The following is a 72089-nucleotide window of genomic DNA, read 5'->3' as shown; positions in this document are numbered from 1 at the left end:
ATAGAAAAGTCTGAAGTTGATCTCTCTCCTTGACGTAATTCAGCTAGCTTCCTAGCCGCCTCTCTCCTGGCGACGACTCGATCAAAGACCCACTTCATCTCGGCGGAGAGTGTCTGGAATGAGGCGCAGCATGGATCTTGATTCTCCCACACCACCGTTCCCCATAATGCCACCCTCCCATTGAGCAGTGTTAACACAAACGCCACCTTGGCTTGTTCGTTGGAGAAGGTCCTGGGTCGAAGAGAGAAGTGCATATCGCATCATGTTAAGAAAGCTCTACAGAAATTTGGCTCACCCGAGTAGGTTTCAATGATGGGAAATGGGAACATTTCAATGATGTTGCCATCTATACAGCGTTACAAAGCTCACGGATTTCTTAAAAAATATCTTAAATGGCTCATATAATGCTACATGCACTTTTACAAGTTGTTTGAACTGAAATGTATGTTAGCAGTGTGTGTACAAAACAACCCTATAATGATAAAAATCCACCAAGCGTGTTTTTCTTGTTAAATGTTTTCCCCTTTCTCAAATCGAGCCATCTGTGTGACATTACACGTTTGGAGGCCCTTCCTACGATTGTTTGATTAACAGCAGCGTTTCAGCACAGAATGGACTTGTGTCTTTCCTCAGACCCACCCAGAGTGAGCCGTCATCAGTAGTGATGGGAAGTTCGGATCATTTTACCGACTCAGACTTTTGAGTCTCATTCAACAAAATGTATTAATCTTTTTTATAAGTAATTTTTTTTTTTATGAGTAATTTCATTCATTTTAGCTCATCTTTTGCATTTTTGAGTCGAATTTGAAGGCGCTTTTGACTTGAAGCAGCGGTGCACAGAATGATCACTGTATGACATCAAAGTACCGCAAGAGCGATAAGAGAGCACACGGCTCCAATGCATTCGAATTGCTCTCGCGGTACTTTGATATCATACAGGTGATCATTCTGTGCAGCGGTGCTTCAAGTCGAACGCGCCTTCAAACTCGACTCAATGACAGTCGGATGAACCTTGAGTCATTCCTTAATCACGTGACAGTCACATGACTATGGGGAAGTGAGACCACTAGTGGACACCCAGGGAAACACAGACCAAACACTGTGATATTACCCCCCCTCTAAGGAGCAGCTACCAGATGCTCCACCGAACACAAGAGCAAACCAAGGAACACAGAGACCAGGAGGGAGGTGGACTGGTGGAGGATGATGGAGAGGGATGGAGGGCCAGGTCCATAGAAGGGAACAGGCACAGGAAGTGGAAAAAAACAACAAGGAGACCAGGAGGGAGGTGGACTGGCAGACGACCAGGGGAGGGATGGAGGGCCAGGTCCATAGAGGGAAACATAGACCGGAAGTGAAAAAAAACTACAACAAACCAAAGAAGCCTGGAGGAAATGGAGAGTTAAGAGGCCCAGGGCAGAGCAGACAGGGCAGGAATCCAGGGTGGAGCAGGTGGAACTGGAGCCCACCGGGATGGCGCAGATGGAACTGCAGCCCACCACAGCCAAGCAGGCCGGACTGACGCCCACCAGGGCAGTGGAGAGAACCAACACAGCCTTGCGGTTGAGACAGAGGCCCACCAGGGTGGCGCAGAGGACCACCACAGCTGAGCAGACGAGACAGATGCCCACCAGGGCGGCGCAGAGGACCACCACCTCCATATGGTCGAGACAGAAGCCCACTAGGGCGGCGCAGAAGACCACAATAGCCGTGCGGTCGAGAAAAGCTCACCAGGATGGAGCAGAGGACCACCACAGTGGGATCGATGGCACAGGAGAGTCTGGTCAGGTAAGGTTAAAATAGAGAACATGAACAGGTTAAGGATGGCCTCCGTGGCCCTGATGAGATGGTAGATGGTCTCCATGGCCATGACAGGGCAGGTGGTGAGTTCCTGGATGACCTCCATGGCCATGACAGGATAGGACGAGCACTCTGGAAGTTCGGCTGAGATGTGACGAGGCTCTGGAAGTTCAGCAGAAAGGGTAAAGAGGCTCTGATAGAGTGGTGGTGATTTGACTGGATTCAGGAAGATCAACTGGAGCTAGACTTCGTTCAGGAAGATCAAAAGTGGCTTGACTTTGTTCAGGAAGATCAACAATGACTTGATTTTGCTCATGAAGATGATTGGTGACTTGACCTTGCTCATGAAGATCATTGGTGACTTAACTTGACTTGTGAGGTCTAACTGTGGTTTTGCTTGACTCATGACCGTTAATGGTGACTTGACCTGACTCAGGACGGTCAACGGTGATCTGATCTGAAAAAGGACAGTCAATTGTGATCTGACTAGACTCAGGATGGTCATCGGTGTAACGCATATGCAGGTCATCGATTCATGGGTTAAATTCAGGCATACAAATGAAACCCTTTTTGCACTAAATGCCTGGCCTGGTGCCAGCCTGGCTGGACTTAAATTATTTTACGATACCCATGCGAGCCTCAAAGGAGACCTGAAACCCCCCCAAATTCCTTAACACACACACACACAAAAAGAAACCTTTCTTAAAGTTCCTTACTTTTGTAAGTCCTTATTAATATGTATGTTGAATGTTTGTGTATTGCATAAAAATGGTTAATCCTGGGTAAATGGTTAAAGTGCTGACTTATAAGTGGAAATGTTTGATTTCATTCTAACTCTTTCTCAAATAGTCATGTTTATGTAACCCCCACTCCTTGGCAGCTCATGAAACTTAATGACCCCACGGGGCAACGGGACACAAAGAGCCTTTCACTGGTACCTTTTTCTCAATGTATTCTAAACTATTACCTCAGACGTAGTCTAAAAGTATATAGTATTGTTTTGTTGGTGCTTTGAGATGTTTCCCATATAAATTGGGACTATCTGCAATTTATTAGCGTGTGTTTATCTTTAAATCTGCACTGGCCTTCAACTGTCCCAAAACCTCCTTACGCCTCACACGCTGGACTCTTCGGCTGTGACAAATTCAACTTTCAGTTTCATCCAAGGAAAGGCTCCCTTAACATGGGGCCAGATGCCTTGTCCAGGGTAGGTGAGCTACCTTCTAGTCATGCTGTCCCATGTCTTTCCATAAGTTCTCACCACTCATCTACCTTTCCAAATTCATTGGAAGAAATTGCCAAAGATCAAGGATTGGATACTACCATCACTCACTTAAACTCTGACATCCCCTCCCGATCAGCCAAAGAACATCCCATCGTCTTTGAAGACATCTAAGGGGTTTGGTAACGCAAAATTCCATTGAAGAATAAAGGAGGAAAATATCAGCTTGTGGTACCACAGACAATAAGAACTGACCCCATGCACTATTACCATGATAATCCCCTAGGAGGTCATCTTGGACAGCTAAAAACACTGTTGAAAATCCTGGAGGTGGTGTGGTGGCCGTTCGTCAGTAAGGAAGTTTGGCATTACATCAAAACCCAGCAATACAAAACCATCTGGACTTTTACAAAGTTCACATATCACAGAACCGGGACACATTCTAGGGATAGAATTAATGGGGCCATTACCCACTAGTAATAAACAGAACACTTACCTCCTGGTCATCGTGGACTGCTATACAAAGTAAATAGCAAAGGATGCCAAGACCAAGAAAATAGTGAAAATCCTTAGGGAGGAGATTTTTACTCATTGGGGAGCACCTAAGTTCCTGGTGTCTGACCATGGTCCCCAGTTCACTTCTAGCATTCTGGACAATCTGTGCAAGACCTGGGGTTGTGTTCAGAGACTAACAACAAACTGTCACCCATAAACAAACTTAACAGACTGTAAAAACAATGATTGCAGTCTATGTGGGACAACAACTTCAAACCTGGGACCAGTGGCTACCAGAATTCAGCTATGCTATCAACACCGCCCAGCAGGAAAGCACAGGGAAGACACCTGCAGAGCTCATGCTAGGTAGGCAAGTGTTGGGACCTCTGGAACGCCTAATCCACCGACCACCTTCAACAGGACATCATGGTGGAGGAGGTGAAGGATGAGTCAAGGCAAACAAGTTAGGTACTATAATTACCGTTGAAACAATTCGCACCCAAACCGGGTGACCTAGTTTGGTTAAAAACCCATCCTCTTTCCAGTGCCTCTAAAAAAATATCTGCCAAGCTAGCGCCCATGTTGGAGGGTCAAGCTGAAATAAAATGTAAAACAGGTCCAGTAATTTACGGGGCGTACAGGGGCAACCCACCTAAAACAGATGTGATGAATGTGGTTAATTTGAAGAGTTATTATGGACACTCACCTTATACGCCGGAGGCCGTGGGGAGGGATATATGTAGCACGGCCACATAAGATGTATATTTATAAAGCTGTTGATTTAATGTTTATGTGATCGTAAATGTGTCACAGCTGTTATGTTCCTTTGTTTGTATTGCCCCGTGGAGAACTGTTTCTTCTCGCAAGAGTTCGCTCGTGACACATCAGGGAATCCCTGTGACATCATCTGGATCAGCTAAGTTGACACCTCCAATAAGAGAAGCGGGGGGCGCTCAAGATGGCGATGTAAATGGTTGTGTTTTTATGAGCTAAGACAGAAATATAGGGTCCACGTAATTCAAGAAGATTTAAATTGTATGGTTGCTTAAAATCGCTAGGTATTCATTTGTGAAGGAACTTTAGGAGGTCTTTAACAATCTGTTTTGTTCACCTGATTGAATTGATGGACTGCGTGAAGTATGGAGGACTCAGTTGAGATGGAGACGGAATCTACATCGGCAAAAGACAAAAGGTGTATTAATGATCTGCATTCTTATGCTTGCAAAATGGTTGATGGAGGTATTTGTAATACCAATCCCAATACTCCAATTAAACGTCCACCGAAGAAAGCTAAGAATGATGGAGGGAGTGAGCTGTCTTTGACTGAGATGCAAGAGAACATCATTCGTATTCTGATGGCAAAAATCGATCAAAGAGCTGACCAAATCGACATGGCAGTGTCACGGTAGGAAATCCAGTGTTTCCTCCGTGTCATGTTTTGTGATTGTTTTTGTACTTACGTTGTCTCCATGTGCTCGTTTAGTTGATTGTCATCACCTGGGTGTTGATTGTCTCGCTCCAGCTGATCTTCATCACACCTCAGCTACTTATACTCACCTCGCTCTCTCTCTGTTGTCAGATCCTCTCTCATGTCTCCGTGTCCTAGTTGGATTACCGTCTTCCGTGTTCGTGTGCTGGATTGAATTCGTGTTGTCGTCCTCGTGTCAGTGTTCCGGTCTGTTCCTGGTTTCAACCATTGACCTCCTTCACCTGCACCATCGACTTCACCATCCAGCTCTTCTCACGCCACCGTAGACCTTCCTTGCCATTGCCAACATTCTGGACTCTCTTTCTAATAAACATCATCTGATTGCCTGCAATTGCTTCCTCCTCTTTTACCTGTCGTTACAGTAGGATCTGACCATCATGGAAGCAGCAGGCGATCGCTCCCCATCTCATCTGGAGGAATTTCTGCAGAGAGCCGTGGGTCGTATGGATCGCCAAGACAAGGCGATAGATGAGATGGGTCGAGCCTTCCAAGCAATGGTGACGAAGGTGTCCGAGCTCGCTCTCCAGACTCAACACCAACAACAACAGCCACCCGCTGCGCCTCCCACGCCACCCACACCGCCGATCGTCTCCGGGGGTATTTCCCAGCCCGAGCCACGCCTCCCCATCCCGGAGAAATATGCGGGTGAGCCAGAGTTTTGTCGATCATTCCTGTCTCATTGTTCTCTGCACTTCGCCATGCAGCCCCGCACGTTCTACACCGAGGAAATGAAGGTGGCATTCGTCTTGGCACTACTGACGGGAAGGGCTGCCCTCTGGGGGACGGCGGTGTGGGAGAATCAAGACAGCTGCTGTGCCTCGTTCCACGCCCTTTCGGAGGAGATGAGACGGGTCTTCGACCGCTCCGTCGCCGGGAGGGAAGCAGCTAGACTTCTCACGGACCTACGTCAAGAGGACAGGTCCGTATCCGATTACTCGATTGAGTTCCGCACCCTGGCGGCGGAGTGTAAGTGGAACGAAGAGGCACAGTGGGATCACTTCCTGCATGGGTTGGCTGACCGCATCCAACAGGAGATCCGCGCCGTCGAGCTCCCCACTTCTCTCAATAGCCTGATTGATCTCACCATCAGAGTTGACAACCGTCTCGATCAAGCCGCCAGACGGAGGGGGAGAGCAGTTCTCGCGAACAGACCGGAGGCTCAGTGTCAGCGCTCAGAGGTTGCGGTCAGCCCACCGGGAGATCTTGAACCCATGCAGGTGGGGCGAGCTCGGCTCTCCCGGGAGGAGAGGATCAGGCGGAGATCCCTGGGACTATGTTTATACTGCGGCAGCCAAGAACATCACATCCAGCGTTGTCCGGTAAAAGACCAAGCCCGATAGTAAAACAGAGGCTACTATCGGGTGGGATCTCTGCCAGGAAGACCTCATCTACATCGACACTCCTTCCGGTGAGTCTATGGTGGTCCACCCACGCACTCGATCATCACGCTTTGTTGGATTCTGGGGCAGAGGGTAGCTTCATGGACTTCAAATTCGCTCGTAAGCTTAACATTCCTCTCACCTCCCTCAAACACCCCATTGCACCCTTTGCTCTCAACGGACACAGATTACCAGTCATCACACAGACCACCTTACCTGTTTCTCTCATCACATCTGGCAACCATACTGAGGAGATATCATTTTACATCACGGACTCACCTCAATCCCCCATCGTTCTCGGTCACACCTGGCTTCAGAAACACAACCCCAGGATCAATTGGCGCCTTGGATCTGTGGTTAGCTGGAGCGAGGAATGTCATTTGTCTTGTCTTTTGTCTGCTGGCGTTAATGTTTCTGAGTCTGTGTTTCAGGGGGAAGCAGTGGATTTGGCTAGCGTGCCCGCGGAGTACCACGACCTGAAGGAGGTGTTCAGTAAGTCTCGTGCTGATTCTCTTCCTCCTCATCGTCCCTATGACTGTGCGATAGAGTTATTGCCAGGTACTTCTCCGCCTAAGGGCAAGTTATATTCTTTGTCTATTCCAGAGATGGCGGCCATGGAGAAATATATATCCAGTTCTCTAGCAACGGGGTTTATCCGCCCTTCTTCTTCTCCAGCGGGGGCGGGGTTCTTTTTTGTGGGAAAGAAGGACGGATCCTTGCGACCTTGCATTGACTACCGAGGGCTGAACAACATAACGGTAAAGAATACCTATCCTTTGCCGCTTATGTCTTCAGCTTTTGAGAGGTTGCAGGGAGCGTCCGTTTTCACTAAATTGGACTTACGTAATGCTTATCATTTGGTCCGCATCAGGGAGGGGGATGAGTGGAAGACTGCCTTTAACACCCCTAGAGGCCATTTTGAGTACTGCGTTATGCCGTTCGGGCTAACCAACTCGCCGGCAGTCTTTCAAGCACTCGTTAATGACGTGTTGCGAGACATGGTCGATCTGTTCATATATGTTTACCTGGATGACATATTGATTTTTTCTTCGTCTCTCCAGGAACACGTGCAACACGTACGACGAGTGCTTCTGCGGTTGCTAGAGAATGGATTGTTTGTCAAGGCGGAGAAATGCGTTTTTCATGCACAGTCTGTTTCTTTTCTAGGACACATCATTTCGACTGAGGGTGTTCGCATGGATCCTGAGAAGGTTAAGGCTGTGGTAAATTGGCCATCCCCAGAGTCTCGCAAGGCCCTGCAGAGATTTCTGGGGTTCGCCAATTTTTACCGGCGTTTCATTCGCAATTTCAGCCAACTAGCCGCTCCTCTGACCGCCTTGACCTCCCCTAGTTTGACGTTCAGGTGGTCAAACGCAGCTGAAGCTGCGTTTGCCAAACTGAAAAGCTGCTTTGTTTCGGCTCCCATTCTCGTCACCCCTGATCGCTCACGTCAATTCATAGTGGAGGTCGACGCGTCAGAGGTGGGGGTAGGAGCAGTGTTATCCCAACGCGCATCCTCAGACGGAAAGGTGCATCCGTGCGCGTATTATTCTCACCGTTTATCTCCTGCAGAAGTTAATTATGACATTGGCAATCGAGAGTTGTTGGCAGTCAAACTTGCACTGGAAGAATGGCGTCACTGGCTTGAGGGGTCGGGTGTACCTTTCATTGTATGGACGGACCATAAGAATCTCGAATACATTAGAACCGCCAAAAGACTTAACTCCAGGCAGGCTCGGTGGGCATTGTTTTTCGGTCGTTTCGACTTTACACTTTCTTACCGGCCGGGTTCCAAAAACATCAAACCCGATGCTTTATCCCGTCTTTTTGAGCGTTCCGATCGTACTGCTACTCCCGAGCACATTTTACCGGGGACCATCATTATCTCCGCGCTCAGATGGGAGGTCGAATCGAAGGTGTTGACTGCCTTAGAAGGGGTAACGCCCCCGGCTCGTTGCCCACCGAACCGATTGTTTGTGCCGGAGGGGTTACGGTCAGACGTTCTCCAGTGGGGTCATTGTTCCAGTGTTGCTTGTCACCCAGGGGTTAGTAGAACTAGATTTCTAGTCAAGCAACGATTTTGGTGGCCTGGTATGGCTCGTGACGTCCACGATTTCGTCTTGGCTTGTTCAGTTTGCGCTATTGGTAAGACTTCCAATCGACCTCCAGATGGGTTACTCTTACCGCTGTCTGTCCCTTCAAGACCCTGGTCCCACATTTCGCTAGATTTTATCACCGCCCTCCCGCCCTCTAAAGGCAATACGGTGATTTTAACCGTAGTGGACCGGTTCTCGAAGGCGACTCATTTTATTCCCTTGCCCAAATTACCTTCAGCCAAGGAAACAGCGGTAGCTGTCATTGACCACGTCTTCCGCATACATGGCCTTCCGACAGACGTGGTTTCTGACAGGGGTCCCCAATTTGTGTCCAAATTTTGGCGAGAATTTTGTAAATTGTTAGGAGCGACTGTTAGTCTTTCTTCCGGGTTCCATCCCCAGAGCAATGGTCAAACCGAACGAGCCAATCAGGATGTCGAGAGGGTTTTGCGATGTTTGGCTTCCAATAATCGCAGAGCTCTGCTCCAGGCTAGGTCGCGCACCAAGGCTAAGGCCGATCGCCACCGGTCGAAGCCTCCCCGTTACGTCGTCGGTCAAAGAGTGTGGCTTTCTACCCAGAATATTCCTATGCGTTCCGTTTCTAACAAACTTGCTCCCAAATTTATTGGCCCGTTTTCTATTACCAAGATTATTAATCCGGTAACCGTGCGTCTTAGCCTTCCTCCGGCGTACAGGAGGATTCATCCCGTGTTCCACGTGTCCAAAATTAAATCGGTATTTTCTTCCCGTCTTAATCCGCCTGCCCCGGTTCCCCCCCCGCCTCGTCTCGTTAATGGGGAAACCACCTATTCGGTTAATCGTATTCTGGACTCTAGACGGAGGGGACGCGGTTTTCAGTACTTGGTGGATTGGGAAGGTTACGGTCCGGAGGAGAGAAGCTGGGTTCCTGCTCGGGACATATTGGATCACCACCCTATAGATGATTACAATCTACAGGTAAAGCAGGCTGGGAACGTCAGGTGACGTCCTAGGGGAGAGGGTACTGTCACGGTAGGAAATCCAGTGTTTCCTCCGTCTCATGTTTTGTGATTGTTTTTGTACTTACGTTGTCTCCATGTGCTCGTTTAGTTGATTGTCATCACCTGGGTGTTGATTGTCTCGCTCCAGCTGATCTTCATCACACCTCAGCTACTTATACTCACCTCGCTCTCTCTCTGTTGTCAGATCCTCTCTCATGTCTCCGTGTCCTAGTTGGATTACCGTCTTCCGTGTTCGTGTGCTGGATTGAATTCGTGTTGTCGTCCTCGTGTCAGTGTTCCGGTCTGTTCCTGGTTTCAACCATTGACCTCCTTCACCTGCACCATCGACTTCACCATCCAGCTCTTCTCACGCCACCGTAGACCTTCCTTGCCATTGCCAACATTCTGGACTCTCTTTCTAATAAACATCATCTGATTGCCTGCAATTGCTTCCTCCTCTTTTACCTGTCGTTACAGGCAGTCAAACAGAACACTCTACAAATTGAGGGACTTAAAAAGTCACTGGATAACTGTTATCAAGACATTGGCGATTTAAAAAAGGAGAATGCATGTAGAAAAACACAGTGCGCCGAATCACAAAAGAAACTTCAAGAAATGGAGCAAAGGTTGAATGACGCGGATCGGTACAGCAGGCGATGGAATTTCCATCTTTACGGAGTACCGGAGAGATCTGAAGAAGATGTCAAAGCGGTTGTGAAAGAAATATATAAAGAGATCCTCCCAGATTCTGAGTGTGCTTCAGTGACAGACATCGATGTTGTCCACAGGATTGGCAAACTTTCAGAGCTGAAGAAGAATGTAACGCTGCGACCAGTGATCATCAGATTTCTTTCTCGGATGATAAGAGACTTGGTGTGGAGAAATGCGAAAGCAAATGAATATCTGGAAAAGAAACGTCTACGTTTCAAAGAGGATCTGACCACTGCTGATAAAGAAGCACGCACCAAGTTATGGTCTCTTTTTGAAAAGGCACGCAAAGAGGGAAAGCACGCAAAGAGGGAAAGCGAGCGTATTTTGTGGGTAACAAGGCATACATAGATAAGAAATTTGTTCGAGTTACCTAATGTTATATTAATTGAAAGATAGTCTGCTTGAGTAAAAAGCTTTCTTTTGAGTAAACAGGAAAAAAAAGCAAAACTGTGTTTACAGGTTGTTATATTTTGTTTATACACAGCAGAACGTTAAATGTAAGATATGCAACTAATTCAACATGACCCTTGTCTAATAATTTAGTTTAAAAAAAGAGGACGAGTGATAAATGTCTATTTCAGTTTTCTCAATTAATGCCAGAGGTTTACGTAATGTTTTGAAAAGGAAATCTTTATTTTTATTTTGTAAAGGAAACGGTGTTGATTTTTATTTTGTGCAAGAAACGCATGCCTGTGAAGAGGATGAAAAATTTTGTAGAAGCCAATGAGGAAATGACATATGGTTTTCACATTGCACCACTTAATCTGCAGGGGTTGCTATATTAAAAGGAAACTTCAAAGGTCAGGTCCTAAGCCATGAAATTGATAATTTAGGTAGAATGGTAATATTACATGTTAACGTTGATCAAACTCATTACACTCTTGAGAATTCATATGCCACCAATAATAGACAATTTAACAATGTTTTTTTTTTCAAATATTGAAACTAAATTTAAGCAAATTAAGAATAAATGTCCCCTGGTGAATATTATATGGGGAGGTGATTTTAATAGTGTATTTGATGAAGATTTAGATCGATGACCATCAAGAAGCAATGAAACTCTTTGTGAAATTAAGAATGTGTGTGCCCATTTGAGTTTAGTTGACATCTGCCGTCTCAAAAATCCAGACACGAGGATGTATACATGGAATAACAAAGATTATTCTAAACAATCACGTATTGATTTTTTCGTAATATCACATGAACTGGAACAGTGTGTCCAGTCTGTGTGTATAGAGCCGTCAGTTTTAACAGACCATAGGGGTATATCAATCTTTATTAATGTACATGGCCCAGTTGACTCAAAATTCAAAAGAGGTTATTGGAGATTGAATAAAAAGTTATTAGATGATCACAATTTTAGAATAATGGCTTGAAAAATAATTGACAAACACTGGACTCAGGCTAAAATAATGAATGTTTATGGACAACAGTGGGAAATATTAAAATATGAAATTAGGAACTTAGCTATTTCAGTGGGGAAATCCATAGCTTCAAATAAAAGACAAAATGAACATAAGGTTATTAAAGAAATAATGCGATTGTCCAGTAAAGGTGATTTAAATATGCAGGAATTAAAGGGGGGGGGGGGGGGGGGGGGTGAAATGCTCTTTCATGCATACTGAGTTTTTTTACACTGTTAAAGAGTTGGATTCCCATGCTAAACATGGACAAGGTTTCAAAAATTAAGTTGTACGTTTGAAGGAGTATTTTTGTTCCCAAAATACTCCTTCCGGTTTGTCACAAATTTCGGAAAGTTTTTTTCGAATATGGCTCTGTGTGACGTTGGATGGAGCGGAATTTCCTTATATGGGTCCTAAGGGCACGTCTGCCGGAAGAGCGCGCGCTCCCGTATAGCAGAGCACTGAGAGGCTGAGCACAGACATTCATTCACTGATCAGAGCTAGAGTGCCGCGAAAAGTCACAAAAGAAGTGTGTTTTTGGTTGCCAGGGCAAGACAACCCTGCACAGATTACCAAAAAAAACAGCATTAAGGGACCAGTGGATGGAGTTTATTTTTACAGAGCATCAACGGAGTTGTGCAAGTGTTTTTGTTTGTTTCCTGCATTTCGAAGATGCTTGTTTTACAAACAAGGCCCAGTTTGACGAAGGATTTGCGTATCGTTTATTTCTTAAGGATGATGCAATCCCAACGAAAAAGGGTCACGATCGTGTGTTGGAACTGCAGGCGGTGAGTAAAACTGCTTAAAATATCTCTGCCTCCTTGTTAGTGCGTCCGCCTCCCATGCCGGAGACCCGGTTCGAGCCCTGCCCGAAGCGAGTCGTTGCTGCTACTGCTCTCGTTCAGTTTCAGCCTCGGGATCTGATTCTGGATCATAAATAAATGGCTGAATCTGACTGTTAGCCATGGTTTGTTTTGGATGATGTTTTTTTTTCCTCATGGTAATTTCACAGCTTCCAGACGCTCTCAACGCAAAAGCCTACTGGCGCTCGTGATTCTTTAGCTCCGCCCACAAGTCACGCCTCCAGCCGGTCGTGTTTTTCCGGGAAAAATCGGTCGACTATCTTTCTCTTATGAATATAATAAAACTAAAGACTTTTTGGAGTTATGAAGGATGCAGTTCTACTCTATAGGTACTCAAGATTAACAGGATATTGAGTGAAAACGAGCATTTCACCCCCCCCCCCCCCCCCCCCCCCCCTTTAAGAGATTTATCATCATTACAAGAACAATTGGATAAAATGTATGAAGAAAAAGCTGAGGGTGCATTTATCAGATCAAGATATAAATGGTTGGAACGGGGGAAAAAACACTAAATATTTTTTTTATTTGGAAAAACGGAATGGTGAATTGACTTCTTTAAGTAGATTGTCAATTAATAAAACAGTTATAGAAGATCAAAAAAAGATTTCACAGTTTGTTGCTCAGTTTTATAAAGATTTATATACTTCTAAATTAGTATTTTCTGATTTGAATAACTTTCTAAATAGTGTCAAAGATAAAGCCAAAGTTATTGATGATGATTTCAAGTTGTGTTGTGATGATGATCTAAAATTGGAGGAAGTTATAGAATGTATTGGTAACCTTAAAGATAATCGTTCTCCAGGTAATGATGGGCTTGTTAGTGAGTTTTATAAATACAATTTAGCTCCCTTTTTACTAGCAGTGTTCATAGAATCCATTGAAAAAGGGGAATTACCCGCCTTGTTAAGACAAGGTGTTATTACATTAATCCCAAAGCCAAACAAAAATATTCTTTATTTAAAAAATTGGAGACCCATTAGTCCATTAAATAATGATGCCAAATTATTTGCTCTAATATTTGCTAAAAGACTGAAAAAAGGATTAAAAAGTATTATAGATGAGGAACAGACAGGATTTATTCAAGGAAGACACATTAGTAATAATATTAGATTGATTCTAGATATGGTAGACTACAATGAATATATTTTAGATGATAGTTTTATTTTGTTCATTGATTTTCACAAGGCATTTGATACCATAGAGCACAATTTTTTATTCAGAGCAATTGAATTTTTTGGCTTTGGTAGTTACTTTCAAAATGCTATCAAAACCTTATACAAAGGATGTACTAGTTCTGTAAAATTAGCAAGGGGCACTTCTGGCAGATTTAATATTGGTAGGGGAATTAGGCAAGGGTGACCGATCTCCCCTTTTTTGTTTTTGTTAGCAACGCAAATAATTGCCCTTCACATAAAAAAAAATGTAATTTTCAAGGAATTGCTGCATTAGGGAGAACATTTAAGTTGTGTCAGTTTGCCGATGACACTACCTTATTTGTGAAAGATTTGAATGAAACTATTTGTTCAAGCAATTGGGTGATCTCGAATTTTTGTTGAAGTGCAATTATTCAATTTTAAAAATACCGGTGAAGCTTGCAAAATTTCATAAACAAGCTCTTATGGCATGGACTCTAGCCTATAAACATAATTTCTCACCAAGGAGGTACTATATTTGGAACAACAAAGACATCTTATACAAAAATAAAATTTTATATTTTGATTACTGGTTTGAAAACAATATTATAGCAGTTAGCCAGCTCCTAAACAATGATGGAGTTTTATTAACATATAAAGAATTTTTGAATAAATTTAAAATACCAGTTAAACCTAAGGAATTTGCAGTTGTAATGGATGCAATCCCTCAAAAAGTTTTGTTTCTTCTTAGAAATGCATTACATGAGAAAGATTTGAATTTTGAAGAGATCAAGAGTAAAATCTTTATTGGTAATACAAATATTATACAAAATAGAGTCTCAAATAATTATATTAGGAATATACTTAATAACATTGTTTATCCTCAAGCTCGCTTTTTCTGGTCTTCTGTATTTGGAGATGTTAATTGGCGTAAAGCATGGCGAACAGTAGAAAAATTTTATATTAATAATGAAGTAAAAGAGCTTTCTTTTAAAATAATGCATAGAATATATCCAGTTAAACGTGTTGGAACGCTTTAAATTAGAAATTGATTACTCTTGTGATTTTTGTAAAGGTGAAAAGGAAACTATTTTTCACTTATTTTGTCATTGTATACAAAAATATTTTGGATTGATATGGAGTTTTTATTAAGGAAATATTGGACATTTCTTTGCAGTTGAGTGGATATGATGTAATAATATACTTCAGTGATCATGGAGTTGGCAAAGATGAAGCATATCTCATACAATTGATAATTTTAATGGGGAAGTTTCATTTCCATAAAATGAAGTGGTCAGGCTCCAAACCAAACTTTTCTCATTTTCTAAATGATTTCAAGCTGTATTGTAGGATTTTATGTAATTGTACAAGTAAAAAAGCTATTCGAACTTATAGTATTGTAAACAGGTATGCTATTGTATAAAGTGACACCCCCAAAATATTGATTGATTTATTTATTTATTTTTATTTTATGGTTGTTATTGTCCTCTGGCATGGTTTTCATATTGTTGTTCATATTTTCCTTCTCATTTTAATGTTCCTCGTTGTATTGTTTTGATGTATGACATAATAAATTTTTTTTTAAAAAATCCAAAAAGAGAAGCCAGTTAGCCGAACGCCGCTAACTGGCTTCTCTTTTTGGATTTTTTTTTTTTTTTTTTTTAAACACTCCGTTGCTCAATGTAGGATATAGCGATCGATCACATACTCTTTATTACCTGCTGTCTCATGCTGGGACTTTGACTGCTTCTTTGTGGAAATAACTGTTGTCATTGGATTATTTTGCAAAGGACATCGTCAAAGACCAGTGCTCTTCTCATCGTGCTCCCAGACTTGGATTGTGGCACCAGTGAGGCCGAACTGAACACGCACGCACACACACAAACACATACACCTTTGAACTTCCATGGACATTACTCACACACCCGCATACATTTATTGTAAATATTGTCTATATATATATATATATATATATATATATATATATATATATATATATATATATATATATATATATAATGTTTTTTTTTCTTGTATAATACACTCTGGGTTGGCATTAATTTGTTAGTGAGGGGGTTGTTCATCATTCCTGCATTCTTACAAACACCACTATTATGAGGTAAGCAATTTTTTTATTTGTGTAACCAGTTTACTTTAGGCTGAGTATAACGGAGTTAAAAGGAATGTTAAATTAATGCATAAATGGGGACAGCGCCATCTATGTGCTGTGTGATGTGATTTAGCGTGTGGAGTAGGGACCGCCCACAGCAGAGTTAATGAAGCATTGCTGTGGCTGAGTTGTACGTTTTTCACGGTCTGAGAATTACCATTTATAAGTGTCCTAAACAAATAAGTAGTTGCTTTATTGTGACTGTATCTTTCAATGAATATGTTGGAACTCTGTTAAGCCTTGTTTGGCTTCGAGTGTGTTGCTCAATATTAAGTTATAACGTGTTTAGAGACCCGATGGTTTCCCAATTCCCTTTCCGATGGATAGCCCTGACACTGGCAAGACCTGGTAGTAGACCTGGTCTTACAAGAGGGGTGTGTTTTAATCGAGAGTACGATACAGCAGACATGCAGTCAGATGTCAATCACAGAGTAGCCTCCACATCTACACCCAGCAATGATAGTGTGCCTGATATGTTAGGGCAGATGAGTTCAATTGTCCATCAAATTGGCCAACAATTAGCAGAGAACATTATGTCTCATCTCAGTTCCCATGTTAGGCTACAAATTAGCCTATGCTTTTCCCTGTAAGAACCAATCTGCGAAGCAGGTTGCTCATCATTTATGGAAAAGGTCTCTTCTGTATTTACGGATTCCCTAGGCGTGTACATTCGGATCAAGGTCCGAGTTTTGAGAGCAGATTGATGAAGGAGTTGCTAGAAATGGCCGGTGTTAAGAAATCTCACACCACTCCTTATCACCCAATGTGAAACGGAATCACTGAACGCTTCAACAGAACCTTAGGGAACATGATAAGAGCTTTACCTCCCCAGTCCAAAGTCAAGTGGCCGCAGTCTTTACAAATGCTGACATTCTGTTATAACTGCACCGTTCACGAGACCACAGGCTTTGCGCCTTTCTATCTGATGTTCGGCAGAGTCCCACGTCTTCCTGTCGATGTGATGTTTCAACATGTTCTCAGGGATGATACTGTTGTGAAATATTCAGATTTTGTATCCAGACTTCTGGCAAACCGAGGTGAGCATTGAGTTGATATTTTTCAATCCTTGAATTGTGTATGTGAAGAGAGGTGTTTAGGGCATGTCTTTGGTCTATGTTTAGTCTGGATTTTGGTACCAGTCCATTCTTGCATACCTCTTATGGAGGAATTTTGTAATTGATATTTACGCTGAAATGTCAAGGAAATTCACAGTCATTTTCTTGTTTTGTTTTCTTTACCTTTTTCTTGTTCTTGTGTTTAGTTTTCCTACTGTACTGACGCTTCCCCAGTTTAGCATAATTTAAGGGGGGTGTATGTAACCGAGTTAAAAGGAATGTTAAATTAATGCATAAATGGGGACAGCGCCATCTATGTGCTGTGTGATGTGATTTAGCGTGTGGAGTAGGAACCGCCCACAGCAGAGTTAATGAAGCATTGCTGTGGGTGAGTTGCACATTTTTCACGGTCTGAGAATTACCATTTATAAGTGTCCTAAACAAATAAGTATTTGCTTTATTGTGACTGTATCTTTCAATGAATATGTTGGAACTCTGTTAAGCCTTGTTTGGCTTAGAGTGTGTTGCTCAATATTGAGTTATAACGTGTTAGAGACCCGATGGTAATCAATTTGTGTGTTGCCTTGTGTTTCATGTAGAAATGGTTTATTCTCATTCTGAATCGATGGAAACCCTATTTACACACACCGTCTCCATTTGTGCAGAAAACAGACCGACCAAGCAAGACCGTCACATGAGCATTACACTGTGTCATGTGAAAGTCTGTATGGTGAATAAACAGATGTGTAGTGACTGGGAGAAATTTTTAGAAATTTTGAACAAACTATGTTACAGACTTTTCATTAAGCACCTAAAGAATCATATCAACTTGTGGAAAATGTGCATTATATTATGGAATTATATTTGCTTAAAAATAATTAACTTTATAAAACTGAACGTAACTTTTTCAGAAACTATACAAAATATTCCATTACAAAAAAAAAAAAAAAAACACAATGACAACAACAAAAATTCACTCAGTCGCACAAATTTAACAGGCTCTTCAAATTTGCTTCATTCTTTGTTAATGTTTTTCAAAGATTTGTTTTCGCCAATCGTGGATTCTGAATGCATTGCCACAGATTACATTTATGCTTCGCAGTTTTTAGTTTGATGTTTTAACACAAACCTCTCGTGGAGGTGGGCTTAACAATGATCTACTCTGATTGGATAGTGATTATATTGGTGTGTTTGTCAAGTGTAAGATTTTGCCAGGCTTCTCAGTACATATGAAAAACATTATTTTTGGGTATTATGACTCCGACCCCACAAACAAAAATATCAGTTTGGTTATTAATAAAAAAAAAAATACTAAGCAAATTTCAAATTCACAACTGAAAATTCTCCAACTTTAAACCTGTATTCTTTGTTTTCCTAAAAAGAAATGGAAAGCTATCTGAATGTAATCTCAGTATCTACTAACAAGAAAGCTATAAGGACTGTTAGATTTGCTATGCCTTTGATGTCCTTGCGGTGATTTGTATGCAATACGTCGTGCTTTGTATAACTAAATATGTAAATAATATTCAACCTTCGATCATCTCAGTCTATAAAGATGAGCTCTCAGGAGAGACACAGAGCGACAGCATCTTCCTCCACTGCTTGTCCTTCAAGGCAACATGAAGTAAACTTGTGTTAGTGAAGTAACCAATAACATCGATACAAGTTTTATTCATGTTACAGTGTGCTACAGTTCGTTGTGAGATATTGTTGTCACAAGCTTACTTCAAGCTGCCTTGAAGGACAAGATCTCATCTTTACAGACTGAGACGATCGAAGGTCAAATATTATTTACATATTTAGTAATACAAAGCATGACATATTGCATACAAATCACCGCGAGAGCTTTCCAAAATTTCCAAAACAAACAACAAACAATAGGTAGGTTCCAGTTTCTCTATACAATGAATTTGGAATAATTGGAGATCAATACAAACTAAACTTCCAGCTGCTTCACTTTTATCCTGAAAACAAACAGATTGAGAAATTTGTCAGTTTGTAAAAGTTGCCAAAAATACCAGGAAAATATTCTTTAAAACATGACACAAATCACTAATTGAACTTAATAGGCATTATGTGAAATATGGCACTGTAACGGAAACAGGTCAATTTAGCTCAAAGGGAATCATTTAAGATTTTAAAGGGAATTTGAACAATCACTGTTTCACGGCTGATCACTGAGACGCCCTGCGATTCACTGAACGAGCCGTTTAACATCAAATCTTGTGAGGTAGTAAATGAGCGGTCATGTGAAGTGTTTCGATTAGCTAGAGAACGATGTGAAATGGATGCTGAGTAGATGCAACGGAGGCTTGCCTCTGGCGAAAATATGTTTTGGTTGCACCAGCAACTAAAGCAAAGTTCTGAGTTGTGGAAAAGTTTTTACCATGTTTATAATGAGAATAATGAGTGAATAATCACCATCAGTGAGCACCGGAACACATTGAAGACATCTACAGTGGATTCAATCATTTTCCTCCACAAAAACATGTAGACCTAGCATAATCTCTGTGATTAATGGTTTTTCAAATGATAACTATATATTCATTAAGGCTTAAATGCATAATGTGGACTGAGTATTTACGCTAATGTTGGCATTATTCTTTTGTTAAATGTCAGCTGATATGTGGAGAAGCAAATCCGGCGGAGCTTTTATCTTAATTTCGTTATTGCCAAATACCCATCTTAATTTAAAATTTATCTTAATTTAATCTGTTAAAAAAGACTCGTTTTTATTGGTGCGTTGGTTTATTTATAGGCTAAATGAGTCTATGTCTATTTAGAGTGCTGAGATGTTACGATGTTACAGAGGACTTATTTTATTTCTTTATTCCAACTTCCAAGTGGTATAGTCTACGTTAGTTATGAATAAATTATGTTAAAACATGTATAAATGACTCATTGTTGACAAAAGGCAAAAGAGCTGTGTTTATATGCGCACATCTGAATGTCGGGCTGCGCTGCACACTGGTTCGGGCTTTTAAAAAGCTGTCAATCAAAATGTACTTCTCGGGCTTGGGCCGAAACCTGTCGAGCTCGGGTCCTGTCGGGCCTAACTTTTAAGGCCCGATTACAGCTCTAATGCCAATTAATAAGAAATATTGCTGACTTGTGCGTTTACAAGCGCTCTCGTTCGTCCGATAGGCTATGTGGCGTTGAAAAAGGAAACGTCTTTTTTTTAGACATGGAAAATCGATTTTACAATCGATTCAATGAACACTTATGTCTTAAAAATCGAAAATGCTTTTTACACAAAAGTGACAGCCCTCTATCTGCATAGCATTTATCTAGATACCTTGCAAATGTCTTTCGGTCCTGCAAGGGTACAGAGCTGTCCGTAATCGTAAGCAAGTCTCTAAATGACTGCGATACCACAGTCGACAAGGGCAGCATTTCCTCCACCTCACACGCTGCTACAGCTCTCTTCACCTGTCCAGATGTTACCTTCCCTCCCGATCTTGAACAAAAATCTCCGTCCATTTTAACAGCACGAGTTCTCCAGTAATTCATTAAAGCGCATGCTCAATAACTGACGCAGCTGCCCCAAAACGTGAGTAGAAATGCATTTTAATTTATTTACTTTAATATTTTTTCTTACCAATACATTTGTAACTCAAGTAACTTAATTTTATTGACATCAGTAACTGTAATCAAATTACATTTATTTTAAATGTAATGAGTTACATTACTGCGTTATCACGAAAAGTAATTAGAATACAGTAACGCGTTATACCCAACTCTGAAGATAATATATGATTTATGATACCCCCGAGCCAAGACAATATCTGATTGGTCAAGACAACATTTGAGGTGTGGCCAACAGGCCAGTTTAAATACTTAGGACACCATAAAATCTTGCTTTTACATTTTAGCTATGCTTCTTAGCTTTTGCTATTAGTCATGTTTGCTTTTAGTTTTAGCCTTGCTTCTGCTATTAGTCATGATCGCTTTTAGCTTGTAGCTCTGCTTCTTAGCTTTAGCTTTAGCCATGCTATTAGTCATCACTGTTCTTTGAGCGCGGTTCCAGCATGCTTCGGCCTGCACGTCTGCTGCTACTTAGCCATGATGAGAAGAAACACCACCTAGTCTTGTCAAACTTTACTTCTTTTCTTTTCCGTTTGAGAGTTTCGTGTTCTGAAACCGTCTGACCGTCTAACCTCGACTGCCAACCAGCCCACACAACTATGCATCTTCAGCCAACGCCCCACCACGGGCTTCCCAAGACGTCACTTTCAACGACAACTGAGCTTCCAGCCAATCAGCGACATCGGGAGACCCCCTTTCAACGACAACTTTACACAGGCAATGTACCTCCAGACTCAGACATTTGTACTGGTGTATCTAATATAATTTTAACCCCATTGAGGAACTCAATGCGAGGGTTAATTAAGTGGTTGATGGTTGTTCATCTCTATGGAATTTCACATATTGCTGTAAACTTGGGATTCCACATTTCCATTCTCTTAAACTCATCTTTCCCTAAATTTCGATCTTCCTGTAACTTGTGTGAATGTGTGAGTGCGTGCGTTTGTGTGTTAAATTAGTTTATATGTCTTAGATTTATCTAATAAAGCCTTATACATATTGAAAAGAGAAGTATCTTGTGTTTTGTGCTTACAAGCTAATGTCTTAAACTGCTGATCTTGTTACTGTGCTAATTGATAGTGTTTTCACTATACTTTGGATATTAATATCCAGCGCAGATTTGATGTTAAACGGCTCGTTCAGTGAATCGCAGGGCGTCTCAGTGATCAGCCGTGAAACAGTGATTCTGTTCAAATTCCCTTTAAAATCTTAAATGATTCCCTTTGAGCTAAATTGACCTGTTTCCCTTGCAACACAAAGGATGGACAAACACTGCATGGCACAAGACCCTACACCAATGGTTAGTTTACCTCTACTGAAACCCCGCCAACCAGACCTGGAATCTTCACAGCTTTTTCAGACCAAGGAAAGCCACCTCAGTCTAAAAGATCGTCAAAAGAGTTGCTCCCTAGTTGGAATTGAAACAGAGCCTAAGCTTCCTGTGTGTCTAGCAGAACCTCTTGACCACCTGAGCATCCTCTCGTATTTAGTGCATAGCTGCCCTATTGTACTATTGAAGGACCTGAAATCAAGTTGTGTTGCTCCAACATGAAGTTAACTTTAAGCATTTCTCATCCCAGATACCATCCCTGAAACTATGATCAGCTATGGTCCCTTCTTCCCCAAGTCACCAACAAACCTAGATGTTGTTGAACAGTACTGCATGGATGTGTCGAGAAAACATGGTCAAGAGTATGACATCATCACATGTGATCAAGCAATCTATGAGGTGGTTCTGAGCATGCAAAAAAAGAACAAAGAGAAGTATGCCAAACTTACCTTGCACATGGGTGGCTTCCATATTGCTCAGAATTTCCTTGGAGACATTGGACATTTGATGCAGTCCACTGGAATCGAAGACATCATGGTCGAAGCAGATGTCTGTCTCCGAGGAACAGCAAACAAAATCATCAGTGGAAAAGACTACTATGCAATGCTGCACGTCCACACTATGGTGTATGCAGCCATGTTTGCCCTACACTGGGAAGCATTTGCCAGATGGTTGGTTGATGAATAGAAGGACCTGGAGTACATGTGTGTGCTTAGCAACAATGTCCAGCTACTCCTAGATGCCCTGTCAGAAGAGGATGTAGAGAAGGCAACGTCTGCGTGTGCTGATGCAACTGATCAACTGAAAAAGCTGACATGTTTGATGGCTGAGTTTGATGAAGCACGTACCTCACCTACCACAAAGTTATGGCTAATGTACATGGATTTGGTGATGATTCTTAGATGGTTCATCCATGCTGAGTCTGCAGGTGTGTTGTAGGAGCACCTGGCTGAAGTGGAAAAGATGTTACCATACCTTGTAGCTTCTGGCCACTACAAGTATGTATTCTGCCTGCCCCACTACCTAGAAGCTATGAGAAGCTTGCCTACATTGGCTCCAAACATCTATAGTGATTTCAATGATGGGATGTTCAATACACATCAAACAGAAGGACGGCTCAATGGTGTCTGGACAGACATGGCATCAACCGTGATTCCAAGACAAACTCTCCACTGGCATCAGTCACCAGCCAGTGGCCATGGAGAAATACTTCAAAAAGCTCTTCCAGTTCTGACAGCTGTGTCAGAGCAGACAAAGGCTATGGCAGACCTGGATGCAGATGACACCAAACACCACAAGTCCAAGGACAGTCAAGTTGCAAAGGAGGCAGAAGATGTAAGGAAAATAACAGATGTCATCTACAACCAGATGATCAATCCTTTCACATGTGAAGAACAGGAGCCGATCAACATATCAACAGGCCACAAAGCCACATCTGCTGACTTGATCTGTGCTTGTGGAAAGGACTGGAGGCACTGGCTAAAGCCAAAGAAGTCAATATTTATGGCATTCAAAGCCAAAAAGGTAAATGAGGAAGAGAGTGCAGTTGTGCGGAAACCTTTGTTCAGGAATGGACAAGTTGCCCAGCCTCCCTGTTTGAGCCAGATCCGTCCCTTGAAGTAATGCAATGCATAAAGGAAACAAGGTAGACTACTTGACTGCAATCAAGACAGCCCTTGGCAGCTCATGGGGGGGAAGTAGACAAACTACCACCGTCTGACAAGCCTGTTGTAATGCCATGATGCCATGGCGTTCATTTAATGTTACCAACATCTTGGGAGCAACACTTCCCATGAACTGCAAGGATAGTACTTGAGAAAGCTCCTTGGAATCCTCCCAGACAAGTGTGACTGCATCCACTTTGTTGGTGATTGATTTGATGTTTCCCCTGCTGAAAGTCTGAAAGGTGAGGAACGAGAGAAGAGGATGAAGGCATGCCCCAGCAAAATGAAGGAGTACAAGCCACATGATACTTTACCTATACCTGAATGGAAAGGCTGCATTCACAATCCACTGAATAAAGTTAGTCTGTTGAACTACAAGGGGGAAGCATAGGCAGATCAGAACAAGTCACTTCCTGCAGGATGCACACTTATTCTTGGAGGAACCTTTTGTGATCCTGGTCGCCCTTTCCTCTTGTCAGGTTGAGTTTACAGAACTTTCCTGTGAGAAAAATGAGGAGGCTGATACCATGATGTTTGCTCACTTTGCATACCCAGTACAAATTCTACACCACAAACGGGCTGTAGTGGTAGCAACTGACACAGATGTGATCATGATGTGCATGTACTACATCACACACATGGATGGGCTGTGGATGAAGACGATGGATATCTTTCTACCTAATCATGCCATCACAGAAGGCGATACATGGTGTCACTCTATGACAGGAGTGACTTTGGTAGTACTCTAGATGCACTGCAAGCCCATCTCTTTGTGAGCATCAAAGGAGACGTGCATTGCCTTCCACCAACTGAAGACACCTTCCTATTACACCTTTGCCGAGCCCTGCATAAGTAAGCTGTGTGTAAGTGGGAATACATGGTTCAGCTAACCTACCCTGCTGCCTCTGATTTTGGGAGACAACTTGTCAATGGCAAATTGGTGGCAACCATGATACTGAAAGAGGCATAACCTTCTGAACTCAAACACAGCCAATACTGCCGCTGCAAGAAAAGCATGTGTACCCGAGGATGCTTCTATGCAAGAGCCAATGTGAAGTGTGGCATTGCATGTCTCTGCACTGGGGACCCCAACAGATGTTCAAGGATTGAACTTACGCTTGAAAACAGGTGTGTGTTTGTGTGTATATCCTCAGGTGGTGAGGGTGAAGGTCTGTCCCCAGAGCAGTATCTGCAGTGTGCCACCCTCCTGATTATCCCACCTCACAGTGACCTGCACCTTAAATAAGTTTTACTATTTTTTCATTAAAGTTGTAATAGTTGTCATCGGAGGCAACAAAATAATCATTTAAAGTCATTTTGCTGTATTATATTTCTTGTGTGACACATTTCCATTGGGAAAACAGGGTTATGTTGAAATTAAAAACATGCCTAGGCCATTATGTTTAATAATTAGGACATTAAAAACCCTGTTCAATATCCAGCATGTCTTTCGGAATTTTGAGAGTAGCCTTCAATTCTATTGAGATTCTGAACCAGCTGATCAACTATTAGTGAAATCATCACAGATCCACTGATTTTGGTAGGATTTTTATGATTTTTTTTCTGTGGACTGAGTATACTGTTTGGTGAAAAGAATGACATATTGACTGATGTCATAACTTGGGGGAATAGTTGATTTCCAATGAAGTAAAGATGAAAATATTGGAAAAAGTGAGAAAACACCAATTTGTTTTACATTAAATTGATGCAAAATCATGTAGAAATGTGTTTTAAGAGTTATTTTTTCTGTGTTTGTTGTCAGCACATGTGTTCTGTGTATCTGGACTGCATTTATTGACAGCCTACCAAACCCAGTGAGGATTTGAGAAAAAAATCTAATTTTTCTTATCAGACCCTCCAATTATTGGTTTTTAGGGTCAAAGTTAACAGGAAAAAACACAAATAAAGAGTATGGCAGACCATGTCAGGTTCAAGCCATTTTATTGAGCTTTTGAGACTTTGGCTCCCCGACTATGAAGTTATTAAATTTACCCCTGCAGGTCTAAGCGACAGGTGGATGTTGAGCATGAAAAACTACGCCTTGACGAGCGATGTATGTAACACTTAGGTCACAGTATTCCAACATGACTGGAGATAGCAAGATGATATTCACCATTTCTAAATGTCCGTTCAGGTTCAACAACTGGCGAGCAGTGTACCTGAGACTCATTCGGGGAGGATCCACACCAACAGCAGCCCCACAGCAGTGTAAACAGTGTACGTCGTGGGCCAGTCAACAGAATAGTAAATTCCAGTAAACCACACTCAGAGATAAAAGCAGTAATCCAGCATGTGAAGCATGACTCCACATCACGGAAGAACAGGTTTTTGACAATACATCCATGCACAAACACAGCAAGTTAAAGTTTATGATTATTTTCATCTGTTTTATACAGTATGTTTCCTAAATAAAACTGTTGTTTTACAATTTTGAGCATGTGGTAGTTTATTGAAGTTGATTGTAAAGCCATTGCTGCCAGTCATTTGATTTTTAATCTTTATAATGTACAGTGTTTATCTTAATGCAATCAGCCTCCCTGTCAATCGATCACTGGTGAATCAATGTTGAAATGCCGGCTGGGTAAGATCTTTCTTAGGTTTAGGAATTAAATTACCTTGCAGCAATGTAGGAGGTAAAGCCTTTTTTTGCAACACTCTTAGTTAAAAAGGGAGTAAGTTCATCAGTAAATAATTTGTGCCGCTCAGCTGTAAGTCGTTGTTTTTCAAACCCTTAATTGCTCTTTGTTCCTCAGGAGTAACAATGCTTTCACAAAAAAGTTCTATCACTTTAAGATAATTTACTGAGTCTAGAAATGAGGACTCTGTCTGCTCTAAATACCACGAACTATAAAGATTCATATCAAATTGGCACTGTTTGCTATTTCCTTTGGATCTTTAACAATTTTGCCATTGTTTGCCACGGATTTAGTTTTATTCTATTTTATTAGTATTTTTAATAAGACTACTTTGTCATGTTTTTTGTGCAGATCGTTTTTTTTTTACACATGACAATGATGAGATTTGTTTTCTTTTAAAAAAGTATCTGCACAAATAAATGAAGATGAATTAAAATGATTGACTTGTTTGATCAGCATTAGAGTACAAAAACGAACTAGTCAAATATTTAATTCAATATAACACAACGTTGCAGCATGTAATATAATCTATGGAAACACGTGACAGTAATATGTAGTCAACAAATCGTCTCACGAAGTAATTTTCCCTGTATTTTCCTCCTCTCGCCGCTTCTCTCTCTCTCCAGTCCAGCGTGTGGCGCTCAAACACACGTGTGTTTGTCAAACACCATCAAGCCTCAGAGGAAGAAGATTAGTTGCACAGCGCTGTCTGTTGTTTTGTTGTGGTGCTTAATACAAACTGTTAGAAAATAGAATTGATGTAAATAAAAAATATCAGGTTAGTTAATACATGTAATATTCTCATAATCATAGTCGTGTCTACGTTTTGAAGCAAGGAGAAATATATCGGGAAAAGTATCAGCTAAAGATGGTGTTTGTTAAAGAGGAGATTGAGGAGAACACGAGTGAAATAAAACACGAGGAACCAGAAACCTGGAGAATAAAAGAAGAGGAACCAGAAACCTTGATAATAAAAGAAGAGGAACCAGAAACCTGGGAAATAAAAGAAGAGGAACCAGAAACCTGGAAAATAAAACAAGATGAACCAGAAACATGGAAAATAAAAGAAGAGGAACCAGAAACCTGGAGAATAAAACACGAGGAACAAGGAGGTAACGTTAGGTCTTTATTCATATTTAATGACTGTTTGTGGTACATTAGGCAAGGCAAGTTTATTTATATAGCACATTTCGTACACAATGGTAATTCAAAGTGCTTTACATAAAAGAAAGTAAAATAATCATGAAGAAAAAATAACAAAAATAAAACAAGCAATTTTAAAACTTTTAAAATGATTAAAACATTTAAAAACAGTTAGAAAATTACTTTAAAAAAAGAAAATAAATAAAACAGTGAAAATATAGTGCAATCAGTTCGGACATTGCACAGTGCTCATTCAATAAATGCACAGCTAAACAGATTTTGAGTCTAGATTAAAATGTGACTAGTGTTTTAGCACATCTGATCTCTTCTGGAAGCTGATTCCAACTGCGGGCAGCATAGTAGCTAAAGGCGGACTCCCCTTGTTTTGTGTGAACCCTGGTATTTCTAACTGACTTGATCCTAATGATCTGAATGCTCTGTTAGGTTTATATTCAGTGAACATATATGCAATATATTTCGGTCCTAGGTCATTTAGTGACTTATATACGAGTAAAAGTACTTTAAAATCAATCCTAAATGTAACTGGAAGCCAGTGTAAGGACCTGAGGACTGGTGTGATATGCTCGGATTTTCTGGTTCTAGTCAGAATCCTGGCAGCAGTGTTCTGGATGAGCTGCAGCTGTCTAATGGTCTTTTTGGGAAGGCCAGTGAGGAGCCCATTACAATAGTCCACCCTGCTGGTGATAAAGGCATGAACAAGTTTCTCCAAGTCCTGGCTGGAAACAAAACATCTAATTCTTGCAATGTTTTTTAAATGATAGTATGCTGATTTAGTTACTGCTTTGACATGACTACTGAAACTAAGGTCTGTCTCCAGAATCACACCAAGATTCCTGACTTGATTTTTAGTTGTTTGACTCCTAGAGTCAAGGTATGCATTCACCTTGAACACTTCATCTTTGTTTCCAAATGCAATGACTTCAGTTTTTTCCTTATTTAACTGAAGATAGTTCTGGCACAACCAACTATTAATTTCATCAATGCATTGGCAGAGGGAGTCAATGGGGCTGTAGTCATTTGGAGATAAGGCTAGGTAAATCTGGGTATCATCAGCATAGCTGTGATAGGCAATTTGGTTCTTTCTCATTATTTGACTTAGGCCCCGTCCACACGGAGACAGTGCTTACCCCAATCCAATCTTTTTTTTCCTCGTCTCAAGAAATATCCGCGTCCACACGAAACCGCATAATGATGTAGAATACATGCCAGACCAGTATGCGGCGCTGTAATTCTGCCACAGAGATACACTAAAAACAGAGAAGAAGACTTGGACTATGCTCATAAACGTTGCGCGTGGTACACAAACGAACATGGAACAATACATTTATTAATCAGTGTTAATGTTAGTTAATAAAAAGACAATCGTTCAGTGTTTGTTCATGTTTTTGTTGCTGTTACGTGACGTAGAGGTGTCTGACTGGGGGGAGACGTGGGCTGATGACGTCATCGTTTCAGAAAATATATGGATTAGCCGTCCAGACGAAAACGCAAAGACGGCGTTTTCAAATTTATCCACTCTGGGACCCGGTTTCAAAAAATAACGTTTTCACCGTTTTCACCTTATGAAAACACCGGATCCGTGTGGATGAAACGCCTATCCGATAAAAAAATTGTGCGTATTCACAGAAACGCGTCTCCGTGTGGACGGGGCCTTAGTGGAAGCATATACAGGCTTAACAAGAGCGGTGCAAGAATTGAGCCTTGTGGGACTCCGCATGTCATGGACATCCACTTAGACTTATGCTCTCCTATACTCACATAATAACCTCTCCCTTCTAAGTATGATCTGAACCATTTGAGTACCATCCCAGAAAGCCCAACCCAGTTTTCCAGTCTCTCTAGTAGTATGTTATGATCGACAGTGTCAAACGCAGCACTGAGATCTAGCAATACCAGCAACGATATTTTGCCAGAGTCACAATTTAAGCGAATATCATTTATTATCTTAATGAGTGCTGTCTCTGTGCTGTGATGCGGTCGGAAACCAGATTGAAAATTGTCCCAGGTATCCATTTGAATTTAAGTATTTGTTCAGCTGATTAAAAACTACCTTTTCTATAATTTTGCCTATAAAAGGAAGATTAGATATTGGTCTAAAATTGCTCAAAATTGTGTTATCAAGATTAGTCTTTTTCAGGAGGGGCTTAACAACTGCAGTTTTTAGGGAGTTTGGAAATGTCCCAGATAGGGTTGTAACAGTATGAGATTTTCATGGTATGATAATCTTTTAAGAAAATACCGCGGTTATACGGTTTCACGATAGTAAACAATCAAAACTTTTTTTGGGGGGGGGTTGGGGTTGAACAAATGTTTGAAAGTAGGGATGCAAAATATTGATTAATTCCATAATCGATTGTCGTTTAAATTAACAATCAATTTATCTATAATTTGTTAACCATAATGCTGTAAAATGGATCTATTGCATGCAGCAGTCACTGGCATGACAGAATGTGATAAAGCCACACACACACACACACAAAACGCTTTCTCACTTGAATTAAAGGGGGCTTTAGTCTGAATAAAATGCTAGTACAAGGATTATAAAATGAATAGATGTGATTAGGATTATTTTATAAAATGAAGAGAGAGTGCCATACATTTGAGATCAATTTACTTTGTTGACTTTCCTATCCCGCACAGAGACCGCTGAACGTGCCTCTTTAAATGGTTTTGTGGTGCTCGTTGTTGTATTTTAAAACACAATTACAATGTTTTCAACTGACATTATGGCATTTGAAATAAAATAATCCCATATGTAACTGTGGTGCGCATGTGACTGCGTTGCGTATTGAGTTAACTGCTTTCATTGGCACTGCTGCAGCAAAACACTGTTGCTCACATTAATTTGATCCTGCTGGACTCTGTTCTAGAAAATGTCAGATTTAGAATTTTTGCGTTCGGGTAGGCCTAGCCTATTTGTTTTAAAAAATCAAGCAACCAGTGCATTAGGTCATGACAGCGCGTGCGTGTAGACGAAGGCGAGCGAGCGCAGCTTTGACTAGATTTATTTGGAGATTACTGCTCATGTCTCATTCGGCACAAATCCAAATGTTTCCATATTCGCAATGTATCTGAATGTTAAACTATTATTTATAATGTAAACTACTTGCACATTTGCACATACACAGAAAAGATGATCCTCTTCATATGAGCAAAAACATCCTTGGAACAGCAGAGAGGACCGGTGTACGGTCTATTTAAACTGACCAGTGTAACATTTTAAATGTTTAGTTGACTGTATTTTATTTTGATAATGAACAGACTGCGATGTAAGTTTGAATCGCCTGAATATACATGTTCTCCAGGCTCCGACGCGATCGAAACAGCTGAGACAGAGAGAGAGAAAAAAAAACACAGGGTTAGGAAAATGTTAGATGACCATGCCTCTGCCGTTCGAGATATAGCCTTCATTAATGTGGCTTAATTTGTTCTGGTTTACCGGTTTCTTTTCTTAAATCTTCTAATTTCGCAGGTTTATTTTAATTATCTTTCACTTTTAATCGCATCTCTTAGGCTACTGTGTGTGGTAAACATGAGAAGGGAAATAAAAGATTTCATGAATTAATAATTTGTTCGATTTATTCATTTGTTCCCTTATTTCAGTTAAATCATGGGTTATTTAGGGAACAAAATTAACGAAACATTAATTTGTGGCAATTGTCCATAAGTAGTAGAAACGAATTAACAAGTTGTAGGAATGAATAGTCTATCTGTCCTAAGTCCCGCAGCCCTGCAGAATGCAGTTATCTGATGAAATGACTACATTTCTATTGTTTTTCATGTTGAATGACTTTTGTGTTTTTTCTATTATAATGTACTTTTAAAGTTTAAATCACATTAAAAGCTTAATTAGTACACTGTGAATGAATGATGATACGGTCAATGTAACTCACAGCCGCTCGCACGTGTTCTGTGCATGAGCCGCACCAAGCCCAACATTACATCAGTTAACCCTTTTCAGCCTTAATCGATCATTAGCCGTGTTTCCACTATCGAGCTAAGACCGGGCGTGCTAGTGCGTGCCAGGGCCAGTCGCGTTTCCACAGTCACTTCTGGGGCTTGATCGTGCCTCGCCGGGGCTTCCTCGGGGCCAACGGCCAGGGTTTTTTGGCCCGACGAAAACCTTGGGCCAAAGCGGGCCAGCTGGGGCTAGAGGAGGGGTTACGAACAAAGGCAGAGTTTCTCCGTGTCTAGAGAGCGTCAGCGCGGATCATTTCAGAAAGATAACAGCTTTAACACCAGCATTAAAGACGTTTTAAAATCAGTTGACCTCAAAACTCACTCTTAGTTAGCAGCAAGTGTTTGAAATAACTTGATCCGATGTGGATTATAATCACTAAACAAGGCAGAAATATTTATAAGTGATGTAAAAGACTATGCACGCTTAACATTAACGTTACCATAGTGAACATGTTAAATATGACTGCTTGGAGAAATCAGACGTCAGCTTCTTATTCTCTATCACAATTGTGTATTTATTAAGTAACATTTTATCTGTCGTCTCGTTTCAAGAGTTTAGCTCCACGTTGCATATCATCAAAATATAATAGTGATTTTTGTTCGGGAGCTTTTATAAAAATAGCGAGTCTGCGCTGCGGATCATTTCAGAAAGATAACAGCTTTAACACCAGCATTAAACACTTTTTTAAATAAGTCGAGCTCAAAACTCTCTTTCAGTCAGAAGCGAGTGTTTGAAATAACTTGATCCAATGTGGATTATAATCACTAAATAAGGCAGAAATATAAGCGATGAAAAAGATATGCACGCTAAACATGTTACCATAGTAAACATGGCAAATATGACCGCTTGAAGAAATCAGACGTCAGCTTCTTATTCTCTATCACAATCGTGTATTTATTAAGTAACTTATATTATCTGTCACAAGCCTCGTCTCGAGAGTTTATCTCACGTTGCCTATCATAAAAGAATATAGCCTAATAATGTTTTTTGTTCGGGAGCTTTTATAAAAATAGAGATATCATTCATTCTAAATATGACGGCTATACTGTGGCTAATAAACAGAAACAGACTCGACTGTATAAGCAGGCTATTTTCATAAGCATTAAAAATAAATAAATAAATAAAATAGAAATAAGTGTGTTTATGTGTGATTAATTTTGCATGACGTTGTTCTGAGAGGCATGTAAAGGGCGTGTTTTAGTGACGTGCAGCGGTGCTTCAAGCTCCACTGTGGAAACCCTGCGCTATTCTGGCCTCGTGCTACTGGCCCGGGGCTATGAGCCCCGCCCGGCCCGCTTTAAGCCCTGGCTCGCACTGGCCCGACAGTGGAAATGCAGCTAATCTCTTATTGACAATTATTTGAAAGCATGTTTTTATTCAAATTTCATTAATCAAAAACAAGAAAATTTTACCATTGATTATTTATTAGTTTAATAACTTATATTTATCATTAATAAAATAATAATTAGCTAGCTGTAAATTCATTGTCATGACTGGATTCTGTGCTTCACTACGCATCACAGAAATCATAATGCATTAACCTTAAATTATAAATGGGACACAGCTGTATCTGCACGGGATGATGATTTTCTGAATAGGTAAACATGTTCGATGCGCTTGCTCATTTTGCAGCCGCTTTCCGACCACAGTTTTTGCAAGCTGTGTCTACCTTCAAGGACAAATAAGCATTCGTCTTTTCTATACAAAAAGTATTCCCATAGGCCTACTAGTGCCAATTTTAACTCATATTTTGACGTGGGATTGAGATTAGAGATAATGGCCTCTGTCTCTGATGTTGTCTCCGCTGTAAGTGTGGGTGAAGCAATAGAACAGTTAAAAGGCCATTCACGTATTGCGTCCTTTGCGCGCTCAAGTTCGTTATTTCAAATGTAGCAAACGCACTCATTTTTTCCAGGCGCCTCTGCACCGCAGCGAGTTAAAAACATCTCAACTTTTCATAATGCCGCGAGCGCACCGCAGGTCATGTTCCTCACCTTTCCCTTAACAACATTGAAAGCTCAGCCAAGATGAAGGAACAGCTGATCATAGCTGTATGTGGATAGCCATTTTTAAATAGATATAGTAGCAGAGCGACTGCAAGCAATTTTTAGTGTTGCAAATTCATTTATCCATGGCTGAAATTTCCACTTCTTCATGGAGAGAGCGGGTCATTGTTGCTTAGCAATGGCAGATGCCTCAAGAGCGCTAGTGCCAGAAGGCTTTGGGACAAAATCAGAAAGCAGCATGTCTAACATTTTCCACGTGTTTCAGGCGCGATATATGAACTGCCCCTTAGGTGGAACGTTGTTGCCTAGGCGCAGGTGAGATTCTGTGTTTGTTATTTTCTCTCAATGTCGTAGATAAGCAAATGTACACGGTACGATAATCGTACATGTTTATATTGCGGTATATCGTCATACCGGTATATCGTTACAACCCTAATAAGAATAATTTAAGAATAACAAGAAAAAAAAAAAAAGATTTAACTTGTTTACCAGTTACAGAAAATCCAGAGATTGCTAGAAATGCAGCATTTACAATGAATTATGATACAAATAAGTGCAGATGTGCTGATGGCCACTTAGACAGATGGTAATAACACAAATGTGCCATAAAGTAAATAATCCACTCTCTCTATTCATATAGACACATTCACTTTGATAGCCGTGATTAGGGCTGGGTAAAAAAAAATATTTTTCGATTAATTGTTTTTTCAAATGTTGTCAATTCAAAATCTATTCTCAAAGGCCATGAATTGATTTTTTTCCATATTTATTTCCGAAGACATTGAACGCAAGATTAGCGTTAATCTAATTACAAATCTTCTCCACTAGATGTCACCCTCTTATGTGCCTTGTGCGATGTTACCAATGAACCTGTCATTCATTCATTCAGTTTAAAGCAGTGGTTCTCAACCTGCGGCCGTCACGAATTCAAATGTGGCCCACCATATGCTGAACACAAACACACAAACACAACTTTTGAAACTCACTTGAAGAAGTTCAAGCAAATGGAAACACCATATACTACGCAGCAATCATCCTTAATTGAAGAAATGTGGCAAAACATCTCTGGAGAAAACCTCATATTATTAAATTCGAAAGTGCTTTCCATATTTGGATACACATAGGCTATTTGTGAACGCACAGTTTCTGCAATGTCGCGCGTCAAGTCATGCTCCCGTGCGCGTCTTACAGTCGCATCTTAAAGCCTCTTATACTTTCCGCGAGTCCGCTATGGACCGCTAGGTAGGCGTGACGTAAAAATCGTCATCGGAGAGTGTGTGGAGAGGCTCTGAGCAGACGATAACGCGGACAGGTGCGTGTGGTCCGTAGTCTTCAAAAGCACAATTGCACGTGTTTTGACAGTGTGAACAAGTCCATTGCCAATTGAACCTGTGCAATCCGTCAATAAAGAATATAAAGACAGCGATGTGCAATGATTCTGGGCAATTGTTTGTTCACGTGTTTGTTGCAGAGCGGACAAGCATGCGCTTTCTGAAGTATAAATAGAAGAAGTCCCTGTCAACGCCGGTCTGCGTCCGGATTGCTCATGCGGAAAGTATAATACAGGCTTTACAATCGCAACTTCATTGTGCTGTTACTACATCGAGCCGAATTTCACAAAATTGTTCAGCTCCCAACAGAATCATGTGTAGTAGAATTATTTATTTATATCAATGAATCTAATCGATTAGATATCATAATATTTAGTCTATAATATTATAAATCAGTTTGGGTTGTATTGGTGACTTAATGTGCGCACGGCCCGCGAGAAAAAAGGTTGAGAACCGATGGCTTAAAGGGTTTCAGGTGCTTTGTCGACGATGATGCCACCTTCAGATAAAAAGTCAGAGGTATGGAAGCATTTTAGATGTCGTAAGCAAGACGCCGACGATAGTGTTGTGGACAAGAACAAAGCATTTTTCATCCTGCATTAAACTTGTATTTGTTTAACATAATTGTATGCATTTGAAAATTAGAGCCAGGTTCTGTTTTAATGTAGGCTACCCAAGTGTACCTAAAATAAAATAGTTTAATATACAGGTTTGTGGCTCTTAAAGGGTAAGTTCACCCAAAAATGAAAATTATGTCATTAATAACTCACCCTTATGCTGTTCCAAACATGTAAGACCCTCTTTTATCTTCGGAACAGAGTTTAAGATATTTTAGATTTAGTCAGAGAGCTCTCAGTCCCTCCATTTAAGCTGTGAGTACGGTATACTGTCCATGTCCAGAAAGGTAAGAAAAACACCATCAAAGTAGTCCATGTGACATCAGAAGGTACGTTGGAATTTTTTGAAGCATCGAAAATACATTTTGGTCCAAAAATAGCAAAAACGACGACTTTATTCAGCATTGTCTTCTCTTCCGTGTCTGTTGTGAGAGAGAGTTCAAAACAAAGCAGTCTGGATATCCGGTTCGCGAACGAATCATTCAGTTCACCAAATCAAACGGAATCGTTTTAAATGGATCGCATCTCTAATACGCATTAATCCACAAATGACTTAAGCTGTTAACTTTTTTAATGTGGCTGACACTCCCTCTGAGTTCAAACAAACCAATATCCCGGAGTAATTCATGTACTCAAACAGTACATTGCCACCGCAAACATCCAATAGGAAAAATCTACTGCAGTAGCCACCGTTCCACCTGAAGATGGCAGCACTCAGATGTTTTTACACCATATATTGTAGAATTAAAACACTTTATACTCAAATGCCAAAAAAGTTACTTGAATCAATGAACAGCACTAATAAAGCCCCATTCTTACAGATCATTAATTAAAAAAGTTGGTCTAGATTTTAGTTACTCTTTAACGTCATAAATGTGACTCATTTTCATGTATAACATTTCATGCATGCACAGGTTTAAAGAAGCTTTAATCGCCTTTTTTGTAACTTCATGCCTTAACTGACTTGCATGCTCATAGTATCTCAATTTGATATAAAAAGATACAGGCTACGTCATGTGCCAGCACCTTTGTGTGTGCAATGGAAGAGCATGTGCTTCGAGCACAGTAGTTAGCATGCTCGTTTGACTCGTGCCTGGCGCTGAAGTGCAGTTGACCAGTTGCTTCATTGCAGTTTGGTACGGCAGAAATACATTCATTTTCAATAAAATGCTGTGCAGTGAATGCATGCTGAAATTATAGGCTTAGGCCACGTTACCTTGTTTCAGCAATGCTTGGTGAAACAGCATGGAGTGGATGTTTTCGGTTCAGATGCTGAATCATTGGAGTCAAACTGCTGTGGAATGCCAGGTTTACTTTGCAGTAGACACATTGCACCTTGTTCTCTTCTTTTTTAAGAATGTAATGATCCCAAACTTTAGACATTCTCTGCCATTTATGGACATCTTTACTCTCCGCCATCGTGCCAAATGAATTCAAAATATATGACGCGCTATGGTGTGCTTCCTGAACATTGAACAACTGTTCCTGTAAATCAGATCCCTGCGCATATAGTGCACGTCATAGGAATATTTTGAGGCTTTGATGCAGAGTTTTTGTCTCGAGGAACTTTTGTAATCCAATTCAGTTGCAACCTGAATTCTGGAAATGTTGGGACGTATTTTCAATATTTGAATAAAATGAAAACCTAAAAGATTTTTAAATCGCACAAGCCAATATTTCATAGAACATTCAGAACAAAACAAATGTTTAATCAAATAAATTGTACATGTATCCACTAAATTTCATTTCCAGTGTGATGCCTGCTACAGGTCTCAAAATCAGTAATCAAAAAATTAGTTTCTATTTTCAATTCAGCTTAAAACGATTATGATAATACAATGATCAAGATAAAACGATTGTGCCCAATCCTCCCCCTTTCCAGTGATGCGCTTTCGCTTCTTCATAAAAGATTTTTAACTTAAATCGATGCAGTCTGTCAGTCACATAATGGAAGTCATTAGGACCCATGGCTTTAAGAGTAAAAAAAAAACACACAGAAAAGCAAATTTAACCCTACGGCTTGTGACGATACATTGATGTATAAAGACACAAAACGATCAGTCAGTGCAACTATCTTGAATCTACAACAGACGGTGCGTCTTCTTGCTTTACAGTGGATCGCAGACTTATCTGTGTATTACCGCCATCTACAGGTCCTTCTCAAAAATTAGCATATTGTCAAAAAGTTCCATAATGTAATGATGTTTAAAATTAAACTTTCATATATTTTAGATTCATTGCACACCAACTGAAATATTTCAGGTCTTTTATTGTTTTAATACTGATGATTTTGGCATACAGCTCATGAAAACCCAAAATTCCTATCTCAAACAATTAACATATTTCATCCGGCCAATAAAAGAAAGGTGTTTTTAATACAAAAGTCAACCTTCAAATAATTATGTTCAGTTATGCACTCAATACTTGGTCGGGAATCCTTTTGCAGAAATGACTGCTTCAATGCGGCGTGGCATGGAGGCAATCAGCCTGTGGCACTGCTGAGGTGTTATGGAGGCCCAGGATGCTTCGATTGCGGCCTTAAGCTCATCCAGAGTGTTGGGTCTTGCATCTCTCAACTTTCTCTTCACAATATCCCACAGATTCTCTATGGGGTTCAGGTCAGGAGAGTTGGTAGGCCAATTGAGCACAGTAATACCTTGGTCAGTAAACCATTTACCAGTGGTTTTGGCACTGTGAGCAGGTGCCAGGTCGTGCTGAAAAATGAAATCTTCATTTCCATAAAGCTTTTCAGCAGATGGAAGCATGAAGTGCTCCAAAATCTCCTGATAGCTAGCTGCATTGACCCTGCCCTTGATAAAACACAGTGGACCAACACCAGCAGCTGACATGGCACCCCAGACCATCACTGACTGTGGGTACTTGACACTGGACTTCAGGTATTTTGGCATTTCCTTCTCCCCAGTCTTCCTCCAGACTCTGGCACCTTGATTTCCTAATGACATGCAAAATTTGTCCAAAAGTCCAGTGCTGCTTCTCTGTAGCCCAGGTCAGGCGCTTCTGCCGCTGTTTCTGGTTCAAAAGTGGCTTGACCTGGGGAATGCGGCACCTGTAGCCCACTTCCTGCACACGCCTGTGCACGTGGCTCTGGATGTTTCTACTCCAGACTCAGTCCACTGCTTCCGCAGGTCCCCCAAGGTCTGGAATCGGTCCTTCTCCACAATCTTCCTCAGGGTCCGGACACCTCTTCTCGTTGTGCAGCGTTTTTTTGCCACACTTTCTCCTTCCCACAGACTTCCCACTGAGGTACCTTGATACAGCACTCTGGGAACAGCCTATTCGTTCAGAAATTTCTTTCTGTGTCTTACCCTCTCGCTTGAGGGTGTCAATGATGGCCTTCTGGACAGCAGTCAGGTCGGCAGTCTTACCCATGATTGCGGTTTTGAGTAATGAACCAGGCTGGGAGTTTTTAAAAGCCTCAGGAATCTTTTGCAGGTGTTTGGAGTTAATTAGTTGATTCAGATGAATAGGTTAATAGCTCGTTTAGAGAACCTTTTCCTGATATGCTAATTTTTTGAGATAGGAATTTTAGGTTTTCATGAGCTGTAAGCCAAAATCATCAGTATTAAAACAATAAAAGACCTGAAATATTTCAGTTGGTGTGCAATGAATCTAAAATATATGAAAGTTTAATTTTTATCATTACATTATGGAAAATAATGAACTTTATCACAATATGCTAATTTTTTTAGAAGGACCTGTGTATATATATAATGTGTGTGTGTGTATATATATATATATATATATATATATATATATATATATATATATATATATATATATATAATATTGTAGTAGTTTTTGGGGGGTTATTACTTTCCTGTAAAGATATCTATATATAGCGTATATCGAGATATAGAAAAATATATCGGGATATATTTTTTGCTCTGTATCACCCAGCCCTATGCCATGTCATCTGCTGGTGTTGGTCCACTCTTTTTTCTGAGGTCCAAGGTCAACCCTGCCGTGTACCAGGAAGTTTTAGAGCACTTCATGCTTCCTGCCACTAACCAACTTTATGGAGATGTAGATTTAATTTTCCAACAGGACTTGACACCTGCACACAGTGCCAAAGCTACCAGTACCTGGTTTTAAGGACCATGGTATCCCTGTATTTAATTGGCATCCAACTCACCTGACCTTAACCCCGTACAAAAGCTATTGGGTATTGTGAAGAGGAAGATGCGATATGCAAATCCCAAAAATGCAGAGAGCAACCTGGGCTCTCATAACACCTGAGCAGTGCCACAGACTGATCGACTCCATGCCACGCCGCATTGCTGCAGCAATTCAAGCAAAAGGAGCCCCAACTAAGTATTGAGTGCTGTACATGCTCATATTTTTCAGTTGGCCAAGATTTCTAAAAATCCTTTCTCTGTATTGGTCTTAAGTAATATTCATATTTTCTGAGATACTGAATTTAGAAATTTCCTTAGTTGTCAATTATAATCATCAAAATAAAAAAAAAAAAACATTTGAAATATATCAGCCTGTGTGGAATGAATGAATATAATATACAAGTTTCACATTTTGAATGGAATTAGTGAAATCAACTTTTTGATGATATTATAATTATATGACCAGCACCTGCATAATCCATGGATGCAACATTTTCATTGTGTTATAAATCATCATACTCTTAAAAGATATAACCACAAATAAGTAAATATAATATATGGCATAAAATGTCACTTTGTTTTTTGTTTTGTTTTTTGTTTTCATTAATATGAGTTTCCTATCCTGTATATGGTCCCCCAGTGGCTAGAAATTTTGATAGGTGTAAAACAAGCCCTGGGTCTACTCAATGCTCATCACTGCAGCCTTTCATGTGATTGGAAAAGAGTATTATAATAATTATATAATCAACACTTTCATGATTCGTTAATCTCGACAGCTGTAATAGTAAAAAAAAAAAACATAATAAAAGTATTTGAGAAAGGGTTACAGATGTAATACGCATTTTAAATGCAAAGATTTCAGCCAATCACAACTGTTGCCGTTTACTTTGAGTCTCACAGCAGACACGCCCCTTCAAACAGAGCATTCAAGCCTGAGGACTAAATATATAAAATAATATAAAAATGCCTTTTATTTCTAAATTTTAAATGTAAAAGACAAACTAACAATATAAGCACATATTATAATGCATTATGCATTCATTAAAATGTCTTAAGAATACCCTTGTAATGTGTTATAAATACACGCTTCATAGAAAGTGTTATCGTTATATTTATATAGTGCTTTTCTGGGTACTCAAAGTGCTTTATATGAAAGGGGGAATCTCCTCGTCCACCACCAGTGTTCAGCGTCCACCTGGATGATGCGACAGAAGCCATATTGTGGTAGAACGCCCAAAAAACACAACAACTTATTGGTGGAGAGGAGAAAGAGTGAAGCCAATCAATGTATGGGGATGATTAGGAGGCCATGATGGTCAGAGGCCAATGGGGAAATTGGGGTAGAAGATTAAAAAAAAAAAAAAAAGTGAAGTGACATTCAGCCAAGTATGGTGACCCATACTCAGAATTTGTGCTCTGCATTTTAACCCATCCGAAATGCACACACACACTGTGAGCACACACCCGGAGCAGTGGGCAGCCAATTATGCTGCGGCGCCCGGGGAGCAGTTGGGGGTTCGATGCCTTGCTCAAGGGCACCTAAGTCGTGGTATTGAAGGTGGAGAGAGAACTGTATATGCACTACCCCCACCCACAATTCCGTCCGGCCCGAGACTAGAACCCACAACCCTTCGATTGGGAGTCCAACCCTGTAACCATTAGGCCACGACTTCCCCACAACTACGACTTCTACTGGCAGTTATAAAGTTTCAAGTAGTTTTAGAGCCAATCTTTAGAATAAAAATGGAGCCAATTTTTTTTCAACAAAAAGTATGTTGTATTAATGTTGTAGTTGATGAAACATATTGAATAGTTCTCCTTGTAGAAACATGGTGTTTGTGTATGTAATGTTTTTAAAAATATATTTTTATATTTGCAGGAAGGTTTAGTTTATAAAATTGTATCAGAAAGAACAAACTTTTTCAAATTACTGACAAGTGAACTGTTTTTGCTTTTATTTCAGAGTTTATTGATGAAGGTGAGGAGAACAAAAAATGGAGTGAAGTTGAGGAAAAAACTGGAGAAAAACCTTTGAGTTGCTCTCAAACCAAACAGAAAGATCTAAAGAAAAGCAGAGCCAAGAAAACTTTCACATGTAATCAATGTGGAAATAGTTTTGCACACTTAACAACCCTTAAGAGACATATGAGAATCCACACTGGAGAAAAACCTTATAAGTGTTCACACTGTGACAAGAGATTCAGATACTCATCGCATCTAAAAACACATAAGATGTTCCACAATGGAGAAAAACCTTATAAGTGTTCACACTGTGACAAGACATTCAGATACCCATCGCATCTAAAAACACATGAGATGTTCCACACCGGAGAAAAACCTTATAAGTGTTCACACTGTGACAAGAGATTCAATGGGTCAAAAGACCTGAAAACACATGATAGGATCCACACTGGAGAGAAGCCTTTTAAGTGTTCACACTGTGACAAGAGATTCAATAGGTCAACAGACCTGATAACACATGAGAGGATCCACACTGGAGAGAAACCTTACGAGTGTTCCCTTTGTGACAAGAGATTCAAACAGTCGTCACATCTAAAAAAACATGAGAGGATCCACACTGGAGAGAAATCTTATAAGTGTTCACATTGTGACAGGGGATTCAATAGGTCAACAGACCTGAAAACACATGAGAGGATCCACACTGGAGAGAAGCCTTATAATTGTTCACATTGTGACAGGAGATTCAATAGGTCAACAGACCTGATAACACACGAGAGGATCCACACTGGAGAGAAACCTTACAAGTGTTCACATTGTGACAAGAGATTCAAACAGTCGTCACATCTAAAAACACATGAGAGGACCCACACCGGAGAGAAACCTAATAAGTGTTCACATTGTGACAAGAGATTCAGTAGGTTAGTAGACCTGAAAACACATGAGAGGACCCACACTGGAGAGAAACCTTATAACTGTTCACACTGTGACAAGAGATTCAATAGTTCATCAAGTCTGAAAATACATGAGAGGTTCCACACTGGAGAGAAATTGTACACATGTAATCAGTGCGAGAAGTGTTTCACACGCTCATTACAACTTAAGGATCACATGAACATCCACACTGGAGAGAAACCTTATATGTGTTCACACTGTGAAAAGAGATTCAATAATTCATCAAGTCTGAAAATGCACGAGAGGCTCCACACTGGAGAGAAACTGTACACATGTAATCAGTGTGAGAAGTGTTTCACACGCTCATCAAATCTTAAGAATCACATGAACATCCACATTGGAAAGAAACTGTTCTCATGTGATCAGTGTAATAAAACATTTTTGACGGCTTCAGACCTGAAGAAACACCTGACAGTTCATACAAAGGAGACGCCATATTCATGTTATTTGTGTGGAGAGAGTTTTTCACATTTTTCAATTTTGAAAATACATCAGAAAACACATACTGGTGTAAAAAAGCACAAGTGCTCTGAGTGTGAAAACACTTATACTTCAGCGGGTGGTTTAAAACAGCATGAGAGGATCCACACTGGAGAAAAACCTTATGAGTGTTCACACTGTGACAAGAGATTCAATCATTCAACACATCTGAAAACACATGAGAGGATCCACACTGGGGAAAAACCTTATAAGTGTTCACACTGTGACAAGAGATTCAGTCAGTCAGTACACCTGAAAATGCATGAGATGACCCACACTGGAGAGAAACCTTATAAGTGTGCATACTGTGACAATAGTTTCAGTCAGTCGTCAAACCTGAAAACACACGAGAGGATCCACACTGGAGAGAAACCTTATCACTGCACTGAATGTGGGAAGCACTTCAGTCATTCATCTGCTCTACACATACATGCAAAAAACTATCACCGTAAGGCCCCTTACAAACAGAGATGCATTTAGATGTACATGTACAAATTTTGTATCCTCTTGGTGTGTCCTCTAGAGGGATTCTGCGTTTTGGCAGCATGAAACTGCTAATTTTTCTTAACAGGTCCCAGAGTGGATCAATCTGAAAATGACACCTTTTGCATTTTTGTGTGTAAAGCCAATCAAAATATTTTGTGAAACAATGAAGTAGGGGTGTGTGATATGGTAATTTTTGATTATTAACAATAATAATGCGTTTGCACTCTGCTTTTGAAGAAATGTTGTAGTATCATGCTACAGTGTACATTGTCAGCTGCAGTTCTTAGGGTTGCCACCCGTCCCTTAAAATATGGAATCGTCCCATATTTGAGAATAAAGTAGCGCGTTCCTTTTTGAATCGATACGGGACGGGGTTTGTCCCGTATTTTCGGTGTTGTCTTCATTGCAGCATCTCATGCAGATCATCCCACAGGCATTCTGTGAAGACTTGTCCTATTCTGCCCCTGATTGAGTAATACTCACTGCCATCGGTGGATTGATTGGTCTGTTTCAGGTTCACGGCCAATCTGAGTCAGAGGAGGGCGGGTCTCTTGTCAGAGAGTCGATTTGAAAGAATGGAGGAGGCTGATCAAGATACGCCCCCAGCGTCCAGAGCTGAAACGAAAGCGGATGCAAAGGACCGACAAAATTGGGAAGAATCAAATCCTTGGCTGGAAAGTGTGTAAAGCACAATTTGTCGGCGAGGGTTCTCTGTTTCGCACGGTGGCTTGTCAGATGTGTGACAGCATGCCTCGGGAGAACAACATTCATACACTTTACAATAAGGTTCATTTATTAAACATTAGTGGATTAACTAACATGCACTAACAATGAGTAAGCAATACATTTGTTACAGTTATTAATCTTTGTTAATGTTAGTTAATAGAAATAAATCTGTTCATTGTTTGTTGATGTTAGTTCAGTGCATTAACTAATATTAACAAGATTTTAATAAAGTATTAATTAATGTGGGAATTAACATGAACAAAGATGAACAATTGCTGTATAAGTGCAGATCATCATTAGTTAATGTTAATTAATGTAGTTAATCAAATAAAGAAGTGAAGTCTGCACACTGAGAACTACTGCTCCAGAGGAATTTAATTAAGCTCAAGCAACGTTGCGACCTTCAGGTCTTCATCAGGCACAATTAATGTAGTTAACTAATGAACCTTATTATAAAGTGTTACCGATTTGTTTATTACGATTAAGGTGTACAGTCAGACCCATAAGCATTATTTTAATAAGAGATAAGATAGATATATTTAATAATAAAAATATATTGCCTAATTGAAGCAAATAAACAACTAATTTAAATGATTGCATTCTTCAATAGGCTACTGTAGAATTAACAATATATAAAATAGATTAACTTACCAATAATAATAAATAATAAAAAATTTTTTTTAAATGTTAGTAGACTGGTTATATATTATGTGGTTTCACTGTTTGGATGGTTTTGTCTGCAAACAATGACAAATATTTGATCAAAAATCTGTTCACGGCACCTTATACAATTATTAAAGTTCATAAGCAATTAATATTTTTATGAAAACATTTTAAGTTGTGATTTACCACCACTGGCACATCATCGGACCTGTGGTCATCGTAGCCCTGAGGGGCGTCCCCCCCCCCAGGCGTCTGTTATTTTTCTGTATTGAAGGTGGCAACCCTAGCAGTTCTGGTGTCTCTGTCTGTTTTTGTACAACATCACATGCATTCACATCAGTGTTAACTCTGCTTTAGAGTTACTCTCACGGGTCTCTGCACTTATTCGCAGACACAAAAGTACATTATTTTTTATGTGCTTATGTTCTTTAAAGCTTTATGTGCTGGTTAAATGTTTTAATTCATGCGCTGGTCTGATGTATGCTTTTTCTGAGCGTTGCGTACACCTTCACCAAAAAGCCTGTCAAACAGCGCCTGATCGCTGAACTAAATTATCTGTTGCGCTTATACTGTCAAAACACAAGGTTTACAAATATACTCAGATGGTTTGTGTAAAATGAAAGTAAGCAGTTGAGAGAAAAATGGATGCGCACTTGTAAATTAGATGCATGCTGGTCTTAAAGGGATGGAACTTAATATGCAGTCTACTGTCATTGGGGATAGTTCACCCTAAAATTTAATTTCTGTAATTATTTGCTCACTCATGTTGTCCCAAAGCTGTATTCATTTCTTTCTTACACTAAACACAAAAGGAAGATATTTTGAAGAATATGGGTAACCAAACATTTGCTGGTCCAAAGTGAATTTGAATAAATAAATAAAGCGCAATGGCAGAATTGACAGACCGATGACAATTTGTATTTTTGGGTGAACTATTCTTTTAAGGGTAATAAAATGAAGTGCAAAGAGAAAAATCACTCACTATTCTTGACTTTTATTGAAAATAAACTTGTTAAATTACAAAAAACTGTTGTAACATTTGGACAAAAAATAAAATGAAATAACTTTTTGTAAGGGTAATCAAAACAAAGTGCAAAGAGAAAAATCACACTATTCTTGACTTAAAAACTGTTGTAATACAGTTGCTTTAGGAGTTAGTATATATAGTGTTTATATTTAGATTTGTTCATTAAGTTTATTGAATGTTCCTGCTAAGTAAAACACACACACAGTAAAGATTATTTAATAGTTTATTAAACATAGAAGGGTGCACACTTCTTAAGTTTCTTTGTTTGTACCTTACCTGAGTCCTAGAGTCTCTGGCCATTGAGTGAATGGTCACATTCCATGAGTCACCAACATTTAAGTAAATGTTAAAATGCATGTTTTGTTGTGAAGCTTTTTGTTTGGTAGAAGTTACATATTTAAAGGTTGTTCGTGCTACCCAGTCAGTCGGTTGATCATCTGGGCTGATTTCATTTCTTCCATTGTATTGTTACTCTGCTAGCAGGGCAGATTTATTCTTTTTTTAGGCCTGCTTTTCAATTCAGTTATTTTTCCTTTATTTTAGTTGAACTTGTAAGATTTATGTTAAACTGGACTTTTGATATATCTGCTTCTGTGGGTTTGATTAACATTTTTGTTATTGTTTTGATTAAAGAATAAATCAACCATTTTTTCCCCCACAACTCTCCTGCTTGTTCTTGGCTACCACCACAGTATCTTTGTTCTTAATTTTTAACACACTACGGCTCCTTGAAATACTTAAGTTTGTGAATCTGGAAAAAATGTCAAGGCCCTGGAAAGTTTTTTAAAAATAAACTTACATAGATACAGGTTCTTGAATATATCATGTGCAAGAAGTTTTCTGGGGAAAAAATTATATAATCCCTCTGGTCCGCTAATGTGCTATTTGACCAACACTTCGTGGCCTATGCCTTGATTTACTTTTTTTTTTTTTTAAATGCATTTCCACGTAACGTTACATGTAAGATACATTAGCCCCTTTCACACTGCAAATTCGGACCCAACATATTGCCGGAGCATTGCCGGGTCGCCTTCTGTGTGAAAGCAACCACGTCCCAGGATTGATTCCGGCATTGAACCCGGGTTGGGGACCTACTAACATTGCAGGGTTCGACCCGGGACGAGCGCTGTGTGAACAAAAGCCAGATCCAATGCCGTGCGACTCTTTTACCGACTGTTTTGAAGGAAGATCAACGTTCGCGACGAACAAATATGTGCAAACTATAATGAAGCAGAGATCAGTTAGTTCCTCACTTTCCGCACTGACGCTGAGAGCGTTCACTAGCTTAAGTGAAAGTATAACGTGCCTAAAGTTTTTGACTCGTGCATTACACATCACGCCCTGATGTCACCTGTCGTTATGGGACCTTTACGGGTTGTGTGTGAAAGCACGCACATATCCCGGGTAATCTCTGGCAGTGTGAAAGTGCACAATCTAGCGACTCAGGAACAATTGCCGGAACACTTTACCGTGTATTTGCCAGAATGGCAGTGTGAAAGGGGCTTTTGTGTTGTACATTACCATGACATTCAAATGCACAAAAAACTACTACAATGGTACCTCAACGTTTCACAGACAAACCATGAAACTAATGTTCAAATGATAATGTAAACTCGTAAGCCAAGAAAAACTTAAAAGCATATTCATTTATCTTAAATCTTATGGTTACATTAGCCTAAGCGCTTTTCAGTAAAATCTATGCAAAATGAGGTTGCCAACCATTCTTTATAATACAGAATTGTCGTGTATTTAAGCCATCACTGATGCGTTCTTTATGAAAGTTTTACAAAACAGTTTGTCTTGTATTCGCAGGAATATGCCATATGGCCATCTAGACCATACAAATAAAAAATTAATAATTCTTTTTTCACAAATCATTGTTTGAACTGCGAATGTAGCCTCTAAAGGAAGGCTTTAAGACCTTGCAGAATACTCTGCCACCTAAACACTCCCACTTCAGATGTACAGTCTTTGCCTGGCTTTATCAACTTGTGTTTGAATGTGGGTAGTCCAAGTCAGGTCCTCGGAGATGTTTACACCAAGGTACTTGAAGCTGCTCACCCTCTTCACAGGGGTCCTGCTGATCATAAGAGGAGTTTATAGGGCTGTTGCTGTCTCTTCCTGAAGTCCACAATCAGCTCTTTAATTTTGCTCCCATTCAGAGAGACAGTTGTTCTAGCACCTGTGGTGTATTTTGCCGGTTCTCCAAAGAATCGAACTCGGTCAGGGATTTTTCTCTCAGAAGAAAAGACTTTATTTTAAGCAAAACAAAGCCGAGAGCTCGTTGCAAGGAGATCTCTCGAAATGCAATTTGGTTTCTCCTTATATACACTATATGGGGCGTTTCCAAATAGTCAAACTTTTCCTTATGCTTGCAATTTTGATCCCTCCCTAGGGAGGAGAGGCCCCTACTTGTTTTTGTATAACGAAAGGCCCTTTCTGGCCATATGTTTCTCATCAGTTCTGAACATTACAGCACGTAAGCAACTTTCTATCCATTACCTATAGGATTATAATGGAAAAACAACTAGCAACAAAAATGGCTTGATTCACATTGATTATTCTTGATTGATTAAAATCTTACTAATAAAAATCTTCCACACACCATGATGTTAGTTTCTCTAACTCCTCCAAGTATGTAGTCTCATTGTTGAGAATGAGGCCCAGAACCATCAGCAAATATAATCCTGGATATGGAGCTGTGCGAAGACATGCAGTCATGTGTGTAGAGAGAGAGTAGATCAGGGGACTCAGTACACAGCCCTGTGCGGCTCCTATGTTTAGGGTGATGGAGTTGGAGGTGTACTGGCCTACTTTCAGCACTTGAGGTCTGCCAGTGAGGAAATCAAGAATCCATTTGCAGAGTGAAGAATTCAGGCCGAGGTCCATGAGTTTGGAAGCTAGTTTTATGGGGACTATAGTATTGAATGCTCAGCTAAAGTCAATAAATAGCAGCCTTACATAGTTCCTGTTATTGCTGTCAATGTGCGTTAGGGAATAGTGCAGGTTGTGAGAGATGGCATCAAGAGTGCATCTGTTGGGGCGATAAGCAAATTGAAGAGGGTACAACATATCCAGGATGGAGGAGCAGATGTAGTTTTTAACCAGTCCCTCAAAGATCCTCATGACTATTGATGTGAGGGCAACTGGATGATAGTCATTCAGACAAGAGGGTTCATTGTTCTTAGGCACAGGGATGATTACTGATTTTTTTAAAGAAAGTGGGAACCACTGAGGCAGCAAGAGACTCTTTAAAAACAGATGTAAACACACCAGCGAGCTGATTAGCGCAGTACCTCAGAACATGACAAGAAATCCTATCAGGTCCGGCTGCTTTCCTGACGTTCACTTGCTTAAGAGCGGCATGGATTGTTTACTGCGGCACGGATTGTTCTGTCCACCCATTTTTTCTGATTTGAGAAGGTCCTTATAGATATTGTTTCAGTTGCTTGCTCTTTTAGCATATTAACAAAGCTTAATGCTACTTCGTGAACTCGCTGACGTCAGATTAACTTGCCCTAAACATGTCCCAATCTACATCATCAAGAGCCACCTGTAAGCATGGCTTCTGAATGGGCGGACTATCGCGTCACCACCCTCTGCACTGGGGGACCTTGAACAAGTATTTTTGTATATTCCAGTTTGAGGATAATGGTGGCATGGTCTGATTTACCGAAAGCCGGTAGTGAGCGAGCTTTGTAGGCATTCTTAAACTGAGTGTAGCAATGATCCAATGTGTTCGGTCCTCTGGTTGAAAAGGATACATGTTGGTAAAAATTAGGCATAACTTGCCTGTGGTTGGCTTTGTTAAAGTCCCCAGCGATGATAATAGCAGCATCAGAATGTTTGTTGATGTTGCCGCTGAGGAGCCAGGAGGTGGAGCACAGGTGGAGCCACTTAAGATAATACACCTTAGGGTATAAATACAGCTGAATTAGCCTACCTGTCTCCATTGACGGTTTGTCAGCATCCCGGTTCGCTCTGTCTGTCATCTTATCACAGACCCAATTTTCCTTCCAGCGAGGAGATCCATACCAGATCTGCTACTTTTGCTAATACCCATGATCATTAAATACGGCCGTTGAGCACCATCAAACGTCATCACGACAGCTGCTTTTCTCGTCAAGCCACACGTCGTGGACAATAGACCGTGCAAAGCCCGAGCTCGCTTGACACAATGATTGATCCGATCAAGACCGGGCTCTCCTCGAGCGCTGGAATAACAGCAGCAGCAGGCATTCAACCAGCTTGGGCCGCATCTCAGTTACTGCAGCAAGCCTCTCACTTCCCCAGTTTGAGGCTGCCTCCTCTAGCGGTGCAGACCGTGCACCGTAAGTCAATAAATTTTCAGGTGTAGATGCTAAATATAGGTTCGCGGCTAGAAAGTAGTGCGGGAGCTGCGTGGAGTTCCGATCACATACGTATGCGGAAATTCCAGATCCGATTTGAGCCTTGGATGCATTCAAATATTTGAACTTCTGCGACTAGACCGTATGCGAACACCAGACCGGATGTGATGTATTCTAATCAAATCTATCGGTGCGAGGTCAAAATTACCAATATTTTGTTAACTTTAACATTATTCTTCAAACATAAATTATGTAAAACGGTGGTTTATATTAATTATGTGAGGAATAATTATTAAACCATTATTAATGTGATTAGCCCCATAAAACGTTTGGGGCTAATCACATTTTTAATCATTTTTTAGGTTGCCCCATCAAATGTTACTCTTCCCACAGCTAAGGAGGGGGAAGTCATGGCCTAGTGGTTAGAGAGTTTGACCCCTAATCTTAGGGCAATACCATGACTGAGGTGTCTTTGAGCAAGGCACTGAACCCCCACCTATTAGCCGGGCGCCGCAGCATAAATGGTTGCCCACTGCTCCGAGTGTGTGTTCACGGTGTGTGTGTGTGTGTGTGTTCACTGATGTGTGTGTGCACTTTGGATGGGTTAAAAGCAGAGCACGAATTATGAGAATGGGTCACCATACTTGGCTGAATGTCATGTCACTTTCACTTTTTTTCACTTTCAACAACTACAGCAGCCGAAGCAAAAGAGGACCAAATCTCTCCTCCTCTTCTCATGCTCCCCTTTACTTCTCTCTTTTCTGTATCTCCCCACTGCCACAGCAGTGTCTGCTCCCACAGGAGCCTTTTCTGTATCTCCTTACTGCCACAGCAGTGTCTGCTCCCGCAGGAGCCTTTTCTGTATCCCCTCACTACCGCAGAAGTGTCTGCTCCCACATGAGCCTTTACTGTTTCTCCCGACTGCCACAGCAGCGCCTGAACTTAATCTTGTTTCTGTTGTGGTGTGTCGGCCTCATCATGAGGCGCGTGGTCCGGAGCGTACGACCAATGCATCAGTTTCAACTAAACTTTACTCCAAATATATGAACTTACCTGTTTTGAATACTATATTTAACATGTTCGTTTACGTCCATATTAGAGTTTAATTGTTGAACTTTAAATGTAATCCACTATTGTTTTCAGCATTGACCGATTTGCAGATCATTTAGACAGATAACTTCCATGTGCAGATGCAGCAAATTTTTCACCAGACAAGCGAGATGACAGTAGTACCCAATTACGTGAACTAGCTTTTTATAGTAGTTTTATATTTAACAGTTTATCAGTGAAAGTCTGAAAGTATATATTTTTTTAGACTATTGGTGATTCCATAGGCTCTCTTTCTTTCAAATGCATGGTTTAAAACAGCAAATAGTCATGCCATGACAAGAACAGAGTCTCTCTCTTACTCCACCCAAGCACGATAACATCGTCGATACGTATCGTCGAGCTCATGCGCTGACAAGATGACGATTGACAATGAGCATATCGTTGATTCATGGCACTTATTTGGGGTACACTGGCACAAGATTTGTAATTTTTCAAATACAATGACTGCACCAAGATTTTCTGACTTGCTTTCGGAAGCAGCTCGTTGGATTTGTTAAACAATTATGCAAGCAATCCTCATAGCGTCTACCCTTTAGACAACCAAATTGTTCTTAGTATTGAACCTCTGTCAGGCACTGCAAGAGTGCTCTCGGTTGAGCCAACCTTTGCCTTTTCTGTTCCAAAAAAATAAAACTCCTTCACTGTCTGGCCAAATACTGCCCATTCAACTTTACCTTTTCATCTTACGTTCAGAGAGGCTTTCTCGTTTGATGTCGTGAGTATTTACCACCCATCAGACATCGGTGAGAGCCCGTCTAGACCACATTATTTTTTCCTTTCTACGGTCGGCAAGGCTTACCCATTCGATGCCGTGAGTATTGAGCTCTTGTCGGATGTTGGTGTGAGTCTAACGGCTAGACAACTTTTTTCATCCTTTGGTCAAATAATGCTTACCCATCCGATTCCGTCAGTATTGAGCTCCCATGGGATGCTGGCGCGAGCCTCCAGGCCACACACCCTTACCTTTTGCTCCTACCGTCATCGAGGCTTACCTGTTCGATGCCATGAGTATTGAGCTCACATCAGATGCCGGTGAGAGCCTCCTGGCAACACAAATTTACCCTTTCCGTCTTACGTCCAGAGAGGCTTACCCGTTCGATGCCTTGAGTATTGAGCTCCCATCGGACGTCGGCGAGAGCCTCCCGGATAGACAACCTTACCTTTTCCTTTCTACGGTCGGCGAGGCTTACCCGTTTGGTGCCTTGAGTTTTGAGCTCCAATTGGACATCGGCGAGAGTCTCACGGCCACCTAACTTTTCGTTCCTGTTCGACGGGTGACAGTGCTCGCTGTACGACGACAAGAGTCTCCACATCCCATCAAACTCTGTCCAAATATTTTCCCCCCTCCTTGTGTGGATTACCTGTTCGATGTTCTGTTCCAGTCGAGGCAACTCGGGCCCTCCTGGTCGAGCTATCCAATCACGTTGCTCCTCCGCTATAGGCCGGTAGGGCTCATCCTTTCGAATGCAGTGAGGTGCTCCGGTTATGCAGCGTAGTCCGATACAAGCAGCCGGTAGGACTTATCTCTCCAAATAGGTAAAGTTGCTCCCACTGGAGTACATAGGCTCTTCCAGCCTGCCAACCAGCTGACTTTCTAAATATCAGTCCCCGCCATGATCTCAACGCTATTGTGCGGGGGTTCTTAGTCTGGCGGCTGTCCTTTGCTTTTTGGGGGGTACTCTAGGTTCAGGCCATTCCTGAGCTCGGAGTTCCTTCCCCGGACAGCACGCCAAATATGCATTATAATACTTCAGCTAATTATATGTAAGTGTGAACTCGTGAAATGTAGTTTCATAATAAGGTTCGGGAGGAGCACGTCAGATACTTTGCCTAATTAACACAGGTGGAGCATCCCCCAGCATCCCCCCTCCACCCCATCTACTCCACTAGAGTTAATTTTACACTTTTATATACGGGGGTGGGGGGGGCTCTATGTTCGGGCCATTCCCGAGCTTGGAGCCCTTTACCAGGACAATAATACTTCAGCTAATTATACGTAAGTGTGAACTCGTGAACCACAATCTAAGCGGAGGTACCTGGACGGCTACAATTCTCGGCGGCCCCATCTTGTTAAAAAAGTGCTAAAGGAAAAAGGTGTTCATTTTTTTCAAACACCCTACAAAAGCATACAAATCCATAGGGATAGTGGCGTTGGAACATACAGCAGCGCACACAATGCTGGGATGGAGTTGCAGAAGCGGGGGTTGGAAGTGGAGGTGCTGACAGTGGTTACGGAAGAAGTCACTATGGAGACTCGACTACAGAAGCCCTTGGGATGGCAGCGGAGGCTACTACTGTGCAAGAAGGCAAGAGAAATTTCAGAGAAGCGGGAAAAATGAATGATGATGAGCGTTTGTGTCATTGACACAGAAAGGCCTCTGTAATCCACAGGACTGAAGGAGAGGCACCAGAGATGGAGATAGAACGTTGGACACTTAGGATGGAAGAGGTTTCCAAACCTTACACAGGGTCCTCTCCAGGGTTGTAGCGGAGGATAAACGCCATTTACGCACCAAGATACTTTTTCGTAGGTATTTGTGTGTTACAGGTGTGTACCAATTTTCGTACATGTACGTGAAACATAGCTTTTGGCCTTCAGATCTGTTCAGGCCAGGACTCTTATCACACATGTGAAGTTTGGGGAAGATCAGACATTTTATGCATGAGTTATAAAAAAATGTATTCCCATGGCGAGACATTGAACATTGTCACGGCGCCATGGAAACGCCTTTTGTTGAAAACTCAGTATCTTCACCACTGAACAACGCACATGCCTTTAGAATAGACTGAACACAAAAAAAGACATTGATGTCATAAAACTTCAAGGAGTAGTTTGTTGCAATGTAAAATATGTCACTTCCTTTTGCCAATAGGTGGTGCTATGACTATAACTGTATATGGGCATGTCAATCTGTTCATGTTCCGGGTCTTATCAAATATGTGAAGTTTGGGGCAGATTGGACATTGTATAGTATGTCTGAGTTATAGCAACTTAATTTTTCATGGCGAATCATTGAAATTCGCCAGCCCGCCACGGACACGCCTTTCAAACGAAAACTCAAGATCTTCACAACTTAACATCGCACAGGCCTTTAGATTAGGCTGACCACAAAAAAGACATTGATGTCATAAAATTTCTTGGAGCAGTTCTTCGCAGCGTAAAATATGACAATTCCTGTTGCCAACAGGTGGCGCTATGACTATAACTGAATATGGGCATGTCAATCTATTCAGAGTCTTATCAACCATGTGAAGTTTGGGGCAGATTGGACATTGTATGTCTGAGTTATAGCAACTTCATTTTTCATGGCGAATCATCGAAATTCGCCAGGCCGCCACTGACACGCCCTTCGACAAAAACTCAAAATATTCTCAATTTAACATCACAAAGGCCTTTAGATTAGGCATACCAAATTTGGTGTTGATCTGAATAAGTCTCTAGGAGGAGTTTGTTTAAATACAACGCATGGAAATGGCAAAAATGAAATAAAATTTGCTCATAATATTAAAAATAACCGATTTCCTGTTAGGTTTAGAATTTTGCTCTAAGATACTTTTTGTAGGTACTGGAGAGTTACACATATGTACCAATTTTCATACATGTACGTGAAACATAGCTCGAGGCGCACACCGTTGAACGTGTATACAATACAATTAATGATTTCCTTTTTACGGTCATTTAAAAAAATCACCACGGCAAAACCATTCAAGCTATCCAAAATTCATTCACAATTTAAGTTCCTACATGTTTTTTCAACATGTAGACAAAGTTTGGTGTTTCAAGTGTACTTCTCCTCTGAACAGTATGCATTAATTCACAGCTGAATTTTCCCAAAAATCCATATTCAAGTCAAAATAGCCAACTTCCTGTTGGTTGTAGCTGATGACTGTAAATAAGAAAGTTGTCCGTCTTGTTAAGACCAATACATGTACTGAGTTTGGTGTCTGTAGCTAAAACTAACCCCCCCACTTTTGACAAAAGGTGGTGCTATAGAGTGCCTCCTTCACACCCTTATAAAAGCTTTCGCCATTGTCTAGCTGTCAATAATACTGATATGTGTTCTGAATTTCGAGAAATTCTAAGTATGTTGTATGCTTCAAAATCACCTGAAAAGTATTCCAGTTTGACATGTTGCCATGGCAACAATGTTTTTAGATATCGATATCCCCACAGCACATTTATATAGGCAGTGTTTTAACATTATTCTGATGAAGTTTGAAGTTCGAGATATCAAAAATCCCCTGGCAATTTTTCATCCCCAATGTCTTGAGATCATGTTGACCGAGTGTGTTGGCAATCGGGTAAAAAACCTATGACAAGTATATCAAATTCCAGAGCATGCGCTTTTTACATAACTCTAAATAGCTGACTTCCTGTTTGGCGGAGCTCCTAAAGGCCACATATTCCAAGGTGTTTGCAAATTTTCAAGAGTTTTTGAGTATGTTGAGGGCCCCAAAAGCCCCCAAAACTTTGACGGAAAATACGAATAATATACCCTAAATAGCCAACTTCCTGTTGGGCAGAGCCTATTATATGCAATTTTGTATTGATGAGATCTATATGTGTACTGTTTTCAGTGGATTAATCATGATTAATCACTATTTAAAACTACACCTGAATCCTAACCATTTTATTTCTGAAATGCATACCAAAAGATAAATAACAGGACACAGATACATAATTTTCATGTATTGTTTCATCATGTGGTTCTTTTTATCTTAATTTCAAAAGTTTAACATTTACTTAGATCAAATTTACCTGAGCACTATATCAAACCATGCCATTTAACTACAGATAGTGTAAGAGTTTTAGGTGAACCAGTGGTTAAATATAGCCACATATCTATGAAATTATGCATAGAGAAATTTGAAAGAATGAACTCAGAAACACAAACATGTGCCACAATCACATAAGCAGCACTCTGGGCACTCTTGTTTTTGGGAGGTGTTCATTTGCTCTGCCACAATACTTTAGGATCGATATTTTCACGTTCTGAAGGCTTCAAGTGCCAGTAAAACCAAGTAAAAATATGCTTTTCTAAACAGCTGTAATTTTCGCTGCATTGCATGTAGGCGTTCTGCGCATGCGCAGTATGAAACACAAGACGCTATAACACAGTGATCCTCAAATCTGGCTCGCGAGATCCACTTTCCTGCAAAGTTTAGCTCTAACCCTAATCAAACAAGCATGAGTTTGCTAATCAGTGTCTTTAGGATCATTAGTAAATCACAGGCAGGTGTGTTTAATTGGAGTCTGAGCTAAACTCTGCAAGAAACTGGATCTCGCGAGCCAGATTTGAGGATCACTGCTGTAACAGGAAGAAGAAGCTCCAGCGTATCAACTACCAAAGTCGTCTCTGTTTATCGAGCTTGGCATGAATGTATTTGAGAGTAACTGGGGTAAAACCTTAAGCTTCTTCTGTGTTTTCGTCGCGGCGCTCGACGCTGTTTTTTACTATCTTGAGAATTCAGAGATCGACGAGACTTTCCTGACCTGCATAATTTGTCACACTGCGCATGCGTGAAATGCGTTAAAAAATTTGACGTAATTAACGACAAACAACTAATTAACGTCGTTAACGCGCTATTTTTGACAGCCCTAATATATATATATATATATATATATAGAGAGAGAGAGAGAGAGAGAGAGACAGAGAAAATATATATAGACTGATGTAGATGCATAACAAATGTCTTTCTTTATTACTTGAGCTCCATTAAACTTGGTCTCAAACTTCTTGTGTCCTCTCCTTGTTCACATGTACACACAAAGCCACACCTTATGGACTGCATACACCTAGAATCCACCTTACGAGCTTCTCTGCCATGAGCTCAAAACTGTGCTTCCCAGTTACCAACACACACTTGTTGTTTAGGTGCTCTAATTAAACATAGCCACAGCACCACCCAGTGGACAAAACCTTTATCATCCCCAAAATGGCTCCTACTAATATATATATAAAAAACTTTTGAAAGAAGTTTCTTCTGCTTATCAAGCCTGCATTTATTTGATGGAAAATACAGAAAAAACAGTAATATTGTGAAATATTATTACAACTTAAAATAATAGTTTTCTATTTGAATATACTTAAAAAAATTATTTATTCCTGTGATGCAAAGCTGAATTTTCAGCATCATTACTCCAGCCTTCAGTGTCACATGTAACATCCAGTCTATCACATGATCATTTAGAAATCATTCTAATATTCTGATTTATTATGAGTGTTGGAAACAGTTCTGCTGTCTAATATATTTGATGAATAAAAGGTTAAAAAGAACTGCATTTATTCAACAACAAAAAAATTCTAATAATATATATTCTAATAATATATTTTCTTTACTATCACTATTTTTCAATTTAACACATCTTTGCTGAATAAAAGTATTGATTTTATAAAAAAACAGAAAGAAAAAAATTACTGTCCCCAAATTACTGACCAGTAGTGTATATTGTTAACACAAAATATTTATATTTTAAAAACATATTTACATAAAACATATATATGTATATATATATATATATATATATATATATATATATATATATATATATATATATATATTACTTTTTATTCATCAAAGTATCCTAAAAAAGTATTACATGTTCTGAAAAAATATTAAGCAGCAGTATTGTTTCCAACTTTGATAATGAATCTTATTAGAATAATTTCTAAAGGATCGCGTGATAATGATCCTAAAAATTCAGCTTTGCATCACAGAAATAAATGATATTTTAAAGTATAATACATTTAAAAACAATTATTTTAAATTGTAATAATATATCACAATATTACATTTTTTCTGTATTTTTGATCAAATAAATGTAGGCTTGATGAGCAGAAGAAACTTCTTTCAAAAACATTAAAAATAGTAATGTTTCCAAACTTTTGGTCTGTACTGTATGTGTATGTATATATATTCAAGTGTACTGTTTCCTTTTATTGCATCTTGAAATAAATATTTCTGAGTTCTGTTTCGATCTGTGTTGTGTTTATTTTTTATTTTTTTAGGAAGATTACGGCCTTTAATCTCCTCAAAATAAATGTGCATATGAACCATGAACAATTTAATTATAGCTGTATTTATAAAATGCTTACTAATGACTATTAATTTTGGGAGAAGGCTATATAAAGCATGAACTGACTATTTATTAATGCTTAGCTAAGGAGTGCAGCTATTATGAAGTGTTACCAATGCATTTACTAATGTTAACAATTGAGACATTATTTTAAATTGTTACCAAATCCTTAAATAATTTAAAAAGTGTTTTGTTATTGTTTTATTGACCTATAAGCATTTGTGAAATAGTTCTGCTTGCATCACAGCTTAGTCTTCATCTGTGAGTTGAACAGTTTTACTGTTACATCCATGAGATTATGTAAATTGAGATAAATCTCATGTCACAGGGTGTCAGAGGTCAGTATCAAATGAGTTTGAAATTATTATTTGCAGCACAAAAAAGTATATTTCGAATTTTTTTATTCCTGAAACTGTCAGAAAAGGATAAGGCCTAAGAGATTTCTTAAGCTGTAATGAAAACAGCACAATTAGCAACAACAACAAAAAAAATTCTGGTGATTAAAGAGATGTTTAAGTCTCTCTTTCTCTCTCTCTCTCTCTGGCTGTCTGCCACTCAGCTCATGACCATCCCTCACTCACACACACACACACACACACACACACACACACAGTCAGCACACAATGGGTCTCATTCATGAAACACGAGCAGAACGAATTTTTGTGTAAATCGCGTGTAAAGTGGTTTTGGCGTAAATTTTCGGATTCATTAAAACATTCGTATTTTCCAAATGTTAGTTGGTACGAAAGAAATCTACACCTGCTCCCAGCCACGCGTAAATAGTGCGTTTAACTTCTGAATGTTTTGCTCATTAATACGGCTGCATTTTAATTCACCTTAATCGGGTACATATTTACACAGCATTTTGGAAAAAATATATATATATATTAATTACATATGGTTTTTCTTTTAACTTTTATTATGAGAGCCAGTAATAGGATCTGTAATATGCTGCCAAACTTCCTTTTTAGGACCTGATACGCCGCTAGTACGCTTGAAAATAAAATGTGGCATTTTGAATGAACTTCTGATAATAAAACTTCAATTTCTGCAGATGAGAAATGTTTCTTTTTCAGTCGCCTTTGAGAAGACATGTTGAAATCCTTCGTTTGGTGTCATAATATGATGCTCACATATAGTTGTCAGTCGGATTTAATAGGCGGGATTTATGGTAATTGAGAGTGAGCGTGCACGCGCGTCCCATTTATGTCTGATTGGAATTCATTAACACACACACACATTTCACTATCACATCTGACGTTTACGAAGTTTTTGTGAATCAGGAGAAGAGTTTTCGGGAAGTTCTCTTTACGCGCAAATCACTCAGATATTTACTCGTATATTTACGAATGTTTCATGAATGAGACCCATAGATTCCTCACAGAGAGTGACAGAGTGAGATCAGATGTCTGACAGTTTTTTATTTTTCTTTTAATCATACAGTGTGACAAAAATCACCACGACAAAACCGTTCAAGCTATCCAAAATCCATTTGCAATTTAAGTTCCTCAATGTTTTTTCCTCATGTAGAAAAAGTTTGGTGTGTATAGTGTACTTCCCCTGTGAGGAGAATGCATTAATTCACAGCTGTAATTTCCGAAAAATACATATTCAAATCAAAATAGCTGACTTCCTGTTGGTCGTAGCTTATGATTGTGAATTAGAAAGTTGCCCGTCTTGATAAGAACAATTTATGTACCAAGTTTTGTGTCTGTAGTTAAAACTACCCCCCCCCCCACTTTTGACAAAAGGTGGCGCTATAGAGTGCCTCTTCCATGCCCTTTTAAAAGCTTTTGCCATGGTCTAGCTATCTTTAATACTGATATGTGTTTCAAGTTTCATGTAAATCTGAGCTTGTTATCTGCCTCAAAATCACCATAACAGAACATTCAAGTTTGACATGTTGCGATTAGATATCAATATCCCCACAACAGATTTTCTTCGGCTGTGTTTTGTCATTATTCTGATGAAGTTCGAAGCAAATCAAGTAAAAATAAGATGCTGAATTCAAAGCGTTTCTGCTGCCAGTTGGTGGCGCTATAACTTTGACTCCTAATAGTCACATATATACAATCAGTATCATACAACGAACAAGCCAGTTAAGTTTGATCAAATTCAGGAAATGTATGTGGATGCTATTAGACATTTCCTGTTTCTCATTTCTCGCCATAATTTCAACGCCTCGCCACAAGCAAACCGTTCGAGATATCAAAAATTTCTTCGCAATTTAGCATCCCCAATGTCTTGAGATCGTGTTCACCGAGTTTTGTGTGGAGTTCCTCAGAGGAGGATATCAAATTCCAGAGCATGTGTTTTTCATAAAAACCTAAATAGCCAACTTCCTGTTGGGTGGAGCTCATGACATGCAGTGTGAAAGTTGTTTGGTTTGATGAGTTATATATATGTACAGAGTTTCATATGTATACGTGCAAGTATGCATGATATATGGCCCTCAGTACTACAGGGGGTGCTGTAGAGCCCCTGTGCCACCCCCGTGTATCAGACTCTACCCGGCCGTAATGGCCGTGGGTTCCAAGTTTTGAGCATTGAAAAAAAGGCCAAAATCCAAACCTTGGAAAAAAATTAGAAGAATAAAGGGAAAAAAATATTATAATAATAATCCTAAGGAAAACAATAGGGCTCTCGCCCTCCAGGCTTGAGCCCTAATAATCCTAATAAGCCTCTCGTCCTTTGGGCTTGAGCCCTAATAAACGGAGCAATTTCAATAGGGTCCTCGCACTGCAGTGCTCGGGCCCTAATAATTAAATAAATGATTACAATATTTTGTGATAATATAACAAGAACTAACATTAAGCCTGCTTCTACAGAACTAATCTAAAAATGCACCACACATAGCCTGTATTTTGACAAATATAATTAGGCTAATAAAATAAAAGTAACATAAACCCACTATCATACACAATAAATGAATAAACACACAAAACAAACCATTTATTTACATAAATTATAAATTCAAAAAATTAACTTAATTATAAAACCCACTCAAAAAATGTGAAAACAAATAAAATTGTCAAAAGAAAATTATGTATACAATTAACCATGACAACAAATTAATGCTTCAATAATGAAACGATAAAAAGACATAGGCATTCAGTACTATTAAATTAGCTTACTATATCAGTGAATTGTTAATTACATAATAACAAAAACATTACAAGCATATATTAACACCCCGAAACAAACATTGACTATGCCCAAACTTAACATCTTAGAGGGGCAGTGCGTAAATTTATGCAATACACACCTCACACCCCTCCCTTTCGGAGAAGCTATGATGGTTATCTGGCTAACATGTGGTTGTCTGAGTGAACAGAGAGCTTGTGTGAAGCAATGAGGTTTCTTCTTGCTTCTAACAAAGAATGGTCTCTGCTTCTAATAAACCTACTACTACTACTACTACTACTACTTCATTCATACCCAACATAATGATGATGCAAGCTGCCTCTAAAGACAAATTATTTAGAAGAATAACAACATAGTGAAGACACACTCTATAGAGTGTTTTTCCATTTAGAGCTGCTGTAGAAACATGCTGGAGCAGTGGCAACTTGACATGATGAGGGGACTCACGGGGTATATGAAAGAAATGGCTCATTCTTAGGTAATAAAAAATAACTTCATTATGTAACGTCTTCATGTACCGCTAACAAACTTAAACATGCAATATCCGGTCTGCCCAAAGTTTGTGTTTTATATGGGTCCTGGCCTGAACTTTAGGCCAATATTTATTTATATTCTTAGCGCCACCTGCTGGAAACTGGAAACTGGAAATTACTTCTTTTACACTAACTTAAACATGCAATGTCTGATTTGCCTGAAACTTTGCATGTTTGGTAAGGGTCCTGGGCTGAAGAAATGTACATTTCGATATTCAATTATAATCATAGTGAAACATGTTGACAGCAGGAAATGTACCACAAATATTTACCATTTTAAAAGCATATGGTCTAACATTCACTGATCTCCTATGGGCACCGGGTGGTGGTGAGCCTGGGTGCGAGGGTCCTTTCATCACTGCTTGCAGCTTTAATCTGATTTGTAATCGAGCCATCATCTAATCAAATCAAATATACATAACATAAACAATGGCTGCAATGTGATTTTGGCTCTATAAAATAGAGTTAGAAGCGACAGAATATCTATTTACCGTATTTTTCGGACTATAAGTCGCACCTAAGTTTAAGTTGCATCAGTCCAAAAATAAGCCATGACGAGGTAAAAAACATATATAAGTCGCACTGGACTATAAGTCAAGCATTTATTTAGAACCAAGAACCAAGAGAAAACATTACCAATTACAGCCACGAGAGGGCGCTCTATGTTTTCAGTGTGGGCTACAGGAGCACTGAGCAGCATAGAGCGCCCTCCTGCAGCTGTAGACGGTAATGTTTTCTCTTGGTTCATTTCTCTTGGTTCATGTCAAATTAATTTTGATAAGTCGCACCTGACTATAAGTCGCAGGACCAGCCAAACTATGAAAAAAAGTGCGACTTATAGCCCGGAAAATACGGTAACAGAAAGCGCTGCTCGTCTCACCCTCTCACTTAACAGATCAGACACAGAGAGGTGTGTGTGAGTGATGGCAAAGCAAGATCTTGCACTTGTACGGCAGTACCAATGAATCACAGACACTCGCTAACATTTGTCCAAGAAAAAAACTCAAATCTTGCGACAAAGTTGCTGAGTTGACAGCACTCTTGACAAACCTATTTTTACATCCTACATTAAACAGTAATCTTTGCTATAAAATGTCATTAAATTCTGTATGAACTTGTGCTTTTATGATTACAGGAGCTGTGAGAAAAAGTTAACACCAATACTTCTTACTAACATATTTCAATGTTTCTGTCTCACTCTTGTCCTAAGGTTATCATAGTTAGCTGGATTTGATCCGTATCCAGACCAGATGGTGGACCTGCACCCCGAGACGACCACAACACAGCCCTGAATGTCAGTGAATACCATGACAAGTAAACATCACGACTGGACAGGAATATTCAGGAATAATACTGATTTCAATGTATTGCATAATGTCAAAAGTTGAACTGAACTCAGTTGGTGTTATGTTAATGAACTTTTGTTTCCTTATTTGGTCATCTTCCTTTTCTTGTTTTGGTTAATTGATTGATCCCCACCTGTCCCCAATTTTGCAGCATTTTCACTGATATTGAAATTGTATTAAATCAACATCAAATTGACATGAGGAGAATAATGAAACTTCTCTGCTTTAAAATTCCTTATAGCTGAATTTAACTAATTCATTTGAAAATATAATCTTCACCCAGTTATTGAACTAAATTTTCTTTAGAGGTAAAGTTTTTCATTAAATAAAAGCAATGTTTTTGTACAATTTGTGGTTGCATTTTTTTTTCATGTAATTACCTACTTTTTATAGAGTGTTTCATCGTTTTTGGCCAAGGAAAGTTAAGATTTTTTCAAGTTTTTGTTTTAGTGATGTTTTTAATTTGAGGTAAAATTCAACAGGAAACTGTTAAACAATTTAAACTATGTAAAAGTAGGTTAGTGGATTTCAGAAAGGCTAGAAATAGCAAGTTAGCTTTAAAAGCATAAGATCCAGTGTTGCCAACTAATTTTCAGGGGACATAGCTAAAGGTAGATCGATTTGTTGCTTAAAAACATTGTGCTGTCATTGCGTGGAGACATCATTGCATAACCATGACACAAAACAGCGTTTTAATGTAGAATAAACAATTAGATTACTAAAATCATATTATTTCTCAAATGTTATTTGTTCATAAAAATAGTAAATCTCTGGAGATGGAATTGTAGCCTTGAGATAGTCTGTGTTTTTCTACAATCTTTTCTCTTAAATCCACAGACAACTCTTCACATTTATTTCTTTTCTCTATTGCGAGGGTGACACATAACACAAAGCTTGTCACCTTTTCTCCATTGTAACTGGTTGCAAGTATGATTACTATATATTGCCCATACCTGTTACTAGCCACAAGTGAGTCTAAATACAAATTACAGGAGCATCACATGCTTGAAAAGCAATTATTTCTTACAATTTTGACAAGGTATGCCAATCATTTTGTCCAGTCAATTTTTGTGTTCTGTTTGAAATGTTATCAAGGTGTTTTCTTCTCTGTTTTTTTTTTCTGTGTGTTGTTGCAGTGCAAACAAAAACTATAAGCACATGAATACCAATGCATTTGCAATTGGAACAATTTTCTGAGAAAAAACATTAGGGATCAGATTCCAAATAGGTAATAATAATGAAAAACTTTATTTTATATAGCGCCTTTAAAAGTAGCATCTCAAAGCACTTGACAATAAAAAAATGAAATTAAAAGATACACATGTGCAGGCAGTAAGAACTAATCAAACTAAAAAAATAAAATAAAATAAAATAGAAAGCCAATATAATAACAAATTAAATCACGTAAAAGCTATCCTAAAATCGTATGTTTTAAGGGACGATTTAAAAACACTAAGGGATTCTGCATTCCTAATCTCAGAGAGCAGGGAATTCTACAATTTAGGAGCCAAAGAAGAGAAAGGCTGATCACCCATAGATTTTTGCCGTGTTGTTTGGAAAGTTAAACGACCCATCTTCAGAAGAGCGTAGAGCACGTGTAGGAGTGTAGGGGGTTAAAAGCTCACACAAATATTGAGGGGCCAATTTATTATATGAGTGAGCATGAGAATTTTAAAATCAATACGAAACTAACAGGAAGCCATTGCAATTTTTTCAGGATAGGTGTGATGTGCTTTCACTGGTCCTATTCAGAATTCTAGCAGCTGAATTTTGTACCAACTTTAATTTACTTGCCAGCAATGCATTACAATTATCAACGCGTGAAAAAACAAAAGTGTTGATACATTTTTTTTGGATTAAAAAATGATGCTTTGACTCTGTTACGTACATGATGGTCAAATGTTAAAGGTCACATTTTATATGTTTTTTTGAAGCTTTGATTGTGTTTACAGTGTGCAATATAACATGTGTTCATGTTTCGCGTGTAAAAAAAACAGTATTTTTCAGACAATTCACTTATCTGTATACCGCTGTTTTCACTGTCATAAAAAAGGGCTGATGACTTCCTTGTTCTATGAAATCCCTCCTTCAGAAATACGGAACGAGTTCTGATTGTGCCAGCGGTTCCTGTGTTGTGATTCGACAGCAGCTGTGTGCTCATACTGTGGTCACTGTGTGCTCATACTGTGGTCACTGTGTGCTCATACTGTGATCACTGTGTGCTCATACTGTGATCACTGTGTGCTCATACTGTGGTCACTGTGTGCTCATACTGTGATCACTGTGTGCTCATACTGTGATCACTGTGTGCTCATACTGTGGTCACTGTGTGCTCATACTGTGGTCACTCTGTGCTCATACTGTGATCACTGTGTGCTCATACTGTGGTCACTGTGTGCTCATACTGTGGTCACTGTGTGCTCATACTGTGGTCACTGTGTGCTCATACTGTGGTCACTGTGATGTCACTGCGCACTCACTGTGTGCTCATACTGTGGTCACTGTGTGCTCGTACTGTGATCACTGTGTGCTCGTACTGTGGTCACTGTGTGCTCGTACTGTGATCACTGTGTGCTCATACTGTGATCACTGTGTGCTCATACTGTGATCACTGTGTGCTCATACTGTGGTCACTGTGTGCTCATACTGTGGTCACTGTGTGCTCGTACTGTGATCACTGTGTGCTCGTACTGTGGTCACTGTGTGCTCGTACTGTGGTCACTGTGTGCTCGTACTGTGGTCACTGTGTGCTCATACTGTGGTCACTGTGTGCTCGTACTGTGATCACTGTGTGCTCGTACTGTGGTCACTGTGTGCTCATACTGTGATCACTGTGATGTCACTGCGCACTCACTGTGTGCTCATACTGTGATCACTGTGTGCACACACACACGCACACACACACACACACAATAAATTATATTCAATTATAACTCACCTGAAGAAGCAGAACTTTTGGAGTGATCATCCTCATGCATTGCCACATTTCCCTGAAGAGTATCTGTGAGAGTCATGACACAAAATTCTCTCATAAGGTTCCTTGTGATGTGTTAGCATGTGTTAAAGGGAATATCTATTGTCTCACCTAAGAATACTGGGTTGGGCTGGCTTGAGTTTAAATAACTGTCATCAGGGCTTTCACTGTTATCATCCAGACAGTCACCTGAACAATGTGAACTAGAATGATCAAATTAGCTTAACCAGAATCAATTTAAGAGAAAAAGTGTTTCATACTCACCAGATGTTTTCACACACAGAGCTTTCTGAATAAGTGGACTCTTGACTACTTTCAAGAAAAGACATAAGACATTCAAAATCTGCAAATAAAATAAGTTTCTTAGATAAGTTAAAACACAAGCTTACCATGGTATCTGGGAGTTTTGGCCAGCTGAACATTCTTTGTCTTCAGACCAACTTGCTTCATTGCATTTCTTGACTTCTTTGAATGCACATCATCTGTTTATCACATTAAAATTAGTATGATCCCCTAATCTTTTGCCATAACAAACCTTGTATACACAATGAATAAACAATGTATACACAAGTCATGTGACGTTGTTGAAGATCATGAAATTCTGAGAAGAAGATATAGAAGTAAGTGGCTTAATGTACATCAATACATGAATGCATGGGTTTTCTAACCGGGGTCAGGGGACCCACAACAGGCCTCCAGAGGGTTGTAAGGGTCTTCATAAAATTCATAAAAAACATAAATATTAATATATTCAAACATTGTTACAGTCACATTTTTAAGTTCTTGATAGAGACATTTAAGTGTTTATATTTGTTTTTTATCTGTAGTATGGGATTTGTATTTCTTTGTAAAACAGAATTCTTTGTAAAGCTTCTATAAAACTAATACATTTGAACTAAAACTGTTTATCTTCAGGTTTACATGTCCAACATTACTCCTAAGCTAAAGGTTCTGTCGGGTCTCGGGGCTAATCACCTGCCTTTTGTGTGTGTTTGGGTCTCTTGTCAGCTCACCGCGTCTACCTGTTCGAGTTTTCCCCGCCCTCCTTGTTTCAGTGTTGTTAACCCCAATTACTCACCACCTGTTTTCTATGTTCTTCTAATTTTATCCCCTTATCAGTCCCCGTGTTTCTCTGTCTATTGTCAGACTGTTGTTACTCGTACCAATAGCTCCGATCTTCTAGTTATTCTTGGCACTCACCTTTGTCGTGTCTTGTCCTCAGGCTCCAGTGTGTTTAGCTGTTTTCTCTGCCCCCTGTTCCCCAGCGCAGAGCTCTTGGAAGCTTCAGTGTCATCCCTCCGGTCTCAGTGGTCGTACAAATAACTGTGGAACGTTACTCATCGGTTTGATTCATCTGCTTCGACTATACTCCCAGTCACTACGAGTAATCCTGTGAACGTGACTCATCTGATCTGCCTCCTCTGCTTTAAATAAAGCCTTGCGTAAACCCGCATCTGAATCCTGCCCATTTCTCCTGACATAACAGTCTGACCAGATCATGGATTCAGCGGGATCTGATCCACTCCGCTCGGCTCTCGTGCAGCAGGGAGTTTTGTTAGGACAGCATGCCACCCAGCTCAACACCACCGCGCAGGATGTGGACGCTCTCAGTGCCCGAGTCTCCGAGCTCCTCACACGGGTGGACGACCTTCAGCGAGAGGCAACAAACCGGGGGTCCGTTCTTCACACCGGTATGGCCCACGAGTCCGAACCTCATGCCAACAATCCGCCGGTCTATGATGGCGATCCTAACGCCTGTCAAGCGTTTCTCTCCCAGTGCTCGCTGGTGTTTTCTCTGCAGCCCCGGCGTTACGCAAATGAGGAAGCCAAGGTAGCGTACGTCCTTACACTTCTTTCGGGCCGTGCCCGCGAATGGGGAATTGCCGTATGGAGATCGCGGGCTCCTGTTGTGCTACCTTCACTGATTTTAGTCGAGAGATGGCAAAGTTATTTGATCGCTCAGCTCAGGGAGACGAGGCGGCGGCCCAGTTGTCGCGTTTGACTCAGGGGAGGAGCTCTGTCACGGATTACGCCATCCAGTTCCAGACTTTAGCGGCGGCGTGTGGCTGGAATGAGAGCGCGCTGCGCGCTCGTTTTCTTGAGGGGTTGGATTTTCAAATTTCTGATGAACTCGCGGCCATAGAGCTCCCGCGGGAATTGGATAATCTCATTAATCTCGCGCTCCGTATTGAGGGCCGTCTCAGCCGCCGCCGCAAACAACGGCAAGCGCCCGCCCCGTGGCGCCACCTAGAGTCCTCTTCAGCCAGTTCAGCCAGTTCTGCCGGCCGACAGCCCTCGGAGGAGGAGCCCATGCAGTTGGGTCGTTTACGGCTTACACCACAACAGAAGCAGGAGCGTCTGTCGTCGGGGGCGTGTCTATACTGCGGCAGGGGAGGACACTTCGCCCTTCACTGTCCGTTAAAAGCCAGGGTCCACCAGTGAGGCGGAGAGTCCTGGTGGGCACGGTTCTTAATTCAAGCTCTCCCGCAGCACGGACTCAGCTGCCGTTCCAACTCTCTTTCCAGAGTCGGTCTCACACTGGGCTCGCCCTTGTGGATTCAGGGGCTGAGGGGAACTTCCTCGATGCTGCTTCTGCTCAACGTTGGAAAATACCGCTTATTCCTCTGGTTAGTCCCGTATCAGCATGGTCTTTAGCTGGCCGTCCCCTCACCACCATCACTCACATCACCCCCAAGATAAGCCTTCATATTGCTGATAGCCATAGCGAGCTGATTGAACTGTTTATTATTGATTCCCCTAAGGCCCCTTTAATCCTGGGGCATCCGTGGTTACATAAACACAACCCACACATTGACTGGGTCAACAATGCCGTTTTAGCCTGGAGTCAGTCTTGTCACGTGTCATGTTTGGGTGCTGTTTTTCCTCCTGTCTCTGTGTCTTGTGTTCCTCAGGAGGATCCCTCTGACCTGTCCGGTGTCCCCGCTGAGTACCATGATCTTCGGGCGGTCTTCAGTAAGGCCCGGGCCACCTCGCTACCCCCGCATCGCCCCTACGACTGTGCCATTGATCTTCTCCCGGGCGCTTCTCCGCCTAAGGGTCGGTTATACTCCCTTTCCGGTCCTGAGAGAGAGGCCATGGACAAGTATATACGTGAGTCACTCCAAGCTGGGCTCATCCGCCATTCCTCCTCTCCCGCTGGTGCAGGTTTTTTCTTTGTTCAGAAGAAGGACGGCTCCCTGCGCCCCTGTATTGATTACAGAGGTTTGAATGACATTACTATTAAGAACAGGTACCCCCTACCTTTAATGTCTTCTGCTTTTGAATTATTACAGGGAGCTCGGGTCTTCACCAAGTTAGACCTGCGCAACGCCTACCACTTGGTGCGCATTCGGGAGGGGGATGAGTGGAAGACGGCATTTAACACCCCTTCGGGACACTACGAGTACTTGGTTCTTCCGTTTGGTCTTACCAATGCTCCAGCCGTTTTCCAGGGACTCGTCAATAGCGTGTTGGGTGACATGATCAATCAATTTGTCTTCGTGTATTTGGATGATATCTTGATTTTCTCCTCTTCTCTCCAATTACACACCCAGCATGTCAGACGGGTTCTCCAGCGGTTGTTAGAGAATCAGTTGTTTGTCAAGGCGGAGAAGTGCGAATTCCACGCTGAGTCTGTTACGTTCCTTGGCCACATTATTTCTACGGAGGGGATCAAGCCAGATCCCGCTAAGATTGAAGCTGTTGCCCAGTGGCCGGTTCCTGACTCCCGGAAGGCTCTGCAGCGATTCCTGGGTTTCGCCAACTTCTACCGGCGATTCATCAGAAATTTTGGTCAGATTGCTGCACCGCTCACAGCCCTAACTTCAACTAAGGTGTCCTTCAGATGGAACCGGGAAGCGCAGGTAGCCTTTGACATTTTAAAGTCCCGTTTTGTCTCTGCACCTGTTCTGTTGGTTCCAGATCCTGAGGCCCAGTTCATTGTTGAGGTTGATGCTTCGGACGTCGGGGTTGGCGCAGTTCTATCTCAGCGTTCCCTCCACGATGGGAAGCTCCACCCTTGTGCATTCTTCTCTCGTCGTCTCAGCCCTGCAGAACGTAACTATGACATCGGCAATAGAGAACTGTTGGCGGTACGATTGGCTTTGGGTGAGTGGCGTCACTGGTTGGAGGGGTCAGTGCAGCCCTTCTTGGTCTGGACGGATCACAAGAACCTGGAATACATCCGTTCAGCCAAGAGGCTGAGCTCGCGCCAGGCCCGTTGGGCACTCTTCTTTGCCAGGTTCAACTTCACCCTCTCGTACCGGCCAGGATCTAAGAACACCAAACCCGATGCCCTCTCTCGTCTGTTCGGTGCTCCGGGGGGGGAGGTTGCGGCCGAGGCCATCCTTCCTGAGGGGGTGGTGGTCGGGGCTCTTTCATGGGGTATCGAGCAGCGAGTTGAGGAGGCCGGTCGAGGGGTGCAAGTGCCAGGGGAGTGTCCGGCGGGCAGGTTGCCGGTGCCGGCTGCGCTGCGCTCTGAGGTCCTTGAGTGGGGTCACTCATCCAGGTTAGTCTGCCATCCAGGGATTCGGAGGACGTTGTCTGCCATCCGACAGCGTTTCTGGTGGCCTACTATGGCCGCAGATGTTAGACAGTTTGTGTTGGCCTGCCCCACATGTGCCCAAAGTAAGCCGGTCAATCGCCCTCCTGATGGTCTGCTAAACCCTCTCCCTATCCCTTCCCGCCCTTGGTCACACATTGCCCTTGATTTCGTCTCAGGGCTTCCTCCGTCGAAGGGTAACACTGTTGTTCTCACAGTGGTGGATCGCTTTTCCAAAGCGGTTCACTTCATCCCCCTGCCCAAGCTGCCCTCCGCCCGGGAGACCGCCCAACTGGTGGTGGACCACGTCTTCCGTCTCCATGGGTTTCCGGTGGATGTGGTTTCTGATAGGGGTCCCCAGTTTGTCTCCCGGTTCTGGAGGGAATTTTGTAGACAGATTGGGGCCTCTGCTAGTCTGTCTTCAGGGTTTCATCCCCAGACCAATGGGCAGTGTGAGCGGGCCAACCAGGATCTAGGAAGAATGCTCCGCTGTCTAGCGTCCAACAATCCGAGTTCCTGGTGCCAGCAGCTCTCCTGGGCAGAGTACGCTCATAACACGCTTCCGGTGGCCGCGTCAGGTATGTCCCCCTTTGAGTGTTCTGTTGGTTATAACCCACCTCTGTTCCCGTCACAGGAACCCGACGCAGCGGTTCCATCCGCCCTGGCTTTCGTCCAGCGCTGCCGTCGCACCTGGGAGAAAGTCAGGAGGATTCTGGTCCAAGCCTCTGGCCGAACCAAGACCGCAGCTGATCGTCGCCGGTCCTCTCCTCCTGCCTATGTGTGTGGTCAGCGGGTTTGGCTTTCTACCAAGGATCTGCCTCTCCGGGCGCCTTCTCGTAAGCTGGCACCCAGATTCATTGGGCCATTCCGCATCACCAAGGTGGTTAGTCCGGTGGCGATCAGGCTCAAGCTCCCTCCCACTTTTGGTCGGGTTCATCCGGTGTTTCATGTTTCCAGGGTCAAGCCGGTGTTCTCTTCCCCCCTTAATCCTGCTTGTAGTCGGCCCACCCCCCCCGCCCCCTCGTCTTGTGGATGGATCTCCTACCTATACGGTTAAGAGATTACTCGATGAGCGGCGCCGCGGCAGGGGGTTTCAGTATCTTGTGGACTGGGAGGGGTATGGTCCAGAGGAGAGGTGCTGGGTGCCGTCCCGGGACATTCTGGACCGCTCGTTGATTGAGGACTTCCGGCGGCATCGAGGTAGGCCCCTTCCTAGAGCGTCAGGTGACGCTCCTGGGAGGGGGGGTACTGTCGGGTCTCGGGGCTAATCACCTGCCTTTTGTGTGTGTTTGGGTCTCTTGTCAGCTCACCGCGTCTACCTGTTCGAGTTTTCCCCGCCCTCCTTGTTTCAGTGTTGTTAACCCCAATTACTCACCACCTGTTTTCTATGTTCTTCTAATTTTATCCCCTTATCAGTCCCCGTGTTTCTCTGTCTATTGTCAGACTGTTGTTACTCGTACCAATAGCTCCGATCTTCTAGTTATTCTTGGCACT

At 40.9% G+C, this 72089-nt stretch overlaps 1 protein-coding gene across 1 annotated transcript; it reads left to right on the top strand.

The window, feature by feature from the left end:
- Window positions 1-27069: 27069 nt before the first annotated feature.
- On the top strand, window positions 27070-44053 carry LOC113096015 (zinc finger protein 271-like). Its single transcript, XM_026261392.1, has 2 exons — window positions 27070-27123; window positions 41190-44053. The coding sequence occupies exon 2, from the start codon at window positions 41372-41374 to the stop codon at window positions 43097-43099; it is 1728 nt and encodes a 575-aa protein (XP_026117177.1). The 5' UTR covers window positions 27070-27123; window positions 41190-41371; the 3' UTR covers window positions 43100-44053.
- Window positions 44054-72089: the final 28036 nt, after the last annotated feature.

This window comes from Carassius auratus, unplaced genomic scaffold, assembly GCF_003368295.1.
Source record: "Carassius auratus strain Wakin unplaced genomic scaffold, ASM336829v1 scaf_tig00215844, whole genome shotgun sequence".
Taxonomy (NCBI): Eukaryota; Metazoa; Chordata; class Actinopteri; order Cypriniformes; family Cyprinidae; genus Carassius; species Carassius auratus.
The sequence above is the reverse complement of the archived record's forward strand: the minus strand, read 5'-3'. Positions and strand labels throughout refer to the sequence as shown.

Excerpts from the sequence above, each read along its gene's own strand:
- LOC113096015 (XM_026261392.1), top strand. The coding sequence starts at position 41,372 with ATGAGAATCCACACTGGAGAAAAACCTTATAAGTGTTCACACTGTGAC.